The 72,089-nt window shown below is 41.0% G+C and overlaps 1 protein-coding gene across 1 annotated transcript; it reads right to left on the bottom strand.

Moving 5' to 3' along the window:
* Positions 1-12,587: 12,587 nt before the first annotated feature.
* Positions 12,588-58,990, bottom strand: lix1 (limb and CNS expressed 1). Its single transcript, XM_060841411.1, has 6 exons — positions 58,909-58,990; positions 48,624-48,787; positions 26,600-26,740; positions 25,556-25,651; positions 17,083-17,160; positions 12,588-12,839 (listed from the first exon to the last, which is right to left on the bottom strand). Exons 1-6 carry the CDS (start codon positions 58,988-58,990, stop codon positions 12,588-12,590), a joined length of 813 nt encoding a protein of 270 aa, XP_060697394.1.
* Between the last annotated feature and the right edge of the window lie 13,099 nt (positions 58,991-72,089).

Below are 72,089 nucleotides of genomic sequence, written 5' to 3' on the forward strand. Positions count from 1 at the left end.
GAAAGGAAACTTGGAATATTTTGGAACTTACTATGCAAGATTGAGAGCACAAGCCATTACCAAAGACATTCCAGGTCTGTTTCGGAACACATAGGAGTAGAACAAGTTGAGGACAACTCCTTCTCCTCTAGATCGAAGTAAACTGTACATCAGAAAGTCTGAAGTAGAATGGAGTTGGCAGCAGTGCTGTACTTTGTGGAGAGGATTAAGAAAATAGAATGGGAAAAGATGTTGCCAGTAGCTTTGTTTGAAGCTGCCTTTGAATGTATTGCTAGTTACAAGATGTTTCTCTGGATTATATTCCTGTAATCAATCTGAATTTCATATTAATGATCATAAAGTACTGATGTAGTTTTTGACCATACAGTGAAGACTTTCTCAACCTGACATTGATTCAGTAATGGCTACTTTACCAATATAATCTTTTATAGATTCCGAAGGCTTCCTTCTTCCTATACCATGGAACTTATCACCATCCATGTCTGGCAGCTGGCAGGAAAGCCCATATTTTTCAGTTTTATCCAGGGCCTCAGAGCAGTGCTGAAGTTCCTGGTAAATTGCACAGATATTTTCATCATCTGGTATGATCACTATGATAAAAACTTCCATATTGTGAAGAAAGCACTTCAGAAACAAAGCAGGTAAATAAGTAGGAATATGTTAATAAAATCAAAGTATGAATTACACTGGTCTGAATTTAGACTCTTGTTTTATAGTTCTGCTATCTTTTTGCAAAGACTGGATAGCAAATCTATCCACAAGGCCGTAAAGCTGTAAACATTGCTTGATATGACACTGGGCCACCAAGACCAGAAATAATGTGGGGAAATATGAGGTTGTGCATTTTGGCCGGAAGATTAGAATGACCTGCATATTATTTAAAAGGAGAAAGACTGCAGAAAGCTATAAAGTTAGGTGTTCTTGTCCATGAATCACAAGTTCAGAATCCAGGTCCAGCAGGTAACAGGGAAGACAAACAAAATGTTGGCCTTTATTCAAACATAACTGAATAAAAGAAGGACGTTTTGCTAAAATTATGCAAGGCACTAGCCAGACCACAGCTGGAATACTGCAAATGGTTTTGGGCTCCTTAACTGAGGAAATATATATTGACATTGGAGGCAGTCCAAAGAAGGTTCACCAGGCTGATACTGGGTATAGAGAGACTTTCATATGAGGAGAGATTGAGAAAATGGAGCTTGTACTCATCAGGATATAGAAAAATGGGATCTGACCTTGTTGAAACATTTAAAGGGACTTGAAAGAATTGATACAGAAAGGTTGTTTCTTCTTGTGAGAGAGTCTAGGATCAGAGGGTATAATCTCTGAATAAGACATTTAAGACAGAGGTGAGGAAAACTTACTTCTCTCAAAAATTTATGCAAATTCTTCACCACAGAAGGCTATTGATATTGAGTCATTGTATAGATTCAAGGCTGAGATAAATAGATTGTTAATCAGTAAGGGAATCAAATGTTTTAGGGAAAAGGCAGGAAGTGGCCTTGAGGATTATCAGATAATTGAATGGCAGACTAGATGGGCTGAGTGGCTTACTTCTGCTCCTGAAATTTAGAATAGCAAGGGGTAACTTAAATGATGTTCATAAGATTCTTAATGGCCTTGACTATGTAGAGGTTTTCTGTTATGGGAGAATCTAGAACACAGGGACACTGTTTTAAAATGATGAGGAGAATGTTTTTTCTTTCAGAGGGTTGTGCAAATTTAGAACACTCTGCCTTGGAAAGCAGTAGATGCAGGCTCATTTAATACTTTTAAGACAGAGGTGGATAGATTCTTGTTAGGCAGGGAATCGGGGTCATCAAGGGTGTAAGAGAAAATAAACTATCAGCCTTTGTGATCTTATTGAACATTACAGCAAGTTCAAGAGGCTGAATGGTGAACTCTGCTCCTAATTTTTTTGTTTGACCTATTTTTCAAATCAAGATCTTATTACAGTTCAGAGATCTTATTACACACCACTAGAGCAAGTGGGGCCTGAACCTCGGCTTCCTGGTCCAGGGCTAGGGACACTAACATGCCACAAAATAGCCATTTCAACTTTGCTTCTAATTTGTATGTTTGTAATACAGTAATGGTGCTTTGCTTCAAGCTACATATTAACAGTGTAAGTGTGATGAGCAACAACATTGTGGAGGATGAATTCTCACAATATGGAGAAGTTAGTTTGTTGAGGAACGAACTTGGGAGTAGGCTACTTTAAATCTAGTTTTATGCAAGGAGAAAGGGCTCATCACTCTTGTATTTCTTCAATACCTTTTTGGGAATAGTGACCATAATATGGTAGAATTTTGCATTGGATGTTGTTTGAAAAGGATGTAGCTAAATCTGAAACTCAGGGCTTGAAACTAAACAAAGGAAACTGTGAAGGTTGGAAAGACAAGTTGGCTGTGGTGGATTGGGAAAATATAAGGTAAAATGGAGAACTCCAGATCTGTTGGCTTGACATCAGTAGTAGAGAAAACATTAGAATTTATTATATAGTATGTAGTAATTGGGCACTTATAAAGTAATAACCTAATTGGGCAACATCAACATTGATTCATGAAAGGACGTCTTTATTGATAAATATGCAATTTTTAAATATTTTACTAATGATGTGGAATAAGAGCAACCTGTACATATGGCGCATTTCGATTTTCAGAAAGTTTTCAATAAGGTCCAACACAGTAAATTAGTAAGAAAAATTAGAGTGCATGGAATCAGATTAGATTACTTACAGATTAGATTACTTACAGTGTGGAAACAGGCCCTTCGGCCCAACAAGTCCACACCGACCCGCCGAAGCGCAAGCCACCCATACCCCTACATTTACCCCTTGCCTAACACTATGGGCAATTTAGCATGGCCAATTCACCTGACCCGCACATCTTTGGACTGTGGGAGGAAACCGGAGCACCCGGAGGAAACCCACGCAGACACGGGGAGAACGTGCAAACTCCACACAGTCAGTCGCCTGAGGCAGGAATTGAACCCAGGTCCCTGGCGCTGTGAGGCAGCAGTGCTAACCACTGTGCCACCGTGCCGGAATAGGGGGTAATTTGCTGTAAAGGATTGAGAGTTGGTTCAGAATGAAACAGGGAGCAAGAATAAATAGAGTCATACAGATGTACAGCATGGAAACAGATCCTTTGGCCCAACTCGTCCTTGTCGACCAGATTAATGGGACTAAATTAATCTAGTCCCATTTGCCAGCACATGACTCATATCACTCTAAACCCTTCCTATTCATGTACCCATCCAGATGTCTCTTAACTGTTGTAATTGTACCAACCTCCACTACCCCCTCTGGTAGTTCATTCCATACACGGACCACCGTTTGCAAGAAAAGGTTGCCCCAATGGTCCCTTTTATATCTTTCTCCTCTCCCCCTAAACCTATGCCGTCTACTTCTGGCCTCCCCCAACCCTGGGAAAAGACCTCGTCTATATATCATATCCATGTTGCTCATGATTTTATAAACCTCTATAAGGTCACCCCTCAGCCTCCGATGCTCCAGGGAAAACAGCCCCAGCCTATTCAGCCTCTCCCTATAGCTCAAACTCTCCAACCCAGGCAACATCACTGAATATTTTCTGAAACCTTTCAAGTTTCACAACATCCTTCCTCTAGAGGTTATCTTCAAGTTAGCTGGCTGCAACTAACACTTCTAACCCAGACATTCATTATTTACAACAATAATCTGGATGCAACTACCAAATGTAATATTTCCAAATTGTGCACAACACCAAAGTAGATGAGCAATTCTGTTGTGAAGATCATACAAAGATGCATCGTGCAGGTTTGTATAGACTGAGTGAGTAGCCAAGAACATGGGAGATGGAATATATGTGGATAAGTTTGAAATTTGATAGGAGGAACAGAGGTACAAGAGTATATCTTAATTAGTGAGAAAGTAGTGAATGTTGATGCCTAACGGGCGTGAGTGTCGTTGTTCATAAGCCACTGAAAGCCACACACAGGTGCAGCAAGCAATTAAGAAGGCATATGGTATGTTGACCTTTATCTTAAGAAGACTTGACTAATGGAGTAAAGATGCCATGCTTCAATTGTATAGAACCTTGGCCCCTGGAGTATATTGTGTTTTTTTAATCCCCTTACCTAAGGAAGCTATCTGTTCTAAAGAGGGAGTACAGCAGACGTTCACCAGACTAATTACTGGAATTGTCTGACTTTCCTAACAGGAGAGGTAAGACCTGTCTCATTGAAGTTTACAGTTTTTAAAGGGAGGGATAATGTCAATGTGAAAAGGTACTTCCCCTAGTTGTGCATCGCAAATCAGGGGACACACTCTCAGGCTAAAGTACAAGCTATTTAGAACTGAGATAAGGAGGAAGTTTTTTTCACTCAGAAGTCATAGGTGCCAAGTTTGCTACACTAAGGATTTTAGAGCCTGTAATTTGAAATTATTAAATGAATGTCAATGGTATAAGTGTTTGTTTTGAATTCCAGACCTTTTGTTTTGGATCCAGCAAACCCCACTTTTAATGTCTGTGAAAATAGCAATGCTTGGGATGAAGTGACTCATGTGGCCCGTCAAAGTCTTCTGAAGCCACTTCTCCGTGGTACACAAGCAAAGGTTCCATGGCTCTTCACCAATAACTGGTGATACTTGTTTCTTTTCAGCACAGCAATCAGAGTACTCTCTAGGTAACACCAAAACATGTAACAAAGAATATTTATGCAAAATTACATGTAAACTGAAATAATGAATTGTTTAACTTTCCGGTCATGTTTGTGTACAAGTAAGTTAAAAGGGACCTTAGCTCCTGCCTTATAAAATAAGATTGCATTTTGGCTGCAGCTATTTTAATTTAGTAAATCATCTGACAAATTATGTCAAAAAAAGACAGGAACCAGAAAATGTCCCTGACTTCAAATCTGTGATGTTTGCAAATAAATAATGTAATGGGATGTGTACCTTATGCTGCAGAAATTCATAGCATTCTTTTATTTTCATTGAGATAAAGCATGAGTAAATGGACTTTTACTTCAAAAGTTGAAGATGCAAATTTTCTGTCCTGCTAATTATTGAGTGTCTGTATTAAAAATGAAGCATTCTGGTGAAACGTACAAACTTTTGGATTAAGAAAAGGAGTAGATTTTGCAGCCCCTCAAATTTGCTGTGCATTTGTTAAGATCATGACTCCACTGTCCCCACACACTTTGTCTCCCTTGTCAATCAAGAATCTATCCAACGCAACCTTAAAAATATTCAATAACCTGATCTCCATATTCTCTGGGGAGCATTTAAAGTCTTTGACAGATTTTAATATAAAAATAAATAAGAATGTTATTTGTATTTTCAATGGACCTGATTGATCATTGCTTGCCAAAAGTAATAATTCTCAATCTAGAATTGTGAAAAAGTGAATCGGATGTTTTGCTAAATACATTTGTATAGGACTTTGATGTGATCATATCTGGAATACTGTTTTGGTCTCCATATGTAAGGAAGGTTGGACTCGGATTTGAGGCACCACAGGACAGGTTCAGCAGATTGGTTCCTGGCATGGGAGAGCTGCCAATGATGAAAGGCTTAGCAATTGGGCCCATGTTTCCTAGAATTTAGAAGAATAAATGTGTAAAATCCAAATGTGTATAAGATTCAAAAGAAGCTTGACACAAAGAGGTTGTTTCCGTAGTTGAGGAATCTAGAACAAAGGGCAGAATCTCAGAATAAGTCACCAGTCATTAAGGACAAAGATGAGGAGCTTCACTCAGAGTTATGAATCTTTACAATTCTAAGCAAAAAGCCCTGTTCTATGGATTATGCCCCAGATTGTGGACATTTATGTGTTTTTCCCTTTCAAGAATACACAAGAACAGCTGTTTAAAGTCTGGTCTGTGTGTGCTAGTGGGTAAAGGTGTATACTATGGGGATCCTAGTTATCTTTATGCAGCAAGTAAAAAGAATGGAATTCTCCTCTCTTTCTTTGTTCAAGTCAGAAAGCAATTGAAAGGACACATAACAAGAGCTTTTCAGCTGATCTAGAAAGGCAAGTTTCCCAAAATCAACTGTTCTCTTACAAACCTGTACTGCTGGTATCACCCAACATAACAGCCACAACATTCAACTGTTTACTCTACACTGTTTACTGTTTACAATCCTGGGACAAGATATCCAACCTAATCTAATCTCATTTGCCAGCACTTGGCCCATATCCCACTAAACCCTTCCCATCCATATACCCATCCAGAAGCCTTTTAAATGTAGTAATTATACCAGCCTCCACCACTTCCTTTGGCAGCTCATTCTATACACACACCATCCTCTGCGTGAAACGTTTGCCCCTTAGGTCCCTTTTATATCTTTCCCCTCTCACCTAAATCTATGCCCTCTAGTTCTGGACTCCCCCACCCCAGGGAAAAGGCCAACTCTATTTACCTTATCCACACCCCTCATTATTTTATAAACCTTTAGAAAGTTACCCCTCAGCCTCCAAAGCTCCAGGGAAAACAGCCCCAGCCTATTCAACCTCTCCCTAGTACTCAAATCTTCCATCCCTAGCAACATCCTTGTCAATCTTTTCTGAACCCTTTCAAGTTTCACAACAACCTTCCAAAAAGAAGGCAACCAGAATTGCAAACAATATTCCAAAAGTGGCCTATACAATGTCCTGTACAGCCGCAACATGGCCTCCCAACTCCTTTATTCAATGTTCTGACCAATAAAGGAAAGCATGCCAAACACCTTCTTCACTATCCTATCTTCCTGAGACTCCACTTTCAAGGAACTATGAACCTGCACTTCAAGATCTCTTTGTTCAGCAACATTCCCCAGGACCTTACCATTAAGTGTATAAGTCCTGCTCTGATTTGCTTTTCCAAAATGCACCACCTCAATCTCATGAAATAGCGGGAGAACTGACCATTTGGACACAGAGCTGACTTGAAGGTAGAAGACAGAGGGTGGTGGTGGAGGCTTGTTTTTCAGACTGGAGGCCAGTGACCAGTGGAGTGCCACAAGGATTCGTGCTGGGTCCACTACTTTTCGTCATTTATATAAATGATTTGGTTGATTTAACTTTTATATGTAATTTGAATCTGCCTCTCATTTATAATTTATGTATGTCTTCCATTTAGTATTAAACGTATTCTTTCATTTAATAAAGAAAGCCTGTTTAAATTGGCTCCTTTTAAATCATGGCTTAAAAAAATAATTTTGTATTTTGTATCAATGTTCTGAGGAAGGGTCACTCAACCCAAAATGTTATCTCTGATATCATTCCACAGATGTTGTCAAACCTGCTGAGCTATTTGAGCAACATCTGCTTTTGTTAAAAAAGTAATTTGATCTTAGAGAAAAGCATTGACAAGAAATTGATCATTTTAAAATTAAACTTGCGCCAAAGCGAGGTGGTGGTTGAAGAAAGAAGGGAATCCCATTTATCTCACTTCTCCCAGGAGGGTGACAATTTGCTGTATCCTGTCTGAAACCATAATACCCTGGGGAAATATGCCCAGGGAACTCCATATAAAGAAACTGCCCCCATTGACGTGATGTAGGAAATGTGGCAGACAATTTGGCAACAATCCACTCTCACATTTAGCAATGTGATAGTGATCAGATTATTAGCTCTTTATTGATGTTGCTTGAGAAATAAACATAGAGTCATAGAGATGTACAGCATGGAAACAGACCCTTCAGTCCAACCTGTCCATACCGACCAGATATCCCAACCCAATCCTACCTGCCAGCACCCGGCCCATATCCCTCCAAACCCTTCCTATTCATATACCCATCCAAATGCCTCTTAAATGTTGCAATTGTACCAGCCTCCACCACATCCTCTAGCAGCTCATTCCATACACGTACCACCCTCTGCGTGAAAAAGTTGCCCCTTAGGTCTCTTTTATATCTTTCCCCTCTCACCCTAAAACTATGCCCTCTAGTTCTGGACTCCCCAACCCCAGGGAAAAGACTTTGTCTATTTATCCAATCCATGCCCTTCATAATTTTGTAAACCTCTATAAGGTCACCCCTCATCCTCTGACGCACCAAGAAAAGCAGCCCCAGCCTGTTCAGCCTCTCTCTTGTAACTCAGATTCTCCAACCCTGGCAACATCCTTGTAAATCTTTTCTGAACCCTTTCAAGTTTCACAACATCTTTCCAATAGGAAGGAGACCAGAATTGCACACAATATTCCAACAGTAGCCTAACCAATCTCTTGTACAGCCGCAACATGACCTCCCAACTCCTGTATTCAATACTCTGACCAATAAAGGAAAGCATACCAAACGCCTTCTTCACTATTCTATCTACCTGCACTCCACTTTCAAGGAGCTATGAACCTGCACTCCAAGGTCTCTTTGTTCAGCAACACTCCCGAGGACCTTACCATTAAGTGTATAAGTCCTGCTAAGATTTGCTCTCCCAAAATGCAGTACCTCGCATTTATCTGAATTAAACTCCAAGTGCCACTTCTCAGTCTATTGGTCCATCTGGTCCAGATCCAGTTCTGTATCCAAAAGGCTAGTTCTCCCTGTATTCCATGAGATCTAACCTTGCTAATCAGTCTCCCATGGGGAACCTTGTCGAACGCCTTACTGAAGTCCATATAGATCACATCTACTGCTCTGCCCTCATCAACTTTCTTTGTTACTTCTTCAAAAAACTCAATCAAGTTTGTGAGACATGATTTCCCACGCACAAAGCCATGTTGACTATCCCAAATCAGTCCTTGCCTTCCCAAATACATGTACATCCTGTCCCTCAGGATTCCCTCCAACAACTTGCCCACCACCAAGGTCAGGCTCACCGGTCTATAGTTCCCTGGGTTTTCTTTACCACCCTTCTTAAACAGTGGCACCACGTTTGCCAACCTCCAGTCTTCCGGCACCTCGCCTGTGACTATCGATGATGCAAATATCTCAGCAAGAGGCCCAGCAATCACTTCTCTAGCTTCCCACAGAGTTCTCGGGTACACCTGGTCAGGTCCTAGGGATTAATCCACCTTTAACCATTTCAAGACATCCAGCACTTCCTCCTCTGTAATCTGGACATTTTGCAAGATGTCACTATCTATTTCCCTACAGTCTATATCTTCCATGTCCTTTTCCACAGTAAATACTGATGCAAAATATTCATTTAGTATCTCCCCCATTTTTTGTGGCTCCACACAAAGGCTGCCTTGCTGATCTTTGAGGGGCCCTATTCTCTCCATAGTTACCTTTTTGTCCTTAATAAAATTGTAAAAACCCTTTGGATTATCCTTAATTCTATTTGCCAAAGCTATCTCATGTCCCCGTTTTGCCCTCCTAATTTCCCCCTTAAGTATACTCCAACTTTCTTTATACTCTTCTAAGGATTCACCTGATCTATCCTGTCTATACCTGACATCTGCTTCCTTCTTTTTCTTAACCAAATCCTCAATTTCTTCAGTCATCCAGCCTTCCCTTTCACCCTGACAGGAATATACTTACTCTGTTGGCTGGGATTTTGGGAAAACTCCCCTATACTACTTTAAAGTAGTACCATTGAATTTTTTTACTCCTAACCAAGAGGTATAATATCCCATTCAAAAGACATTATCACCAACAGTGAAGCATCTTTTCAGTCCTGTAGTGGAGTGTAGGCAAAGACGTTTAATTTTAATTGAAATATAGCAAATTGAAGACAGAGAGTGCCACAAACTGAATCACAGAACCCTGATAACTTTTTCAGGCTCATAATGGGGAGTTGAAGTGTTCGATAATGTGTACAGAGATCAGCTTTTCTGGTACATTTAGTGTTACTGTGAATAGAACAGTTCTTACAACATCTGAGGATCCATAGATTGTTCTTTTCATTCCTATCATTAAGTAATGTTCTTGTATGAAGAGTTAAATATGTTCCCAAACTGTGGTGGATGCAGATCCCTATTCAGCCATCTAACATTGCAGATTGAGGATGACATTCTCCTTCTCTCTGTGTTTTTGTAGCAGCAACATGAAGCTGTCTATCTAAAACAGCTTTGCTATGAAATGTAAGGCTGCCCTCACTTGATATTACAGTCATTCAGTTCTTACTTCTGTAGTCAGGAGTATGTTTGTACCAATTATTACTGATGTAATTAATCCTTTTTCGAATCCTACTCAGACCCCTTCCCACAACTCGTTCTCCAGTACATCGATTACATTGTCTGTGTGACATCTGTTCTGATGATGCTACCTTCCACAGGGGATGCTTCAAAAATGCCCGCCTCATCCGAGGATTTCCCATTACAGTGATCAGCGGGACCCTTAGCTGTGTTTGACTGATCTCCCATACTTCTATTCCCACCCCTTCCCAAAAATGATAAGGTCCCCTGGTTCTCATTCACCACTTCATGAGCCCCTGCATGCGAAGGATTGTAAGCTGCCATTTCTGCCATCTCTAATGGCATTCCATGATCCAGTCAGATATTCTCTTTTCCTCCCTTGTCAGCATTCTGCAGGGACCGCTCTCTTCGGGACACTCTAGTCCACTCCTCCTCCATTTCCAACATCTCCTAAACCCCCATGACATCTTCCCCTGCAATTGATGAAGGTGTAACACCTGCCCATTTCCCTCCTCACTATCCAAGGTCCCAGTCACACCTTCCAGGAGAAGCAGCGATTCACTCAATCTAGTCTAGTCAGTGCATATTCTCTGCTCACAATGTGGTCGTCTCTACATTGGGGAAACAAACCATCAACTGTGTGACTGTCTTGCAGAATACCAACGTTCATTCCACAAAAATGATCCTGAGCATGTAGTTGTCTGCCACTTCAACACACCACTGTGATCCATATCAACGTTTTTGTCTTGGACCCATTGCAGTGAAGCTCAGTGCAAGCTTGAAGAACAACATCTCATCTTCTGCTTGGAGACCCTGCAGCCTCAGGACTCAACATTGAGATCCTGATTCCATCCTTCTCTGTTCTTTTTTCACACACTGCGCATTTGGTCCTGTTATGATGTTGGGTTTGTTCCACAATCCCCTATTCTCATCTACCCCTAGGCCTATTATCACATTATGTGCACTGCTTTCAGTACAGCTCCCTTACTCTTAGTTCTTCTCACTTTTTCAGCTTTCCTTCTGTCCTGACATGTTATCCATAATCTCCTTGTTTACCTATCTTCTTTAATTCTCTCTCTCTTTCTGTGCTCCATTTCTACCTATCTGCTCACCTCTCCCCTCCACCATCCCTCCCCCAATTTCATCTTCTGATGAAGAATCATTAAAGTTGAAACATTGATTCTGCTTTCTTCCCACAGATACCACCAAACCTGCTGTGTTTTACCAGCAATTTCTGGTTTTGTTTCAGATATTGATGTGACATGTGTTTTTTCCTTGTAGGCTGCCTTTGATGTCTTTGCTGAGTGTATTTTTTTCATTTTCATGCTGCAAGTAAAAATAGGATTGAAATTCAAACCTTTTCTCACAAGTAATTGAAACCAAACCTTTAAGGTTTCCAGTATTCAACTTCAACTTCACTGAGCGCACATGATGTACTACACTTAAAGTCTGGCCTTTATTCAACTGAAAGTTATCGAACCCAATATAATTCCAAAACGAGAGCTTGAACTGGAACTTCACATAAAGTTGATGTTGTTTGAAATTGCTGCCTTGAAATCTGTTTTACTGACACTATTTATATGCCACCAGCTTGACCACCCAGGCATTTAACAGGTTGGCTGCTTTGTTAAAATTCCAAGTCCTATTTTTCATTCCTCCAAATCAAATGTCTGCCAAAAACCTGCCATTTCGGGAAGATTACTTTGAAAATGTTATGATGATTTAAAATGTGGGCGGCTAGAAAATTGAAGTTACAAGCCTGTGCCACTGCTGAAATCAGCATTTTGAAAGATGCTGTTGGGAATCATTGGAGTCATAGTCTGTGAGCTGTGACCTTGCAGACTGGTTATAAATAATCTTGCTAGTGTTTGCTGATCTTTGTTGAGTGACAAAATGCACCTGTAAAGAGTATATTTGTGCATAGTTCTGCCAAATTAGTCATGTTAGGTGAATTCAAATTATGTGAGCAGCAATGTTTTCATCCTGTATCAATCTGTCAATTCAACTACACTCGAGATGCAAAATCACATGAGAAGATCACGGTCCTGTCTTCATGCTACCTGCTACACACATAATGTCTCTCCACGGCTACCCAACCATTCATGGACAGTAGTTTTACAATGAGAGTCATACAGAATCTTAGTTTAGCTCACAAAATTGCTACGAGTACAATAAGGACAACAGAATTAGGTTTGTGCATGAAACAGTCATACCATCAGTAACATGTTATAATTAGAATAATGGTAATGCAAACATTATGACATAAGCAAATAGCGTAATTTGAATTCTGTGTTTTGGATACTAGGGCCTTGGAGATTTTTTGTTTGTGCAGATTATTCCTGGATTCAATTGACACTGTCATTTTCCAGTTTCTGCCACTCACACGTCATCGTGGCATTTGCAAAGCTTGCCAAGAATAATGATCACCATGACCAGTTCTGTTGTAGGTTGCTGATCTTTGTGCTATCAGAAGAAATATTTATATAGCTAAAGGATGTTTCCTTGTTCAAAGCAATATTTCTACTCCTGAATTAATTTCACTAGTTCTATTCACACATTTGAATACAGCCACATTCTGATCTAACTTGACTGAGAGCGAGTGTCAGAATTTCTTTCTTTTCTTTGTAGAACCGCAATTCACAACCGGTTTCCCTGGCTTTCTCCAGGTCCTTAAGGGATGATTGAAGCTCCTGGGTTATAATTCCTGATATCCTTTTCTCCTTCAAAATCCAGTCTAATGCCATCTGACTTCTCAAACAATCATCCAACGATTGTTTGGAATAATAGGAAATTACATCCTGTGGAAATGAAAACAGAAAGAAACAAATAGTGCAATTATTATACACTGGGCATCATCACATTGGTATAAAAATCAGTTAGGAATAGTTTGATATTCGGTGGCTTATACTAACAGATTCTGATATGAAATAAGATGATAAAATGTTTCACAAAAAGTAGCATTTATTGTTCTAATGCTTTTCAGTTTTTGCAATTCTCAGTGTCATCTATCGGGTGTATTTTTGATAAATCAATATATCATACTTTGCTAGTAACCGTGATATGTTAAAATACATTCCGTACTTCAGGGTGCTGGACCACACTGTGGGCTATGTTAGGTTTGCAGAGATATGACAACATACTTGCAAACTTTCCTGAATGTGACATCAAGATTAAAAAATATGCATTTTTAATGGGGCGTGGGTAATGCTGGCTGGGCTATCATTTATTACCCATTCCTAATTTCCCTCAAGTAGTGATGGTCAGCTGCCTTCTTGAACCTCTGTAGTCTATATGCTATAGATATATCTACAGAGTTGTTGGGAATTGAGTTCCAGAATTTTGACAAATAACAGTTCCATTTTAGGATGGTGTGTGGCATGGAGGGGAACTTACAGATGGTGTTTTTTGTATATATCTGCTGTATTTGCCCTGATAGGTGATAGAAGATGAGAGTTTGGAAGGTATTGCAAAGTAAGTTTGTAAAAAATGATTTACGGGAGCAGGGCGTCACTGGCTAGACCAGCATTTATTGCCCATCCTGAATTGCCCAGATGGCAGTTTTAAGAGTCAACCACATTTCTGTGGGTCAGGAGTCACATGTAAACCAGACCAGGTAAGGAGGGTAGTTTCATTCCTAAAAGGACATTTGTAAACCAGATGTGGTTTTCCAACAGATGATAATGGTTTCATGGTCATTGTTAGACTCTTAATTCCAGATTTTATTTTTACTGAATTCAAATTCCACCATCTGCCATGCTGGGATTCAAACACAGGTCCCCCGGAAATTACCTGGGTCTTTGGATTAATAGCCCCGCAATAATACCAGTAGGCTATCGCCTCCCCTAATAGTGTGTTAACGGAAGGCTCCAAGAATCACAAATATCTTCCTTCGAGTTTTGTTATCTTTAACCGGTGGAATCCCATTCTAAGTTTGGTTTTGATAGGGCATCACATAATCTTTATGGAGAAGAAATCCCACTATTATCTGTTGTCAGTATTAGGACCTTTGGTTTTCCCTATATATGTTAATGACCTGGATCTTGGTATGCAAGGAACAATTTCAAAATTTGCAAATCCCATGAAATTTGGATGAAGTACTATGAGGAGGACATTGTGAGACTCCAAAAAGTCATCGTCAAGTTGATGAAGTAGGCAGATAGATGGCAGGTAACATTCTTTCTGAGCTGCGCATATAGCCACTCCAAGGATCTGTGCATTGCAATCGATTTTCACATCCCAGTTGCAACATTGACTTCCAGTTCCAGAGGTTGCTGCAATGCAAAGCCTTGGATGCCTGTGCAATCAAAAGGGAACACTGTGGCAGATGACTTTTAATACAGGGAAGTGTGAAGTGATGCACTTTGGTCAGAAGAATATTGAAAGACAATACAAAATAAGTGGTATAATTCTAAAAGGGATGCTGGAGCTGACGTGGTCTATGTGCACAGATCATTGAAGATGGCAGGCAGGTGAAGAGAGCAGTTAATAAATATACAGTATGCTTGTCTTTATTAATAGGTGTAAAGAGTACAAGAGCAGGTAGGTCACATTGAACTTGTATAAGCTACATGTTAGACCTAAGCTAATGTATAGTGTACAGTTCTGGATGCCATTGGAGAGAGTGCCAAATTTATTTACAAGATTGGATCTAGGAATGAGAAACTTCATTATGAAAATACGTTGAAATAGTTGGAACTCTTCTCCTTGGAATGAAGAAGGCTGGGAGATTTGATAAAGGCTTTCAGAATCACGGGTGGACTGAACAGAGTAGATAGGATGAAGTTGTTCTTGCTTGTAAAACTGCATTGCAGGAGAGATGCAGCTGGTCAAATCACTTGGTTTTAAACAAGACCAAATTTATTTACAAGATTACCGAATGAAACAAAAACAAAAGAGAATAGAATACCAAACAACTTAACCTACCCTGAAAACCCAACAGATTCTCCCAATTTAATGATGCTGTTCCAAATATTTGCAACAATCCTCATAAACACCCCTTGGTATAAAAGGTAAAATCAAACACAGGGTGTAACAGGAGAGCGAGAAAGAGAGAGAGAGAGAGAGATGGCAGCATGGAACACCCTCTTCCATGTAGCTGTTTCTTGGGCCAGTAGCCTCAAACTGAATGGACTGCTTTCAGTGAATAGCCAGACTGCTAAAACCAAACCATACCAGACAAAAGCTAAGCTGAGAGAACTGGCCCTCCTCTTTCATTTAACAAGTGTTTCTTTTAAAAACTTGAAAGCCTTTTTCCTGAGGCAGTGTCTGTTAGCTATAATCTAATTGGCTCTAAAACCCATCCAAGCCAGACATTTCAGAATTGCTACTTTTACAATCTCCCTGAAAAAAAAAAGCCAAGGACAGCATAACCTTGTTAAAGGAGCAGCATCGTCACAATAGTTCTTTCAAAATGCAGGTAGATAGGATAGTGAAGAAGGCATTTGGTATGCTTGCCTTTATTAGTCAGTGCATTGAGTATAGAAGTTGAGAGGTCATGTTGAGGCTGTACAGAACATTGGTTAGGCCACTTTGGATGACTGCAGTCAATTCTGGTCTCCCTGATGTAGGAAGGATGTTGTGAAACTTGAAAGGGTTCAGAAGAGATTTACAAGGAGGTTGCCATGTTGAAGGGTTTGAGCCATAGGAAGAGGCTGAATAGGCTGGGGCTGTTTTCCCTGGAGTGTTGGAGACTGAGGGGTGACCTTATAGAGATTTATAAAATCATGTGGGGCATAGATAGGGTAAATAGACACAATGTTGTGGTTCTGTTCGCCAAGCTGGGAATTTGTGTTGCAGACGTTTCGTCCCCTGTCTAAGTGACATCCTCAGTGCTTGGGAGCCTCCTGTGAAACACTTCTGTGATGTTTCCTCCGGCATTTATAGTGATTCATAAATGCTGGAGGAAACATCACAGAAGTGCTTCACAGGAGGCTCCCAAGCACTGAGGATGTCACTTAGACAGGGGACGAAACGTCTGCAACATAAATTCCCAGCTTGGCGAACAGAACCACAACAATGAGCACCCGAGCTACAAATCTTCTCTCAAACTTTAAATAGACACAATCTTTTCCCTGGGATGGGGGAGTCCAGAACTAAAGGGCCTAGGTTTAGGGTGAGAGGGGAAAGATTTATAAGGGACCTAAGGGGCAACTTTTTCACACAGAGGGTGGGGCATATATGGAATAAGCTGCCAGAGGAAGTGGTGGAGACTGGTACAATAACAACATTTATAAGGCATCTAGATGGGTATATGAATAGGAAGGGTTTAGAGAGATAGGGGCCAAATGCTGGCAAATGGGACAAGATTAATTTAGGAAAACTGGTTGACATGGACAAGATGGATGGAAGGGTCTGTTTTCATGCTGTACATCTCTATGACTCTAAAAGAAGCAAGAATGAAAAGGCATAGATTTAAAGTGTTATGCAAAAGAAAAATCTTTTTCAGAAAGTGTCTGGAATGTATTGCCTGGAAATGTGGTGGAGGCAGGTTTAATTGAAGCATTCAAGAGGGTATTGGAGGATAATTTGGATAGACGTTATGGACAAGGGTATGAAGAAAAACAGGGCATTGGCTGCAAGTAACGGCACTCATTTGAAAAGTCATCCTCGGTTTGTTCCTGCAGCCCACGTGGATGCCAGATGCCAGTCAGTTTGATTCCCTCCACATGATAACAAGAAATGGCTGAAGACGCAAGATTATTCGTTATTTTGTGCTTTTCAGCAGCTCAAGTTTAACAATAGGAACCAGGGAAAAGATGCAAATAGATTGTTAAAGACTGAGTCAGATATCAAGGAAATGGAAGAGACTTTAGCAAAGCATAAATCAGAGCAGCAGACTAGTGTGGAAAGTCAATTAAAAGTGAAGCAATAATGATTTACAATTAATGACAATTGAGCAAACCAGTTATTTACAGGATGGATATTGGGCTTACAATATCTTAAGAAGTGGTATAGTATTAAGTTCCAATTTGTTTGGTTTGTTGGTGTAAGCATCAGCTGCTAATTATTTCTTTATGTTTGGTCAAGTAGCTGAAAGATTACCTGACGGGAACACTTCCTTTCTCGCAGACTTTTCAAGTTTCCATTCCAGTGTAATAGTTGAAAGACTGTCATCAGTTCCTGCAAAAAGAGGAAGACAATAAGTCTTGTTCAGAAAAAAAGGTCCCGGTAGGAAGAGTTGGATTCAGCCATTTGGCAGTCTCAGCCTGCTCCAACATTCGACAAGATTTACAGGGATCTTGCCAGGGTTGGAGAGTTTGAGCTGTAGGCAGAAGCTAAATAGATTGGGGCTGTTTTCCCTGGAGCGACAGAGGCTGAGGGGTGACCTTACAGAGGTTTATAAAATCATGAGGGGCATGGATAGGATAAATAGACAAAGTCTTTTCCCTGGGATGGAGGAGTCCAGAACTAGAGGAAACATTTAAAAGGGACCCAAGGGGCAATTTTTTCACACAGACAGCAGTATGTGTATGGAATGAGCTGCCAGAGGATGTGGTGGAGGCTAGTACAATTACAGCATTTAAAAGGCATCTGGATGGGTATATGAATAGGGAGAGTTGAGAGGAATATGGGCCAAGCCCTGGCAAATGGGACCAGATTAGTTTAGGATATCCAGTCGGCAGGGACCCTTTGGTCCAAAGGGTCTGTTTCCGTGCTGTACATTTCTATGACTCCATGACTCTATGTCTGACTTTTTATTGATACCACCCTGCACAATCCCCAGCCCCTCAATTCAGTCACTACCCTTATCGCTTTACATCTTGAAAATACTCAGCGAATGAACATTCACAATGCTCGGTGATACAGAACTCCAAAGCTTCATAAATCCTTGAGTGAGGACAATTGTCCACAATACAGTCTTAAGTCGCCAACATGTATTCTGAGACTGACACTGTGTTCTAGATTTCTCAGCCAGAAGAAACATTTCCTTAGCATCTACCCTTATTATGTTGTATGTTTCTAACAGGTCAGCCATCTCTCATTCTCTGAAAATCCATGGAATAAAGGTCTATTGAACCTATTGGGACTTTATCCTGCACTGCTGAATGATGCTCCTTTAACCCATTGTCTCCACTCTTAGTGTGTTGTATTCAGTATTACTGGGACCCATTGTTGCCTGATTCTTAAGAGTTTCAACAAACTCTTTTGTTTGCATGCTATTGTACATAATATTGATCTCTAAACCACCTCTCTCTATCCAGCTTTTATCATCTTTCTTTCAGAATCTCGTCAGCATATCACTTTTGATGTCAGTGTTATGTTATCTTAAACATCATCATATCATTTTCATATGCTTCCCTGTTGTGCTACAGTTCCCATATCTCTCATAATAGATCAGTTTTCCTACTACTACTGAAACTGCATTAACTGGCCTGTGGTCTCATGTTTTCTCTTTTCTACCTTTCTCAAGTAGTGGATTATGTTTATTTTCTTCCAATCCATGGGAAATGATCTAAGGAATTCTGGAACTTCAGAATAAATGTATTCATCATCTTTGCAGCTATGTCATTCAAAACGCAAGGGTGCAAGTCACAACTTTGGTCACAACTTTATCCCGTTAATTTTCTAGGACTTTCTTAATTTTTACAAGTGACATGGTTCACTTTTTTGGATTTTTCTTGTCTCTTCTATGATGAAACATGATACAAAGGGCAGAACATGCAGGTTCCTAACTTACCAAATGCACCAAACAAGCTCAACATCAAGATGTTGAACTTTGTATACCTCAATCAGATCCTCACTCAGCCATCCCTGCTAGAACAACCTCTGCAACTACCCCAAATGATCTAGTGTCTCTTCATAACTGAATCGCTCCAGCCCAGGCAACATTCTGGTGAATGTCCTCTGCACCCAGTCCAATACAATCACATCCTTTCAACAGTGTGGTGACCAGAACAGCACATTATACTCCAGCTATTGCTTACCTAACATTACATACAGTTCCATCCTAACCTCCTTGTTCTTGTATTCAATGCCTTCGCGAAAAGGGCAAGAATCCCATATGCATTCATAACCATCTTATCTACCTGTCCGGTTGCTTTCAAGGATCTATGTCTCTTGTATTCTGTACTTTCACAGGTCCTACCATTCAATCGGTACTCCCTCACCTTGTTAGTCCTCCCTAAATGCACCACCTCACACATTTTAGGATTGAGTTCCATTTGTCACTGTTCAACCCATCTGACCAGTCCATCTCTATCATCCTGTAGTCTAAGGCCTTTCTCCTTGCTACTTACCACACCACCAATTTTTGTGCCATCGGGGAATTTACTATTCATACCTTCATTCATGTTTGTAATTTAGCATAATTCCCATAGAGTTTGATCATTTTAAACAAGAAAATTGAATTCCCAGTAACAATCAATTTGCAATATTTAAATAAAAACGAAACTCCGGCTGCTGGAAATCTGAAACAAAAAATAAACTAATGGAAAAACTCAGCAGGTCTGGCAGCATCAGTGGAGAGAAAACAGAGTTAACATTTCAAGTTAATTGACCCTTCAGAACAAATGCAGCTAGGAAAAGGTGGTATTTATGCTGAAGACAATGAGTAGGGTGGGAAAAGGAGTTAGCAGATAGGCAGAGATGGTAACTAGACAGGAAGAGAGAGAGTGAATCAAAGGGATGGATAACAGTATGCTCTAGAGAAATAAATGCTGATAGTGGTTCCATAAGTAGCTGGAAGTAAATTAGCTGTAATGAAAGCAGCCCTTACCATTGACAGGATCTGGAGTATGGGGATGGGGATAGGACATGGGAGAGTTTCTAAAGTTATTATACTTGATATTGAGCTCAAATGGAAAATGAGATGTTGTTCATCTTGTTTGTACTCAGCCTCACTGGAGCACTGCAGCAGACCTGAGACAGAGATGTTGACAAGAGAACGTGGTTGTGTGTTGATAAGACAGGCAACTGGAAGCTCAGGGTCACTTTAGCGGACAAAACTTAGGTGTTCTGCAGCATGGTCTCCCAGTCCGTATTCATCTTCTCAATTTAGCAGAGTGAATACAGCCGACTGTATTGAGTGAAGTCAGGTAAATTGCTGCTTCACCTGAAAGGTGCTTTTGGGGTCTTGGATAATGAGGAAAGAGTAAGTATACAGGCAGGTGTTGAACCTGCAATTGTAGGGAAAATGCAGTGGGGTGGGGACTGGTGTTGGGAATAGAAGAGGAATGGACCAGGGTAGCCTGGAGGGAATGATCCCTGTGAAATGCTGATAGAGGAGGGGAAAATGTGCACTTTTACAGGAAGACTGGAGGAGCTGAATATTATTTAAAAGAAGAAAGACTAAGGAAAGTGAGATAGTGTCATAGAAATGTACAGCATGGAAACAGACCCTTTGGCCCAACTTGTCCATGCCGACCAGATATCCTAACCTAATCTAGTCCCACCAGCCAGCACTTGGCCCACATTCCTCTTATTCATATACCCATCTAGATGCCTTTTAAATGCTGCAATTGTACCAGCCTCAGCCACTTCCTCTGGAAGCCCATTCCATACACCTATTACCCTCTGCATGAAAACGTTGCTTCTTAAGTCTCTTTATATCTTTCCCCTCTCACCCTAAACTTTTGCTTTCTAGTTTGGGACTCCCCCAACACAGGGAAAGGACCATGCCCCACATGACTTTATAAACCTCTATAAGGTCACCTCTCAGTCTTTGATGTTCCAGGGAAAACAGCTCCAGCTGATTCAGCTTCTCTCATAGCTCAAACCTGTCAACCCTGGAAACATCCTTGTCAATATTTTCTGAACGCTTTCAAGTTTTGCAACATCCTTCCTATAGCAGGGAGACCAGAATTGCACACAATAGTGGCCTAACCAACATCCTGTGCAGCTGCAACATGACCTCCCAACACCTATACACAATACTCTGACCAATAAAGGAAAGCATACCATATGCCTCTTTCACTATCTTATCTACCTGCGACTCTACTTTCAAGACTCTATGAAACTGCACTCCAAGGTCTCTTTGTTCAGCAACACTCCCTAGGACCTTACCATTAAGTGTATAAGTCCTGCTCAGATTTGCTTTTCCAAAGTGCAGCACCGTATATTTATCTAAATTAAACTCCATCTGCCACTCCTCAGAAATTGGCCCATCTGATCAAGATCCCGTTGTAATCTGAGGTAACCTTTTTCACTGTCTGCTACACCTCCAATTCTGCTGTCATCTGCAAACTTACTAACTGTACCTCTTATGCTCACATCCAAATCATTTATATAAATGATGAAAAGTAGTGGACCCAGCACTGATCCTTGTTGCACTCCACTGGTCACAGGCCTCCAGTCTGAAAAGCAAGCCACCAGCACTATCCTCTGTCTTCTACCTTCGAGCCAGTTCTGTATCCAAATGACTAGTTTCTCCTCTATTCCATGAGATCTAATCTTACTCACCAGTCTCCCATGGGGAACCTTGTCGAATGCCTTACTAAAGTCCATATAGATCACGTCCACTGCTTTGCCCTCATCAATCCCCTTTGTTACTCAATCAAGTTTGTGAGACATGATTTCTCTCACACAAAGCCATGCTGACTATCCCTAATCAGTCCTTACCTTTCCAAATGTAAATCCTGTCCCTCAGGATTCTCTCCAACAACTTGCCCATCACCGACGTAAGACTCACTGGTCTATAGTTCCCTGGCTTGTCCTTACTACCTTTCTTAAACAGTGGTATCACATTAGCCAACCTCCAGTCTTCTGGCACCTCAACTGTGACTGTTGATGATAAAAATATCTCAGCAAGGGGCCCAGCAATCACTTCCCTAGCTTCCCACAGAGTTCTTAGATACACCTGATCAGGTCCTGGGGATTTAACCACTTTATTGCATGTCAAGACATCCAGCATCTCCTCCTCTGTAATATGGACATTTTTCAAGATGTTACCATCTATTTCCCTCCATTCTATATCTTCCAGGTCCTTCTCCACAGTAAAGACTGATGCAAAATACTCATTTAGTATCTCCCCCATCTCCTGTGACTCCACACCTTGCTGATCTTTGAGGGGCCCTATTCTCTCCCTAGTTACCCTTTTGACCTTAAATGTATTTATAAAAATCCTTTGGATTATCCTTAACCCTATTTGCCAAGGCTGTCTGATTTCTCTCTTAAGTATACTCCCACTGCCTTTATACTCTTCTAAGGATTCACGTGATCTGTCCTGTGTATTCCAGACATATGCTTCCCTCTTTTTCTTAAATAAAACCTCAATTTCTCTAGTCATCCAGCATTCTCTATACCTACCAGTCTTTTTTTTTAATCCCTAACAGGAATATACTGTCTCTGGATTCTTGTTATCTCATTTCTGAAGGCTTCCCATTTTCCAGCTGTCCCTTTACCTGCAAACATCTGCCCCCTAACAGCTTTTGAAAGTTCTTGCCTAATACCATCAAAATGAGCCTTCCTCCAATTTAGAACTTCAACTTTTAGATCTGGTCTATCCTATTCCATCACTATTTTAAAGCTAATAGAATTGTGGTTGCTGGACCCCAAAGTGCTCCCCCACTGACACCTCAGTCACCTGCCCTGCCTTATTTCCCAAGAGTAGGTCAAGTTTTGCCCCTTGTCTGGTAGGTAGATCCACATACTGAATCAGAACATTTTCTTGTACACACTTAACAGATTCCTCTCTATCTAAACCCTTAACACTATGGCTATCCCAGTCTATGTTTAGAAAATTAAAATTCTCTACTATAACCACTGTATTATTCTTACAGATAACTGAAATCTCCTTACAAATTTGTTTCTCACTTTCCCACTTACTATTAGGGGGTGTACAATAGAATCCCAATAAGGTGATCATCTCTTTCTTATTTCTTAGTTCCGCCCAAATAACTTTCCTGGAAGTATTTCTGGGAATATTCTCCCTAAGTACAGCTGTAATGCTATCCCTTATCAAAAATGCCATTCTCCGCCCCGTCTTGCCTCCCTTTCTATCCTTCCTATAGCATTTGTGTCCTGGAACATTAAGCTTCCAGTCCTGTCCATCCCTGAGCCATGTTTCTGCAATTGCTATGATATCCCAGTCCCATGTTTCTAACCATGCCCTGAATTCATCTGCCTTCCCTGTTCGGCCTTTTGCATTGAAGTAAATGTAGTTTAATTTATCAGTCCTAACTTGTTCTCTGCTTTGTCCCTGCCTGCCCTGACTGTTAGACTCGCTCCCTTTCCCAACTGTCCAAGTCTCAGATTGATCTCCTTCCTCACTATCTCTCTGGGTACCCCCACCCCAACTTTCCAAGTTTAAATCCTTCCCAGCAAATCTAGCAAATTTCCATGCCAGTACATTAGTCCAGTTCCAATTCAGATGCAATCAATCCTTCTTGAACAGGTCACTTCTACCCCAGAAGTGATTCCAATGATCTAAGAATGTGAACCCTTTTCCCATGCACCAGCTCCTCAACCACATATTCATCTGCTCTATCCTTCCGTTCCTACCCTCACTAGCTTGTAACACTGGGAGTTATCCAGATATTACTACCCTCAAAGATTTCCTTTTTAAATTCCTGCTTAGCTTTCTATATTCTCTCTTCAGAATCTCATCCTTTTCCCTTCCTATGTCATTGGTTCAAATATGTACAATGACTTCCTGCTGGTCCCTCTCCCCTTTAAGAACATTCTGTATCTTCTCTGAGATATCCTTGATCCTGGCACCAGGGAGGCTACACACCATTCTGCTTTTTCACTAATGGCAGCACAAATGTCTATCTGTGCCTCTGACTAGGGAGGTTCCTATCTCAATTGTTCCCTTGGAACCCGATGTACCCGTCATAACATTAGAGCCAGTTTTGATACCAGAAACTTGGTTGTTCTTCCAAAATTCCCTGAGAAACCATCAACCCCTACATTTTCCAAAACAGCATACTTGGTTGAAATGGGGATAGCCACAGAAGACTCCTAAACTACCTGCCTACCTCTCTTACTTTCCTGGAGCTAACCCATCTATGTGACTGTATCTGTGACTTTTCTCCCTTCCTATAACTGCCATCCATCTCACCCCCTTGCTCTTGTAAATTCCTAATTGCCTCTAACTGTCTCTCCAAATGATCCATTTGGCCTGACAGGATTCGCAACCACAGACACTTCCTGCAGACATAATCCTCAGTAACTTGTAAACTCTGTAAACTCCCACATCTGTCAAGATGAGCATATCACTCTACAAAAGGCCATCTTTGCTCCTTCACAATCTACAGACCCAGAAAATAGCACCACCTTATTGCTCTAAACAAAACACACTGCTTCAGGCTAACTTAATACTTACGGCTTATATTTTAAAACTTTTATCAAGTGACAGATCTCATTAAAACAAATAATCAAGAAAGAAGCCACTCTACTCACTATTGTAGAGTTACAGTAAGGCTACACTTAAAAACTATTCATTTATCTGTTCCTGTTCTGTGAGCTCTCCCATAGAGGTCCCTCCAAGATCAGTTGTGAATTTCACTATTTGTTAAGCTTTCCTAGTCACACTCTGATGTCCAGAGATACATGAATTCAAACAGCAAGGCAGTAACTGCGCAGATTCACTACTGTGTCAGTTAGCAGTATGTTTTTTCTCTCTCTCTCTCTCTCTCCACCCCCCCACCCCCAACCCACTTCACCATGTGCTTCCTTTGTCTGTCCTTCTCGCTTTTAAAAGTGCTGTTGTTTTGACTTTTTTCTCCGAAGTTCCAAAATAATATAACAGCATATAAAACAGTAATTGCTGCTCCTGAATTTCAAGGAAATCACCTCCAGCACCTAAACTGCCTCAAAAAAGGAGCAGCTCTCACAGCCAGAACTTTTTCCCATCCTCCATCTTGGACTACCCAAAATCCTCAGATTTGTGAGCCCTCAGTGATAGATCACAAAAAAACTAGCATACAAATTCAGGAGGCAATAGGGATGACAAATGGAATATTAGTGTTTATTTCGAAGGGATTGGCATATAAAATAGGGCTGTTTTGCTAAAACTATACAAGGAACCAATCAGACCACAGCTGGAATACTGTGAACTGTTTTGAACTCCTTAACGAAGGAAAAATAAACTGGTATTGGAAAGGTTCAGTGGTTGATCCCAGATATGGAGGAACTGTCTTATGTGGAGAAGTTGTGTAGGTTGGTACCTGCACAAAGTGGAGTTTAGAAGAATGAGAGATAATCTTAGGGGATCTAGGGACTTGATAGGCTAAATGTAAAAAGGTTGTATCCTTTTGTGGGAGGGTTTAGGACCAGTACATGACCTCAGAATAAGGGATGATCTATTTAATTCAGAGACGAGGAGGAATTTTTTTCCCTCACAGGATGGTGAATCTGTGGAATTCTTTACTACAAAGGCCTGTTGAGGGCTAAATATAATCAAGGCCAAGATCAGTAAGGGAATCAAAGGAATCAAATCTAGTGTGATGGACCTTTGTCCCAATTTCCTCATCTTTATGCTCAGGAAAAGGTTTTGTGGCCTTGGCAAATGCCAAGAGTATCAGCTATAATGAGCTTAAAAAGACAAGAGGCAAAGAAAAGATAGGAACCAAATTACCTGAAATTCCAACATTGTTTTGCCTTTGTTTGCCTCCAGCATATAGTGATAAGCCCCAATGCTTGTTGTAGGATCCTTTGCGTCATGTATGCTACCCTAATGTAAATGCAAGAAAAGAAACTAACAAAATGAAATGTTTTTGGTACCTACAAATATCTTAACAATGACCATATCCAACAAGCCTGAGTTACCTAGCAGTAAAGGATACTTTCACCAAGGTGGGATGTAGTCACAGCAGAGACTGCCATTCTAGGTGGCATTGCTGGGGGTAAAATGCATGTGACCAGTAAGATGGCCAGCAGCACTCCAAGGAGGAATTTATTCCCTAAGTGGGGTTGCAATGTCCACCTCCAGGCAAGAAACAGTCCACACTGATTCAAATGGCTGCAGAACAGCTGTCTGGAGCATTTTGTGCTGCCCCAAACTTTTCAGTGGTGTGATGGGAAATCCCAACATCCAAAAAATCACATTTCTTGAGTTAAGAAAGATACTGGAGTAAACGTTAATTGGATGTAGTGGACATGATGCACATTAAAGGTGGTTTCTGAAGAAGAAATGCATTTGTAGAAAATCAACAGAGAAGTTTCAAAATAACAATTGTTGAGTTGGTTAGCTAGAGACATGAGCACAACAGAAGTCATGAGTTTTTTGCACCTTTAAAAAGGAAGATTGAGATTAATTCAGAGAAAAATAATTGTGAAATATTGTTACTTTTTATTTTCAACTCAACTGCTTGTAATTTGTTATCTTCCCTTGTGAAAAATCACATATGCCTTGTTTTAACATGCCAAAGATCTTGGTTAGGAAATTCATTACCACTTTGGTACAATGACTTCATCAGATATGGGTTAGAAGCATCATTTCTGTCACACATTCTCTTAAAGTCATGACAACAGAACGGGAGAGACCCCAATGGAATTCATTTTCTGATTATATTACTGCAGTTTGAACAGTCAGTTCTACATGTCAGCATGGACTGCAATATTTGATTGCAAAATGACAACTGCGGACTAGGGAGAAATCAAACAAATGTAGTTTACTTACACCGACTGATGCAACTGCTTCTTCTATGCTGCTTCTGATAAATTCCATTGTGATTAAACGAGATGGCTGTTCATTGAAGACAGAGTTTACTAAGGCTACTCTTGCTGCATCTCGCCTGGCTTCTGCCTTGGTCAAACAGTACTATATACAGAAATGGTAATACCAGTCAATAGAATTTGTAAAAAGATATAAATTCTAGATGGCAGAGGTTAGCACATAACACCACTACACCCTTCCTCTATCAGTATACTGAAGGGATCATTCCTTTTCAACACCTTGGTTCATTCCTCAGTCAACCTTTCCCCAGTACCATTCTATACCAGCAGGAGAAATGTCATGTCTGTAGTTTTACCTTCTACTTTGTCATCATTGCTGGCGCTAAAAGCAATTTTAGTCAATTGACCTAATATCCTGCTTGGAATCATTTTATTTTAAAATGTACCAGTGAAACATCTTAACATATTGTTGCTCCATAAATATTAGTTGTTGTTGTTCTCACGTACTAGCTGAACGAGATGGTTTTATGGCATATGGTAGCGTCTCTTTCTCTGAGTCAGAAGCTTCATGTTCAAACCCCACTTCAGGATTTGATAGCCAAGAATAATGTGCTTGTATTGTTGCTGATAGATGTAAGTTATTAATCTGCAAATCCTTGCAACAGATGTCAGGTGATAGAATGCAATGAATTTCCTACCCAGTCAGTGAAAGGAAAGTTAGAGCTCCTACCATTATTAGTCGTACCCCCACTTTATAACATTCACGTCAAAGTGCATGTTACCATGGTATGTCAGACACTCTGAGTGATGTATGACTCACCAGCAGTTATAGTGTGAGGTAAAATAGTATCTTATTTAGTCAGTTACAAATGTTTATAAAGAGCTTCCCTCGGAATCCTAGTAGCACACAAACCCACCAACACTCTGAAACAAAAACTAACAAACTTAAAAGACCCAGTACATCCCATGGACAAAACCAACATCATCTACAAAATTCCATGCAAGGACTGCCACAAACACTACATAGGACAAACAGGAAGAAAGTTAGCCACCAGGATACACGAACACCATCCAGCCACAAAAAGACATGACCCTCTCTCCCTCGTAGCCCTACACACGGATGAAAAAAGCCACCATTTCGACTGAGACAACACATTTATCCTGGGACAGGCTAAGGAAAGGCATGCCAGAGAATTCCTAGAGGCCTGGCACTCCAACCACAACGCCATAAACAAACACATAGATCTAGATGCCATCTATCAACCCCTCAGAAAACAAACAGGAAATGACATCACCACAAACCCCAGCAAACCCCATCCAGGAGAAAGATATAAATAGAAAGCAGGAGACAACAGCTTTGCTTCACTTGGAGGTCGCCACTGATGATGTTACCTAGCCAGGTAATGAAATGTCTGGGTATCAAACCTACAGCTCAGCAAGCAAACCTACACCCTAGAGCTTCCCTTTCAGCCACTTTAAATAGGAGGTAACAACATTGTGACTGCACTATCAGAGTCGAAGAGTGTGGTGCTTGAAAAGCACAGCCAGTCAGGCTGGATCCAAGGATCGGGAGAATTAATGTTTTGAGCATAACCTCTCCATCAGGAAGAGCCAAGTATAATGATAAATGTTTTCCCTTTGCATAAAATGTATGTGTGATATGACAGCAAATCTCTCACTACTAAAGCCTTTGGGAAGATGTAAATTATTGGAGGAAGGTAAAGAGTCAAAACTTTTTTATTTCCCAATGTGACCACATTTAATGTGTTAAATGCAATTAAAACAATACTAAATTAATCTTTCACAATTTATAATCAATTCTTTTTCTTCAAAGTGGAAAGCATTTGGTGAATTCTGTTTTTGTATGATTGAAGGATTATCTTTACTGGGGATTCAGTTTCAGATCTCAAAATCATTTCAAGGGTAGGTGTAAATATCTACTTTACACATCTATACTACCATGGACAGTTTATCTACAGTTTCCAGATTTACATTCATGACAGTTGAGTTGATTGTTGAAGAGTTAGAAATATGCTGGACCAAAACATTAGTACATTTAGAACAACAGAGGCCTGGAAATAGGTTATTTAAATCTGCCCTGTTCGATAAGAAACAATATTTATAATGAAGTAGCCTACAACAATGTAAAATAATTGGCAAAATGGGAAATGAAACAAAAAAAAATGGACACTCATCAAAGTTTTTACTAGAGTCTCAACAATAGATTAATAATGCATTGTGGCATTTAAGCATGACCACATGTCCATGCCACATATCCAACCCTGATCAAGGTAGTGAACTCCTTGGAAATTTTAAGCACCCCCTTAAAAAAAATTCTCATTTTTGCAGGAACTAGAATGCCATGGTTCATGTTTCACTTTGCTCAGTTTACAAAGACAGAATAATCAGCTGCCTCCACCCATGCATGTGTCTGAAGTGCCTGAAATCTGAAGTGTGCAAGTTAGAGCAGATAAGAGGATAGTGTGAATCCAAAACTTGTGAATTTGTTTTGATAGCCTGGAGAGGTGTCCATTTGGATCTGTACCCAGGAGACTTTAGCAGACGAGGCAGTGTTGGAGGGTAAGCTGTCCTTTGCAGGAGATAAGGCATCATTTGAGAAAGTTAAGATACCATTTACAGGAGGTTAAGTGCCCTTTCAGATTGTTATAAGTAAACATGCTTTAACATTAAAAGTGCATAAACCTATTGCGACTGTCAAAGCTGTCAAAGAAATTTTAAGCCATCATAGAGACTTGTCAAGATAGTTAAGGTATTTAAAACTCCAGACATTTCAATGTTAACACGAATAAAAACATTTTTAAAAATTGCTTCCTCGTTCAGTCTGTCACCATTGCTGGATGAGTGAAGTATGACTAACTTCATGAGTTTCCATTATCGCAGTGGGATATCTTCCACTTCAGAGTTTGATTGTCTGCTACAAACAGTTTTCATTGATGTGAAACTATGAATTGCAGTGTTTTCTGCACTTGAATGAGATGTTTGACTTGATAAGGATTTCTTGAGATGAAGGAAGTTAAATATAATTGATGTGTTTGGTATGTTTTTTTATTAATAAAGTCAGCAATATAATTAGTTTATTTAACAAAAGTGCATGTTTTTCCCATCTGAGCATGGATAATGCATTCGTAATGTAGTCTATAAATGTAAATTGTTAATGAGTTTTGAGAAGATTTGAAGTTCAGGTTATGGTTCTGTATATAGGTTTGCTTGCTCAGCTGGAAGGTTCCTTTACAGATGTTTCATCACCATACTAGGTAACATCTTCAGTGAGCCTCTGGATGAAGCACTGGTGGTGTAGCCCGCTTTCTTTTTATATGTTTGGGTTTCCTTGGGCTGGTGATGTCATTTCCTGTGGTGACATTATTTCCTATGGTGATACCATTTCCTGTTCTTTTTCTCAGAGGGTGGTAAATGAGATTCTGGATTAGAGTGGTGCTGGAAAAGCACAGCAGTTCAGATGTTCAGCATTCCTGATGAAGGGCGTTTGCCCGAAACATCGATTTTCCTGCTCCTTGGATGCACCACTCTAATCCGGAATCTGGTTTCCAGCATCTGCAGTCATTGTTTTTACCAAGGAGGTAAATAGGATCCAAGTCAATGTGTTTATTGATAGAGTTCTGGTTGGAATGCCATGCTTCTAGGAATGCCCGTGTGTGACTCTGGTTTGTATTGTCCCAGTCGAAGTAGTGTCCTTCTTCATCCATTTGTAAGGCCCCTTAGATCCCTTGTAAGTCTTTCCCCTCTCTCCTTAAACTTATGCCCTCTAGTTCTGGACCATCTATACCATCATCCTTCAGCTTCCAACGCTGAAAAACAGCCCCAGCCTATTCAGCCTCTCCCTATAGGTCAAACCCTCCAAGCCTGGCAACATCCTTGTAAATATTTCCTAAACCCTTTCAAGTTTCACAATATCCTTCTTATAGTAGGGAGCCCAGAACTGCACACAATATTCCAAAAGTGGCCTAACCAATATCCTGTACAGTTGCAACATGACCTCCCAACTCCTTTACTCAATGCTCTGGTCAATAAAGGAAAGCATATTAAAATGCCTTTTTCACTATCCTATCCACCTGAGACTTCACTTTTAAGAAACTATGAACCTGCAAACAAGGTCTTTTTGTTCAGTAACACTCCCCAGGACCTTACCATTAAGTGTATCAGTCCTGCCCTGATTTGCCTTTCCAAAATGTAGCACCTCACATTTATTTAAATTAAACTCCATCTGCCACTTGGCCTATTGGCCCATTGGTCTATCTGATCAAGATCCTGTTATACTCAGAGGTAACCTTCTTTGCTGTGCATTACACCCCCAATTTTGATGTGATCTGCAAGTGTATTAACTATATTTCCTATGTTCACATCCACATTATTTACACAAATGACGAAATGTGTCATATCGAGGAAAGAAATTTAGCGCTCCTACCATCATTAGTCATAGCTCCACTTTACAATATACATGTCAAAATGCATGTTACTCAGCACCTCAGACACCCTGAGTGATATGTGATACACCGGCAGTTTTACTGTGAGATAAAGTAGCATTTTACTTAGCAAGTTACATCTGTTTACAAGGACCTTTCCTTTCAGCTGTTTTAGATGTGATGTATAAAACATTGTGAATCCACTATCAGAACCAAATATCGTGATACACATTTGACCTTTGTTTAGAATGTAAGAAGCGGAAAGAGGCCATTTGATCCTCTGAAGGGTGATCTCTGTTGGGATGCATGCATTTATCAGACCAAAACCAATCCAGGCTTGCCTGGTAGCTTTGGTGACTCGAGATAACCTCGGGCAGGTTGCAAGACCTTGTGACAGTGACGACTCATTCAAATGTCTCAATTAATGAGCCGTTCACAGTTTCACTGAACCGGCTATATGTACTTATACATGCATGGTTTAATGTTTGAGACGAGCATAAGGTACTGGTAGGATCAACCCGGTAGCCAAATCAATCCGTTGCCGGCAAACTCATGCTTAAGCCTCCCCGCAGAGGTCATTCTGGCTCTGGCTTCAATTCTTTCGTAGGTATCCCACCAAGATCCAGACCCCACCTTATCCTTGTAACCTCACATTTCCCATGGCTAAGCCACCTAGCCTGCACATCCCTGGACACAATGGACAATTTAGCATGGCCAATCCACCTAAAGTGCATACTTTGGACTGGGGAGAAAACTGGAGCCCCGGACAGACACCCATGTAGACTCAGGGGGAATGTGCAAACTCCACACAGACAGTCAACCAAGGCTGGAATCGAGTCTAAGTCCCTGGTGCTGTGAGGCAGTAGTGCTAACCACTGTGCCACCAAGCTGAATAGTGGTAACATTTTCTGATGTTACATAACTATTGCTTGTGGGTGCAATGTTTACAGAGATTGAACATTACCAGAAATTGCTTCCCAATTTATCCCACAATAAAAGAGGGTGTTGTTAGTCTCACTGCTCTATATACTGCAAAATCTGGCCTATTCATTATTATGCTCTTTCCTAATGTTACCTCCCTCAGTCACATCATATCAAAGTGAAGGAGCTTCAAATTCTCTACTCTTTTCCTATGTTTGCCCTCAGACCCAAGCTGTCCGCTGGCCCTATCATAATTAACAAAGTCAACTTTTATTTTGCATATGAACAAGCTGTAATGTTAATGGGAATGATGTATTGCCAGGAGATGTGGAAGGGGAATAAACCTTGCAAAAAGGGGAATAAAGCTCAGGTGCAGTTTTGAAAAAGTGGAACACTTCAATGTTTGAGTATTACGTTTGGGGTAAAAATAGATCAATATTAAATGGGTGGACTTTTGCTTGAGCTTCTTTTTGGTAAAACTTCAACATACTAATTGTTGTTTTTCTGGAATGTAATTGTTGTTTTTCTGGGACTTACTTTCTTTTTGTCAAAGTCACATTAGACAAACTAAAGAATTCCTGCTGAAGTTAATTTCTTATCGCTTTAGGTTGGTCTTGGATTTACAACAGGCAAGCATGGCTGCTTTATTTACCATATTCTCATTAAACCTGGTGGACACAGGTATTGCTATGCATTAAGACGGGTGTCAATTGTGTAGTTTGATTACAAATCTACCAACATCTCTGATAATAAAGTGCAGCTTAAAAAGTAAAAAGTGACTTATTTTTAAAGGTACAGGGAGCTCGTATTTCCACTTCTACCCTGACATCCTAAAACTATCATCTGTTTAAAGTTAATGATAGTTTCCAGGCTCTGGCAAATACCTTTCAGAGTTCATTCTTTAACTAAAATCCACCTAAATTATCCATGTAAACTCCATCATCACATCTGAGTTATAATATCACTTTCCATTTATCAAAGGTACTAATCAAAACAAAGTTACTGAGATCCTGTTTTACTGTTAACCATTCAGTTATGTGTATGAAATCCACAGTTGCTATATCAGTATTTATTTTGGCTAAAACAAAACTGAATAGTCAAGCAGCTATTGTAACTGGAAGAGAAGGGATTAAATTCTGCCTGGAGTTCATTATTTCTGTGAAAGTTGTAGACACGTGTAATTATGATTACTTTTTTGAAAATTGTAGTCATCGTCTCAAGACTTTCTGGGTAGCCCTAACTTCTGAAAAAGTGTTCCAACTTAAAGATGAATTTCCATAGCAACAGTTTTAGAGAAGATAGTGCAAGTTCACACAATTGTAAATGCAGGACATATTCCAGCATTTTTCTTGTCAGGATTAATTCATTTGTTTGGAGACATATCTTTAATGTGTTAAAATTTCTGCCTGGAGAATTGATGACTTCATAACAAGCATGTTAATAATCAGATGGGAAGTCCTGTCTTAGAATTTATTGATTACCTCCAGAAACCAGCAGGAACAGTTTGCTGCCAAAATGGGTATTTCACACTTTCCCAGATTGTACCCATTTGTCAGATCTTTGCCTACTCACTTAGCCAATTGATATCTCTGTAGACTCCTTATCTCTTCTTCACGAATCAATTTTATGCCTAATTTTTCCCTCAGCAAACTTAGCAACTATACCTTTGATTACTTCAGCCAAATCATTTAGATATATTATAAAGAGTTGAGACCCCAGCATTAACTCCTGTGGCACACTACTTATGACATCCTGCCAGCTTGAAGAAGACCCATTTTTTCCTACTATCTGCTTGTTAGTCAGCCAATCTTCTATCTGTGCCAGCATGTTGCCCATAAAAACTATGAGCTTCTTGTCCAGCGGCTTACAGCTGCTGTCTCAGCTTGTCAGTGAGTCCTCAAACATCCAAATCCACTTTCTGATTGGCCTTTCCATAAATCCTACAGGTTTCCCATGTCCTGCAGTCTCTACCAAACTTGTCTACATGAGTCTGCACTGACCTGCATTTCCAACATAGCCCCCGGCATATGATGTGGTGATGCCATGATGCTAAGGTTGGTGTTACAAGCATTCCCCCCTCCCACTTTGAAGTCAGGGCATTCCTAACCATAGATGAACCATGAATCCCACATTAACCTATTCACAGCCATGTTTCATCATATACCCCCCCTTGTAGACACTGCTGCCCTCCTTCACAATTGTCATCCCCCCTCCCCATACCCTATACCCCAGCCTGCAGTCCTGAAGAATAACCTACCAAATTTCTTTCCATGACAGCAGCTGCCTACAACCCATCATTTTCCCACAGTTTCTGTTAATAGGACCAACGAACTGACTGTGGCCCACCCCTGAGTGATCTACCCAGGCAGCCCCAGATGAGAAGTGCCCAGACTCTTGACCAATCATTGTATATTTGCTTACTCTGTTAGCCCTACACTTGCATGTGTGAGATTGACACAGCATACTGCTTTACAGCAAAATGGCTTTCAACTTGACTGAGGATTGCTCGTTGTGTAACTGTGCCAAATGGCACACAAGGCAAAACATGGATGTTGTGAGCATGGAGGTAGGCATTGCGTGAGTGCGTGCTAAGAGAGCAAGCGAGCAGCCTTGCGTTGCAACCCGATCCAATCCTTCAGCTGTGTGCTGGTCTTTGTAGGGAAAGTTCAATGCACGTCCAGAGCATGATGCCAGTGTATCAAGAATTGCCATAGTCGTTGTGATAAGTTATTAGCTGTTGGATCCCAACATTCATGCAGAGGGATATGCATGTGGCTGTTACTCATGGATCGCACTGTAAGATGCTGTTTAGTAATGTGCAACATGTAGGTCCTTCAGAGCAAGTGGCAGATATGGTCTATCAGGCACCTACTCTGGTTTCCATGCCAAGTTTTCTTGAAATCTGATTGTTTGGCAGATTTAAATGGTGGGTTGTGGTTTTTATAAGGCATTTAATAAGCAATTATTCCCCTTAGTTTGCAACTCACTGCTATCTAGCAAGAAACTCACCCCGCTGCTCATAAAACATGTTAAGGATGGAGAGAGATGCCTCAGTAAATGTCTTGACTGGTTCTGCCCACACGTTATTGTTTATGACCTGTGGGTTGCCGCTCTATTTGGCATCATCGTAAGGTTACTCCAGGGTGCTAAAGATGTGACACAACAGTCATGGTACGAGGATAAGGGAACAGTGTCCTCAAAAACACTTTGCAGTTCAGCTGTACCTCAGATCACTGCTCAAAAACCTTTGTGTACACTTCCAGGATGTGAAAGGAATTAATTCCGTATGTTTAATGGTTACTTCATTCTCCAGTTTCTTACAGTTGCTATTTACTTGCCCTTGGCGTCATAACTGCTGCTGTTGATCTCCAATTCAAAGGAATTTAAGGAAGCCTTAAATGAACAAAAGAAGCAGTTAATTAGTTCTAAGTTACTAATTGTCCCACAACGAGCCAAATATTGAAGGATTTAGACTTATACATTCCATATTATGATTGTTAGTGTCAGCAAATTTAATTCTAAACTTTGAGGCAGATCTTCAGTAGTGAAGTAAGACTGCATGGCACTGACCCCAGTTTAAAATTGGCCCCACATTTTCACTTAAGACCTTCCTGTTCTAATTCAAGCTTGGAACCAGCAAAATGCATTCTGGGGAGACCAGATGGTGAAGCTTCATCCCAGCAATGTTACCTTCCTCTTGTCTGTCCTTATCAGTGTTCACAGAATTGCATCTACCGTTGCTCACCATCAGCCTCCACTCCCAGAGCACCATGGAAACTCTTCGTTCTGACAAAGGCCAATATTGTCACAGTCCTGTCACAGCCCACACTCTCCCACCACCCCTCACCCTCAGCCGCTGCTCACCCTTGACACAGCTCCCAATCGTCTTCCACTCACACACTTCAGACACAGCCCACAAGAACCCTCAAACAATTCAGACACAGTTCACAATAACCCCCGACATACGCCTAATACAGCTCACAATCTTCTCCCATGAACACACCCGAGCCACAACTCATAATTACTCCCCATTCACACACCCCGACACAGTTCAGAATCATTTCCCATTCACATACCCAACACAGCTCACAATCACAATCACACCCGACACAGCTCACAATCACAGTCACACCGACACAGCTCACAGTCACAATCATATCCGACACAGCTCACAATCACAGCCCCCGTTCACACACCCGACACAGCTCACAATCACACCCCCATTCACACACCTGATACAGCACACAATCACACCCCCATTCACACACCTGATACAGCACACAATCACACCCCCATTCACACGCCCGACAAAGCTCACGATTACAGCCCCCATTCACATGCCCGACACAGCTCACAATCACGGCCTCCATTCGCACACTCGACACAGCTCACAATCACAACCCTTGTTCACACCCGACACAGCTCACAATCACACCCAACATTCACACACCTGATAGAGCTCATGACCACAGCCCCCATTCACACACGACACAGCTCACAATCACACACCCCTGTTCACACACCCGACACAGCTCACAATCACAGTCCCCAATCACACACCCGACACAGCTCACAATCACAGTCCCCAATCACACATCCGACACAGCTCACAATCACACTCCCCCATTCACACACCCGACACAGCACACAATCACAACACCCATTCACACACCCGACACTGCTCACAATCACGCCTTCCAATCACACACCCAACACAGCTCACAATCACGCCCCCCATTCACAAACCTGACACAGCTCACAGTCACACCCTCATTCACACACCCGACACAGATCACAATCACACACGCCCATTCACACCCCCGTCACAGCTCACAATCACAGCCCCCATTCACACAACCGACACAGCTCACAATCACAGCCCCCATTCACACACCCGACACAGCTCACAATCACACCCAACATTCACACACCTGATAGAGCTCATGACTACAGCCCCCATTCACACACGACACAGCTCACAATCACACACCCCTGTTCACACACCTGACACAGCTCACAATCACACACCCCTGTTCACACACCCGACACAGCTCACAATCACAGTCCCCAATCACACACCCGACACAGCTCACAATCACAGCCCCAATCAAACACCCGACACTGCTCACAATCACACCTTCCAATCACACACCCGACACAGCTCACAATCACGCCCCCCATTCACAAACCTGACACAGCTCACAGTCACACCCTCATTCACACACCCGACACAGATCACAATCACACACGCCCATTCACACCCCCGTCACAGCTCACAATCACAGCCCCCATTCACACAACCGACACAGCTCACAATCACAGCCCCCATTCACACACCCGACATAGCGGCACAACAACACTTCCCCTTCACACACCTGACACAGCTCACAATCACACACCCCATTCACACACCCGACACAGCTCACAATCACACACCCCATTCACACATCCGACACACCTCACAATCACACCTCCAATTCACACACCCCTGACTCAGCTCACTATCACACTCCCCCATTCACACACCTGACACAGCTCACAATCACACCCCCATTCACACACGCAACACTGCTCACACTCACAACTCCCATTCACACACCCGACACAACTCACAATCAGACCCCCATTCACACACCCGACAGTTCACAATTACACCCTTCATTCACATACCCAACACAGCTCACAATCACAGCCCCCATTCACACAAATGATACAGCTCACAATCACACTCTCCCATTCACACACCCGACACAGCTCACAATCACAATCACACGCGACACTGCTCACAATCACACACCCGACACAGCTCACAATCTCACCCAGCATTCACACACCTGACACAGCTCACAATCACAACACCCATTCACACACCCAACACAGCTTACAATCACTCCTCCCATGCACGCACCTGACACAGCTCACAATCACACCCCCATTCACACACCTGATACAGCTCACAATCACACTCCCCCAAACACACACCCGTTGGGTGCTACGGTGACACAGTGGTTAGCACTGCTGCCTCACAATGCCAGAGACCCGGGTTCAATTCTCGCCTCATGCGACAGACTGTGTGCACTTTGCACATTCTCCCCGTGTCTGCGTGGGTTTCCTCCGAGTGCTCCGGTTTCCTACCACAGTCCACCAATGTGCAGATTAGGTGAGTTGGCCACGCTAAATTGCCCGTAGTGTTAGGTGAAGGGGTAAATGTAGGAGAATGGGTTGTGCTTTGGAGGGTCGGTGTGGACTTGTTGGGCCGATGGGCCTGTTTCCAAACTGTAAGAAATCAAATCTAATCTAAAAAAAAGCTCACAATCACACCTCCATTCACACACTTGACACAGCTAACAATCACACCGCCCATTCACACCCCCGACACAGTTCACAATCACACCGCCCATTCACACCCCCGACACAGCTCACAATCACACGCGCCATTCACACACCCAACTCTGCTCACAATCACACACCCCATTCACACACTCGACACAGCACACAATCACACACCCCATTCACAAACTCGACACAGCACACAATCACACTCCCCATTCACACACCCGACACAGCTCACAATCACACACCCCATTCACACACGACACAGCACACAATCACACTCCCCATTCACACACGACACAGCACACAATCACACTCCCCATTCACACACCCGACACAGCTCACAATCACACACCCCATTCACACACCTAACACTGCTCACAATCACACCCCATTCACACACCTAACACAGCTCACAATCACACACCCCATTCACACACCTGACACTGCTCACAATCACAGCCCACATTCACACACCTAACACAGCTCACAATCACACATCCCATTCACACATCCAACACAGCTCACAATCACACGTCCCATTCACACACCCGACACTGCTCACAATCACACTCCCCATTCACACATCCCACACAGCTCACAATCACAGTCCCCATTCACACACCCGACGCTGCTCACAATCACACTCCCCATTCACACACCTCCACACTGCTCACAATCACATACCCCATTCACACACCTGACACAGCTCACAATCACACACCCCATTCACACACCCCACACTGCACACAATCACAGACCCCATTCACACACCTTACTCAACTTCGGCGGGTAGGTGTGGACTTGTTGGGCCGATGGGCCTCTTTCCAAACTGTAAGAAATCCAATCTAATCTAAAAAAACAGCTCACAATCACACCTCCATTCACACACACGACACAGCTCACAATCACAACCCCATTCACACACTCGACACAGCTCACAATCACACGCCCCATTCAAACACCCGACACTGCTCACGATCACACGCCCCATTCACACACCCGACACTGCTCACGATCACACGCCCCATTCACACACCCGACACAGCTCACAATCACACGCCCCATTCACACACCTGACACTGCTCACAATCACACGCCCCATTCACACACCTGACACAGCTCACAATCACAGCCCACATTCACACACCTAACACAGCTCACAATCACATGTCCCATTCACACACCCGACACTGCTCACAATCACACTCCCCATTCACACATCCCACACAGATCACAATCACACTCCCCATTCACACACCCGACACAGCTCACAATCACACGCCCCATTCACACACCTGACACTGCTCACAATCACATGCCCCATTCACACACCTGACACTGCTCACAATCACAGCCCACATTCACACACTCGACACAGCTCACAATCACACGTCCCATTCACACACCCGACACTGCTCACAATCACACTCCCCATTCACACATCCCACATAGCTCACAATCACAGTCCCCATTCACACACCCGACACAGATCACAATCACACACCCCATTCACACACCTGACAGTGCCACCGTGCCGCCTGACTTTCAGTGCTTATGTCTTATGGTGTTAGGGTCCAAGGCCTGGGACACTCAAGCACCTGAGTGCACCAGCATACTCTCTTCCATTAACACACTCAGAAGGGTTCGACTGGCTATTAATCCTGGCTCTTGTGTATTCTTGAATGGGGAAGACACAAAACATATCCCTTGCCCAGGGTGTAACCTTTTCTCCCAACATGTTTATAGTCTGAGTCACCTCACAGGAAGTTACAGTTTAATGTGCAGTGCATTTCCCCCTTATAAGTCCATTCTTTGGAAGCTCCTTGATACCTCTTAGATGAGGCATTTCAGGATCTTTTGCTTTAAATATCCATTTAAATATCATTCATTTTGCTGCAGCTTTCCTCTTTCAAAAAACGCATGTTGGCATTAAAATTTTGATATTTCTATAAGTGACCAGGGGTTATGATCCATGGTCATGAACAAAGGAGCCATACGGGAAAGTTAAAGTGAAACACTGATTAGGTAATAATTTGTTTTGTTAGGTAAAAACAAGGGCTGCAGATGCTGGAAACCAGAGTCTAGATTAGAGTGGTGCTGGAAAAGCACAGCAGGTCAGGCAGCATCCGAGGAGCAGGAAAATCAACGTTTCGGGCAAAAGCCCTTCATCAGGAATGGAGGCAGGGTGCCTGCAGAGTGGACAGATAAATGAGAGGGGAGTGGGGGTGGGGAGAAAGTAGCATAGAGTACAATAGGTGAATGGGGGTGGGGATGGAGGTGATAGGTCAGAGAGGAGGGTGGAGCGGATAGGTGGAAAGGAAGATAAACAGGTAGGACAGGTCATGAGGGCAGTGCTGAGCTGAAAGGTTGGAGTTGGGGTGGGGTGGGGGAAGAGGAAATGAGAAAACTGTTGAAGCCCACATTGATGCCCTGGGGTTGAAGTGTTCCGAGACGAAAGATGAGGCGTTCTTCCTCCAGGTGTCTGGTGGTGAGGGAGCAGCGGTGAAGGAAGCCCAGGACCTCCATGTCCTCAGCAGAGTGGGAGGGGGAGTTGAAATGTTGGGCCACAGGCCGGTGGGGTTGATTGGTGCGGATGTCCCAGAGATGTTCCCTAAAGCGCTCTGCTAGGAGGCATCCAGTCTCCCCAATATAGAGGAGACTGCATCGGGAGCAACGGATACAATAAATTATATTGGTGGATGTGCAGATAAAACTTTGTTAGATGTGGAAGGCTCCTTTGGGGCCTTGGATGGAGGTGAAAGAGGAGGTGTGGGTGCAGGTTTTGCAATTCCTGTGGTGACAGGGGAGGGAGGGTGGTTTGTTGGGGGGCGTGGACCTGACCAGGTAGTTATAGAAGGAACGGTCTTTGCGGAAGGCAGAAAGGGGTGGGGAGGGAAATATATTCCTGTGGGGTCCGTTTGGAATGGTGGAAATGTTGTCGGATGATGTGGTTTATGCGAAGGTTGGTGGGGTGGAAAGTGAGGACCGGGGGGTTCTGTCCTTGTTACAGTTGGAGGAGTGGGGTTTGAAGGCGGAGGGGCGGGATGTGGACGAGTTGCGTTGGAGGGCATCTTTAACCACGTGGGAAGCGAAATTGTGGTCTCTAAAGATTAAGGAGGCCTCCTAGTGTGTTCTGTGGTGGAACTGTCCTCCTGGGAGCAGATACAGCAGAGGCAGAGGAATTGGGAATACGGGGATGGCATTTTGCAGGAGGTAGGATGGGAGGAGGTGTAATCCAGGTACTCCATCTCCATTAATGACGACCAACTTGACACTGATACTTTTGTACAAACCCACCGATTCCCACAGCTACCTGGATTACACCTCTTCTCACCCTACCTTCTGCACAAATGCCATCCCGTATTCCCAATTCCTCTGTCTCCACCATATCTGCTCCCAGGAGGACAGTTCCACCACAGAACACACCAGATGGCCTCCTTCTTTAGAGACCGCAATTTCCCTTTCCACATGGTTAAAGATGCCCTCCAACACATCTCGTCCACTTCCCGCATCTCTGCCCTCAAACCCCACCCCTCCAACTGTAACAAGGACAGAAGCCCCCGGTGCTCACCTTCCACTCTACCAACATTTGCATAAACCAAATCATCCGCCGACATTTCCGCCACCTCCAAACAGACCCCACCACCGGGGATATATTTCCGTCCCCACCCCTTTCCGCATTCTGCAAAAACAGTTCCCTCCGTGACTACCTGGTCAGGTCCACGCCCCCCTACAACCCACCCTCCCATCCTGGCACTTTCACCTGCCACCGCAGGAACTGTAAAACCTGTGCCCATACCTCCTCTCTCACCTCTATCCAAGGCCCTAAAGGAGCCTTCGACATCCATCAAAGTTTTACCTGCACATCCACCAATATCATTTATTGTATCTGCTGCTCCCGATGCAGTCTCCTCTACATTGGGGAGACTTGATGCCTCCTAGCAGAGTGCTTTAGGGAACATCTCTGGGATATCTGCACCAATCAACCTCACCGGCCTGTGGCCCAATATTTCAACTCCCCCTCCCACTCTGCCGAGGACATGTAGGTCCTGGGCCTCCTCCACTGCCACTCCCTCACCAGCAGACGCCTGGAGGTGGCAGAACGCCTGATCTTCCACCTCGCAACACTTTAACCCATGGCATCAATGTGGACTTCACCAGTTTCCTCATTTCCCCTTCCCCCACCTCACCCCAGCTCCAACCTTCCAGCTCAGCACTGCCCTCATGACCTGTCCTACCTGCCTATCTTCCTTTCCACCTATCCGCTCCACCCTCCTCCCTGACCTATCACCTTCATCTCCACCCCCATTCACCTATTGTACTCTTTGCTACTTTCTCCCCATCCCCAGCCTCCTCTCATTTATCTCTCCACTCTGCAGGCACTCCGCCTCTATTCCTGATGAAGGACTTTTGCCCGAAATGTCGATTTTTCTGCTCCTCAGATGCTACTTGACCTGCTGTGCTTTTCCAGCACCACTCTAATCTAGACAATAATTTGTTTTGTGTCCAATGGCACAAAGAAAGGAGTCTCTGTCGAGGTGGGTGTTGTATAGTTTAAATGACCAATTATTACAGCAAAGATCACGAAGGAAGTTGATTTTGACATGACATAAATTGTGACTACAGAGAATAATCACTGACAGTCTACAAAGTAAGAATTTTTAAATTATAAGTCAACTGAAGAAATATTTTGTTAAGGTGATGAGTGAGGTATCAACGGATGTATGGAAGACAACACAACTCTGTGGAGTAATGGTTCCCTACATATGGGAATTCCTGTCAGAAAATAAATACAGCAGTGGTCCACAACAGAGGTGACAGCTGAAGGCTATATCCTAGTAACAATAAAATAACAGTCTGTACTCAATGTTCAATGTATCTGACACTGAAAGCACAACTCAGAAGTTGGGAAAATGTGTATGATATTCAAGAGGTGAAATATTTAAATACTTTAAATTAAATAAAATTCAAAGTAATCTAAATAGGAGTTACTTACATCCTCTCCAAAGCTAACCCAGTAGCAAGTTTAAACATTTCAATACATGCATCACATTAGGCAAGGGACATTTGAGCATTAACCAGCTTACAGTGACCAGAACTAAGACCTATATTTTCACCTCAATGGCAACTGTCTCTTTTTCAGAGAAAATGCTGGAAAAACTTGTAATCCCCCAAGTCCCAACTCCCAGCCCAGCATTTCTCATTTTCGTGATCTGGAGGTCATGCCATTTCAATGATAGTTGTCATAGAGTCATAGAGTCTCACAACACAGAAACAGGTCCTTTGGCCCAAACTGGCCCATGCTGACCAAAATGCCTGTCCACTCTAATCCCATTTCCCTGCACTTAGCTCATATCCTTCTAATCCTTTCCTATCCATATATTTGTCCAAATGCCTTTTAAATGTTGTTAATGTAATATTGTTAAATGTTGTTAATCTCCACTGAAAATGGATTTTGGAGTCGCTGGTACCTGGAATCTGGAGTGTGGTGATCCATCAAATTAAGGGCAGTCTGTTCTCAGGACCTTTCTTTTGGATACCCAGTGTACTTATTTGGAGGGCTGCATTATCTCGGTGGATATGGTTCCAGACCATCGAGGTTCCAGTCAACCATGGCTAACAAAGTACATTAAGGACTGAAAAAGTTCAAAAGATACAACCTATGAAGTTGTCAGAAATCAAAGTAACCCTGAGGATTGGGAATATTTTGGAATACAGCAAAGGAGGATCATAAAACCATAAGATGTAGGAGCATAATTAGATCCTTCAGCCCACCATTCGATGAGATCACAATTTGATTACCTTCAATTCCACTTTCAAAACTAGTAAACAAAGGGAGAAGAGAATATGAACGTAAACTAGCAAAATGCAGAAAAATGTCTATTAAAAGCTCCTACAGATGTCTCAAAATGAAGAAGTTGGCTAAGACAAATGTGGTTCCATTACGGTCAGAGTCAGGAGAATTTATAATGTGGAGCAAAGAAACATCAAAGAAGCTAAATCATGTGTCTGTCATCACCGAGGAAGATATAAGACATTTCCTCAAATTAGTAATGCAAGGCACTGGAGAGCATGAGTAATTGACGGAAATTAGGGAAGGTCCTGTTGGAAAACTTAATGAGACTGATGGTTGTTAGTTGCTCAGGCTTTTGGCACACTGGCCTTCCTCAGTCAGGGCATTGAGTATAGAAGTTGGGAAGTTGTGTTGCAATTGTACAGGACGTTGGTGAGGCTGTACTTGGAGTATTGTGTTCAGTTTTGGTCATTTGCTATAGAAATGATGTTATTAAACTGGAAAAAGTGGAGAAAAATATTATAAAGATGTTGCCTGGACTCAATGGTCTGAGTTATAGGGAGAGGTTGGACAAGCTAGGACTTTTTTCTTTAGAGCATTGGAGACTGGGTGGGGCTTAAATAGCTGTATAAGATCATGAGAGGAATGGATAGGGTGAATGAACTCAGGCCTTTTCCCAGGGTTGGGTAATTGATGCCTAGAGGTCATCAGTTTAAGGTGAGAGGGGAAATAATAAAAGGGAACTTGTAAGGCAACATTTTTATACAGAGGACAGTACACATCTGGAATGAGCTGCCAGCAGATGTGGTTGAAACAAGTAATTTAACAACATTTAAAAGGCATTTGGACAAATACATGGATAGGAAAGGTTGAGAAGGGTATGGGCCAACTGCAGGGAAATGGAGTTAGCATGGATGGACATGTTGGTCAGCATGGAGCAGTTTGGGCCAAAGGGCCTGTCTCCGTGCTGTATTACGTAATATTCTATATCTCAGGAAGATTTATATAGGTAGCCGTGGATATAAAAGGTATTGGTGATTATTTTCCAAAATTCTATAGATTCTGCAATGGCTCCTGTAGATTGGAAGGTAGCAAGTGTCACCCCATTATTTAAGAAATGAGGAAGCGAGAAAATGGAGAAGAACAGACCTGTTAGATTTACGACAGAAGCAGGGAAAATGCTGGAACCTATTATAAAGTAAGCAATATCTGTACATTTGAATAACAATTGGCATTGTCAGCATGGATTTGTCCATGGAAATTGTATTTGATTAACCTGTTGGAGGATTTTAGGATGTTACTTATAGAACTGATAAAGAGTAGGATTCTTGGATTCTGTGAAGGCTTTTGCTAAAATCGTCCAAGGGAGATTGCTTACCAAAACACATGGAAAAGGAGATAACATGCCAGCATGGATTAAGGATTGACTAACAGGCAGAAAATGTACAGCAGGTTTAAACAAGTCAGTCTCATGTTGGTGAACTATGTGACTAGTTGAGTAGTACAAGGATCAATACTTGTGTCACAGATTTTTATTAATGATTTAGATGTAGGACCAAATGTAGGAACAAATATTTCCAAGTTTGCAATGACAGAAAGCTTGGTAGGAGGTATGCTTCATGAGAATTTGGACAGACTTAGTGAGTAGACAAGACCATACTGGAAGAACACTACTTTTCATCATTTATATGAATGATTTGGATGTGAGCATAAGAGGTACAGTTAGTGAGTTTGCAGAGGACACTAAAATCGGAGGTGTAGTGGACAGCGAAGAAGGTTACCTCAGATTACAACAGATGGACCAATGGGCTGAGAAGTGGCAGGTGGAGTTTAATTTAGATAAATGCGAGGTGCTGCATTTTGGGAAAGTAAATCTTAGCAGGACTTATACACTTAATGGTAAGGTCCTAGGGAGTGTTGCTGAACAAAGAGACCTTGTAGTGCAGGTTCATAGCTCCTTGAAAGTGGAGTTGCAGGTAGATTGGGTAGCAAAGAAGGCGTTTGGTATGCTTTCTTTTATTGGTCAGAGTATTGAGTACAGGAGTTGGGAGGTCATGTTGCGGCTGTGCAGGACATTGGTTAGGCCACTTTTGGAATATTGCGTGCAATTCAGGTCTCCTTCCTATTGGAAAAATGTTGTGAAACTTGAAAGGGTTGAGAAAAGATTTACAAGGATGTTGCCAGGGTTGGAGGATTTGAGGTATAGGGAGTGGTTGGATCGGCTAGGCCTGTTTTCCCTGAAGTGTCGGAGGCTGAGGGGTAACCTGATTGAGATTTACAAAGCCATGAGAGGCATAGATAGGATAAATAGACAAAGTCCTTTCCCGGGGGATGGGGGAGTCCAGAACTATAGGACATAGGTTTAGTGTGAGAGGGAAAAGATATCAAAGAGACCTAAAGGGCAACTTTTTCACGTAGAGGGTGCTATGTGTATGGAATGAGCTGCCAGAGGAAGTGGTGGAGGCTGGTACAATTGCAACATTCAAAAGGTATCAGGATGATTACATGAATAGGAAGGGTTTGGAGGGATATGGGCCATGTGCTGGCAGGTAGGAAAAGATTGGGTTGGGATATCTGGTTGGCATGGAGGAGTTGGACCAAAGGGCCTGTTTCCATGTTGTACAACTCTATGACTCTATGGCTCTAAGGGCACTAATTTGATAGTTCTTTCAATGAGCCAGCACAGACATGATAGGCTAAGTGGTCTTGTCCTGTACTGTAAATTCCATTGCTTCCAGCTGGCACACAATCTAATCATCCTGATTTCATGCTTGGTGTGAGTAGGTATGAGTTCCACACTGGATATTTCAAAGGTCCCAAAAGAGTTAGAATTTATTATCAGGGAAGGTTAATTATCTTAGAACAGAGATCATTCTTCTGAAAATAACTTTTAAAAATGAAATTCTTATCTCTTCAGCTTATTTAGAATCTGAATTATCCCATCAGAGCAGGAGGGGCCTGCTTCAAAAATCTCCTGACACCTTGTGCAGTACAGCTAACCACAAGCTTGCTCAGATCACCCTGAAGAGAAAAGTGATCTCGTCGTATGAACATTTAGAGTGATGTCATAGTATGAGCAATCATTGGAAAGAGACTTCATCCTTCGCACTTCAGCTATAGCTATTTTATGCCATTTATAGATAAACAAACTTAGCATCCAGGCTACTCATTGTGATATTTATTTTTCACAATTTTGACAAAATATCCTCCGGTTCTTTGTTTCTTTCTGCTATGTATCATACGTGTTAAGGTGTTGCAAATCTTCTAACAACCCTTTGCACCTCTCATTAAATAGTGCATGAAAGAGACTTCCATCACATCACCATTCTATCCCCCAGATGATAAACTGCTTCATATCCACTCAGCAGGCCTGTGTTCCACGTGGGGAAATCAGGATATGAGCTAGCACTTAGTGACATATGCAGGAAAAGAAGCTGTTACATTAGGCATTGGTCTCAATAGATTATTCAATTACTTCTCTTGTGACAATTATTTTGTGACACCATCGTCCCGTGACTGAATTTACATCTCCCGAAAATGCCTAATTTTGTGGGAAAATTAGTTTATAATCAGATTACTTATAGTGTGGAAACAGGCCCTTCAGCCCAACAAGTCCACACCAACCCACCGAAGCACAACCCACCCATACACCCCTTACCTAACACTACAGGCAATTTAGCATGGCCAATTCACCTGATCCACACATCTTTGGACTGTGGGAGGAAACCGGAGCACCCAGAGGAAACCCACGCAGACACAGGGAGAATGTGCAAACTCCACACAGTCAGTCAGTCACCTGAGGTGGGAATTGAACCCAGGTCCCTGGTGCTATGAGGCAGCAGTGCTAACCACTGTGCCACCGTGCCAGTATAGGTGGGAAGATAAGAATACTTGGCAATTGATGTGACAGGGCAAAACTAATTTTAGGTGGTGAATCAGTACATTAAAATTGAACATGCCCTTGTGAAGATTGTTTTAAAATAGAACTCTTGGAGGATTTCTGCTTTAATGTGCACTTTTGTCCCAGTCACAAGGAATTCCACACAGACAGAGTTAGTAATTTAATAAAGGCCATCATCATTTTTCAGTCTTATAGTGACAATGGAAGACTTATCAGGCTATGAGGTTTATGTTTCACTGAATACAAATAGTTTCAGAAAGAGAAACAAATAGATCACATAATTGTCCCAACCCTGACGAACGAAAAGAAAATTGTTCAGTGAAAAGAATTAATTAATTTTGCATCTTCTGACAAATGCCTTGCAATAATTGTAAATTAGAGGTATTCAGCCATCAAATTAAATAGAAAGATGACTATAAAATGTTGAATAGAAAATACATTTCTGGTTTGATGGACTGTTCTGTGGTTGTTCACGTGGTACTACACATGAATCCAATCAACATTTTGGAGATAAGCAAAAATTCAAAGAGAGAGACAAAAGAAGTATTTTATAAAACAGTGCATCGTTGTTACAGTGTAATTTACAAAATAATCGGGTCTGTGTAATGCAACATATAAGGTAAAAGAGCGTCACCTGAAAGTTGCCGAAGCAACTGCCTCCTGGCAGAGTCACATAGCATACATACGGAGCAAAGGGAGATGGCACGGATTCATAAACCACAAGGCTTCCATTCTTAAAGACAGCTCCTTGCTTGTTCTTTGCCTCCCAAAATTCCTGCAATGTTTCTACCACATGCACTGTGTGAGAACAGAAATAGGGCATCTTAAAATGTTTAGGGAAGTTCAGAAAATATGTTTCTTGTTGCCATTTAATGACTTTGGGAAAACAGAAACTAATGTAATTTGTTCTTAAGCATTCAATATGAATTACCTAGACTATAACAGTTTAAGACAAATCAATACACAATGAAACAAATACAAAGAATGCTGGAGAAACTCAGCAAAAACATAACATAAGAAATAGGAACAGAAGTAGGCCATCTGACCCCATGTGCCTTCTCTGACATTCAATAAGCTCATGGTTGATCTTTTGTGTACTCAGCTCCACTTTCCCACCTGCTCACCATAACCCTTAATTCCTTTACTGTTCAAAAATCTATCTTTGCCTTCAAAACATTCAACAAGAACCTCAACTGCTTCATGGAGCAGGGAATTCCCCAGATCTGCAACCCTTTAGGTAAAGAAATTCCTCCTCAGCTCAGTCTGAAATCTGTTCCCTTTACTTTGAGGCTATGCCTCCTAGTTCTAGTTTCACACGCCATTGGAAACAACATCCCAGCTACTATCTTAGCTATTCCTTTCATAATGTTATATGTTTCCATAAGATGCCCCCCCACCCCCCATTCTTCTAAATTCCAATGAGTATGGTCCCAGTCTACTCAATCTCTCTTCATAAGTCAACTCTCTCAACTCGGGAATCAACAAGTGAATCTCTTGTGTACCCGCTCCAGTGCCAGTAAACCCTTTTCAAATGAAGAGACCATACGTTTACACAGTACTTTCGGTGTCACCTCTCCAGCACCATATACAGCTGCAGCATACCCTCACTATTTTTAAAGTCCAGCCTTCTAGCAATAAAGAACAATATTCCATTTGCCGTCTTAATTATCTAATGCACCTCATGACTCATGCATAAGGACATCCAGGTCCCTTTGCACAGCAGCATGCTGCAATTTTTCACTATTTAAGTAATAGTCCATTTTACTGCCATTCCTACTAAAATGGCACATTTTACCAACATTTACCCCACATTTACCAACATTTTACTCTATCTGACAGAACCTTGCCTCCTCACTTAACCTACCTATATCCCTCTGCAGACTTTCAGTGTCCTCTGTACACTTTGCTCTACCACTCACCTTAATGTCATCTGCGAACTTTATCACATTGCACTTGGACCCCAACTCTAAATCATTTATGTAAATTGTATAAAATTATGGTCCCAATACTGACCCTGAGGCACACCACCAGCCATTGATTGCCAACCAGAAAAATACACAGTCACCCCACTCTTTGCTTTCTGTTTATTAACTAATCCTCTATCTATGCTAATATATTGCACATACATGTGCTTTATGCAGTAGCCGTTTTTATAGCACCTTACCAAATGCCTCTGGTTCCAAATACACTACATCCACTAGTTCTCTGTTGTCAACCGTGTCCATAACATTCTCCAAGAATTCCTGTAAATTAGTTAAACATGACCTGACTTTCATTAACTCATGCTTCATCTGCCCAATGGGACAATTTCTATCCAGATGTCTTGTTATTTCTTTCATAAGAACATAAGAACTAAGAGCAGGAGTAAGCCATCTGGCCCTTCGAGTCTGCTCCACCACTCAATAAGATCATGGCTGATCTTCTCATGGCCTCAGCTCCACTTACTCGCCCTCTCACCAAAACCCTTAATTCCTTTACTGTTCAAAAAATTATCTATCTTAGCATTAAAAACATTTACTGAGGAAGCCTCAATTACGTTATTGAGCAGAGAATTCCACAGATTCACAATCCTCTGGGTGAAGAAGTTCCTTCTCAATTCAGTCTTAAATTTGCTCCCTCTAATCTTGAGGCTATGCTCTCTTATTCCAGTTTAACCTGCCAGTGGAAACATCCACTATACTTCGATCTTATCTATTCTCTTCATAATTTTATATGTTACTATAAGATTCCTCCTCATTCCTCTAAATTCCAATGAATATAATCCCAGTCTACTCAGTCTCTCCTCATACGCTAACCCCCTCAACTCCGAAATCAATCTAGTTAATCTCCTCTGCACACCCTCTAGTGCTAGTACATATTTTCTCAAGAGACCAAAAATGCACACAGTACTCCAGGTGTGACCTCACCAGCACCCTATACAGCTGAAACATAACCGCCCTACTTTTAAACTCAATCTCTTTAGCAATGAAGGGCAAAATTAAATTTTCCTTCTTAATTACCTGTTATGCCTGCAAACCAACCTTCTGTGATTCATGCACAATGACACCCAGGTCCCTCTGCACAACAGCATGCTGCAATTTGTTTTACTATTCAAGTAATTGTCCTTTTTGCTGTTATTCCTACCAAAATTGATGACTTTGTATTTATTAACATTGTTTTTCATCTGCCTGACCTTTGCCCACTCAAACTATCTATGTCCTTTTGCAAAGTTTCACAAACTTTGACATACTACACATGGTCCCCAACTCCAAACCATCTTTGTAAATTGTGAATAATTGTGGTCCCTGAGACACACCACTAGTCATGATTGCCAACCAGAAAAAGCATTCATTTATCCCCACTCTTTGCTTCCTGTCAGTTATCCAATTCTCTATCCATGCTAATACATTGCCCGTAACGCTATGCATCTTTATTTTATGCCGCAGCCTTTTGTTGTGGCACCTTGTCGAATGCCTTTTGGAAATCAAGATAAACCACATCTACTGTCTCCCTGTTGCCCACCTGCTCAAAAAGTCTTCATAGAATTCCAATAGATTAGTTAAGCATGACCTGTACTTCATGAACCCATGCTTCATATGCCCAATGGGACAATTTCTATCGAGATGCTTTGCTACTTCTTCCTTGATAATACATTCAAGCATTTTGTTCACTATGGAAGTTAAGCTAACTGGTTTATAATTTTAGATCTTTAGTGATAATGATCATTTCTAGAACCTTATGTACCATAGCCTCCCTTTCATCAATTATTGACATATTATTTGTGAAGACTGATACAAAATACCCATTCAAAATACCTATACACCTCAGTCATGTACTCACTTCCCTTTATTAAATCCCCCTTCTCATCCTGTAAAGGACCAATATTTGCTTTAGCCACTCTTTGTAGTTTTATATATCTGTAGAAACTTTTGCTATTTGTTTTTATATTCTGAGCTACGTTACTCTCATAATCTACCTTGCTTTTCTTTATATGGTTTTCTGGTGACCTTTAAAGATTTCTCAATCCTCTGGTTTCCCACTAATCTTTGCACTTTGTTTGCATTAGCTTTCAATTTGATACCCTCTTAGTTATCTATGGTTGATCCTACAGTCCTTCCTTTTCACTGGTATATAATTTTGCTGAGCACTGTGAAAAATTACTTTGAAAGTTCCTCAATTCTCCCACCATATAGTCTTTGATACCATCTACCTTAACCAACTCCTCCCTCATCCCATTGTAGGCGCAATCTACTGGTATTAGATTTTATCTTCTCACTCTTCATCTGTATTTTAAATTCAACCATACTGTGATCGCTCCTTCTGAGGGGATCCCGAACTTTGAGATCATTAATTATTCCTGCCTCATTACACAGGACCAGATCTAGGATAACATGCTCCCTCACAGGTTCTCTTACATGCAGTTTGAGGTACCTAGCATGGTATGAACTCCTCCTCAAGGCTGCCTTGACTGATTTGGTTTGACAGGTCAATATGTAGATTAAAATCCCATATGATAATTGCAATACTGGTTGTGCATGGATCAGTTATTTCTTTGTTTATTGCCTGCCTCACTGTGATGTTATTAGTTGGTGGCCTACAGACTATGTCTGTCAGTGACATTTTTATCTTACTATTTCTAATTTCCACCTACATCAATTCAATCTTTTTCTCCATAGAACCTAAATCATCTCTCACTATAGCCCTAAAGTCATACTGAAATATCAGAACTATACCATTTATGTTTTCTTTCTCTTGTTATTTCTTATTTCCCCCTCATAAGGCTTTTACATCATCAAGCCAAGATCATTTATTGCTATTATACACATTCTACCTTGCACCAACAAAACAGTTCCCACCACCCTGACCTTCCTGACTATTATTTCAAAAGGTCATATTCCAAGTTCCCAGTTTTAATCTCTTTTCAACTGTACCTCCATAATGGCTGTAATATCATACCCATTTATCTCTATACCAATAACTCATTTTTTTAAGTAAATGCTACATGTATTTAAGTATTTTGTGTTTTTTGTTAATTTTGTGTTTTTACAATTTTGCTCTCCCTTTGACTCTGTTTGCATTTTTAAAAATACTGGCACACTCTATCCCTTCCTTACCCACTCTGAATTTTATTATTAAATTATTTGAATGCCACCATATCATTTTGCTTTGTAAGTGTTTGTATCACCCCTCCCAAAGTCTTCCTCCCTCTTGGAAAAATATCAGTGTCATTGGGTCAAAATCCTGAAATTCTTTTCCTAATAGCATGGTGGGTCCATAACACCAAATGGACAGCAGCAGATTAAGAAGGCAGCTTCTCAAAGGCAATTAGGAAAAGGCAATAAATCCAGTCAATGAAGCTCACATTCTCAGAATGACTTTTTAAAAATGTTGTTCGATCTCCTAGCCCTAGGGACACTCTGACATGAAACATTTTGATCATTTGTCGCAGGTCCCTTCTCATTTTTCATCTATTTGTAATTGAGGGAAATTATCAGAGACAAAAAAACTGCAGATACTGGAATCCAAAGTAGACAAACATGAGGTTGGAAACACACAGTAAGCAGCCAGCATCAGAAGGTGGAAAAGTCAATGTTTCAGGTTATTAATCCCTCTTGGATTCATGCTGTCACCTTATTTCTAGAGTTGTTAGATTAAAAAGTAGTGAAGATGTGCTAAACCTGTATCAGTTGGTTTCACCACATATGCAATATCGCAAGCACTTCTGTTTATTATACAATAACAAGAAACTGAAGAGAATGAAGGAGATTTAAAAGGATGAAAGCAGTAATGTGTAGGTGCACAAATGGAATAGTTAACAGGCTGGCCATGTTTGCTCTTGAAAAAATGTTGTAGTGTGATTTAATACATATAATATAAAATTATGAAATATCTTTCTGGTTGGTGACAAAAAGGATGATTTCTCTCCTGGGGAAGAGTTGATAAAGAGTGGAGCTGGAAAAAGCATAGCAAGTTAAGCAACATCAAAGGAGAAGGGGGATCGACGTTTCAGATCTGAACCTTTCATCAGGATCTGATGACATTTTCTGACCTGAAACATTGACTCCCCTTCTCTACTGATGCTGCTTGACCTGCTGTGCTTTTTCCAGCTCCATTTTTTTACCCACACTTATCCTCTTGCTTCTGCAGTTCCCACTATCTCCAAGCTCCTGAGGAAGAGCCCAACTAGAGGCCATAGAGGCTACCAATATAAAATAGCCACCAAGAAATCCAATGGGTAATTCAGAAGAAATGTTTTCATCCACAGATTGGTGAGAATGTGAATTCAATAGTATAGGGAGTGGCCAGGAGAAATAGTCAAGATCTATTTAAGGGAAAAGTAGACAAGTGTATGAGAGAGAAGGGAATAGATATTTGCAACGGTGGATTTAAATAAAGATGGAATAAGGCACAGAACATTAAGACCATCTTGCAAAAGTGTTCATTCTACTTCTGAAATATTTACATGAAAATAACCATTTCAGAAAATAACATCTCTTTGAGTGTTGGTTGTTTGCAAATTACTTAAGATTTTACTGCAAGATCTCTGCACAAGCTGTCTTTCAAAGTAATTAGCATATTGGCTTCCAATTAATATAATGTTTACATCAGTTCCTTTGCTTTTAGTTTCACGTTTTCTGAGAACAGAAATATACTCAAATATTCAAAACATCTTCTACTCATCAGGCCAATATTCAAGAATGGCAATGTGATGGGAACAGCAAAAAAAAAATCAGCATCCACTTTTCCAACCAATTAGCGGATGTTTCTCATCCAGTATAAAAATGCTGTTCTCGTTTACATTGATATTCTTGAGAGTATTGTTGAGAGTGGGTGGCATGGTGGCACAGTGGTTAGCACTGCTGCCTCACAACGCCAGAGACCTGGGTTCCCGCCTCAGGTGACTGACTGCGTGGAGTTTGCACATTCTCCCTGTGTCTGCGTGGGTTTGCTCCAGTTTCCTCCCACAATCCAAAGATGTGCAGGTTAGGTGAATTGGCCATGCTAAATTGCCCGTAGTGTTAGGTGAAGGGATAAATGTAAGGGAATGGGTGGGTGGCGGGTCGGTGTGGATTTGTTGGGCCGAAGGGCCTGTTTCCACGCTGTAAGTAATCTTAAAAAAAAGTGCAAAATGAAAAGGTTTGATAAAATACAATTCCTCATTGTTCACATTGTTGAGTACATTAAATGTAAACTCAGGCAGATCCAAGGAAGGGCTCCAGCAGCTGAAGAAACAGTATTGTGTATATTGGGCTCTAAGCTTGATATATGGAAAGTTATAAATACATATATACAGCATGTGTTTCCTATTGCTGGTTCTAAATTTTAAATTTTAAATGCTCTGCGATTGAGAAAATTGGTGCCAACTAGTTTATGGATTTTATCATCACTGGATGACAGGAACATGGTTCAAAAAGGATGGTAGTTGCTTTTAAAACCACAAATAGCTTTTGTTTCAGAAATATGGGATTCATTCATACAGACTCCTTTGTTAATCTCTATGTGCCACATTGAGAGTTTTTGGGGAAATCAAATCTAAACAATGTACTGCATTACTTACCTGTATCTTGCCATTCAATCAGTAACCAAATATTATAGATGACAGTAGGATTATAAATCTCAACTAACACAATGCTGGTGCTCAAAGGATTTCGTCTACAATATTAATGCCAGATTTTCAATTAATAGTTGCAAAGGAACCTATATTATGACTACAATGAGTTCTGTCTTCTGATACACCATATGAAACTAATTATAAAGAAAAATTGTTCCTTGATATTCATCAAGGTGAATCTAATGGGTGTAGCTCTGCATAATTCTTATGGTACTAGAACTCAATGCTTAGATTGAGTGGAAAATGAAAAATAGAAACATAGGAAACCAAATAACTTCTTCAATTAAATCCTATTAAAGTTTTCTGCAGTCGGCTAAGTGTTTAACTTCTGCGCTGATTGGAACTGATGTTTGAAGATTACAAAACAGCTTTCCACAGTTTGAAAAACAGCTTTTTGAAATTGCTAAGGTTTATCCTTACACAAAAAGCAGGTCAGTCTAAACCAGCCAATTACCACACAATCAGTCTACTCTTGATCATCAGTAATGTGATGGAAGGGGTCATCAACAATGTTGTCAAGCAGTGCTTAGCAATATCTGCTCACTCACAATCAGTTTGGGTTCTGCCAGGGTCACTGAATTCCTGATCTCATTACTTAGATTAAATGTGGTGAAAAGAACAGGACTCCAGCAATGAGGTGAGAGTGACTGCCTTTGACATCAAAGCCACATTTGACTGAGTGTGGCATCAAGAAGGCTTGGGAAAACTAGAGTCAATGGGAATCAGGGGAGAACTCTCCACTGGTTGGAGTCATGCCTGGTGTAAAAGAAGATGATTGTGGTTGTTCAAAATTGGTCATCTCAGCTGAAAGACATCTCTGCTGAAAAATGTGTTGCTGGAAAAGCGCAGCAGGTCAGGCAGCATCCATGGACCAGGAGAATCGACATTTCAGGCATAAGCCCTTCTTCAGGAACTCTGCCAGAGTTCCTCAGTTAGTGACCTAGGCCCAACTCTCTTCAGTTGATTCATCAATGATCTTCCCTCCATTATAAGATCAGAAGTGGAGATGTTTGCCAAAGATTGCTTAATGTTCAGAAATATTCATGACTCCTCTGTACATGTACAAATACAACAAGACCTGGATGATATTCAGATTTGGGCTGATGAGTGACAACTAATATTTATGCTACACAAGTGCCAGGCAATGATCATCTCCAAGAAAAGAGAATCTGACCATCACTCATTACTGAATCCCTTACTCCTGACATCCTGGGAGTTAGCATTGACCAGAAACTGAACGGAACATGCCACATATATACGGTGGCTACGAGAGCATGTCAGAAGCTAGAAATCTGACAGTGACTAACTCACCTCTTGACTTCCCAGAATCTGTCCACTGAGGCACAAGTCAGGAGTATGATGGTATACTCCCCACTTGCCTTGGATGAGTGCAACTTTAGCAACATTCAAGAAGCTTTACACATTCAAGACAAATCAGCCTGCTTGATTGGCACCAGATTCTAATGCAGTCACTCCCTCCATCACCGACATATATTAAAAACAATATGTACCATCTACAAATTGCCATCCAGAAATTCATCAAGGTTCCTTCGTGTCAACTTGCGAACTTAAGACCACAACCATCTAGACAGACAAGGGAAGCAGATACATGGGAATACCATCTTGCATTATCTGAAAGTCTCTCTCCAAGCAACCACCATCCTGATATGGAACTGTATGGCTGTTACTTCACTATTGTTAGCTCAATGTCTTGGAACTCCCTCCCAAACAGCGTTGTGAATGTAGCTACACCATATGCATTATGGTGGTTCAAAATGTCAGCTCACCACTATCTCCTCCAGGGCAATTAGGAATGGATAATATATGTTGGCCCAGTCAGTTGCCCACCTCCCATGAATGAATTTTAAAAAAACATAACAGGTGTCACAACACCAGCAGTCACAAGGATGAGCTTTTCTGAGATGTAAGTTGTTAACAATTAAATATGGGTAGAGATTTCAAAAGCCAAATGAGATATAATCATAATCAACCTGTATGAGTGAAAGAAATGCAAACATTGTAAATTGAGACAAACACAACATGGTTGAAATGTAGCACCAGCAAATGTATAACTCAGATCTGGATAAACGTTTGAAATTTAAAATGCTTTCTGGCATTTTTCCTTGACAATTATTTATTAGCCTTCTATGTATTTCTAAGTATTTCCTGTTTTTGTTTTCAATTTTGCATTTATGATTTTATTTCCTTTATTTTCCTGTTTAATATATTAGCACTTTTCTTCCAGATTTGTTAACTTCAAAAAAGTTCTGTTCTTTGTGATCTTCATTGGCCTCTTACATCTAACTTACCACTATTGCAAGGCTGTTTGACCTGCATGCTGTTGTTTTCATTTATCAATATTAATGTATTTGCTAGAAATTAGGTCAGAACTGTTAGATTGTAGTTTATCTAACAAATTTACATGCATATTATTATCTCATTAAAATAAATGACAATGTACAGTTTAAAATAATACAGGTCATGTACTGGTCAATTTATTTTTTGCTTTAAAAATTACTGCAGTGTTTGTAAATTAAAAGATACGACTATTAATGAAAATGCAGTATTGGAAAATTCTGTCTGCATTCAGTAAATTGCAAATGCACTACAAGGATTAGTCACAGAAAAATACCATAAACGTAATTTATGGCATACCCCTAAGTGTTAGCCAAGGTGTAGTCCCAAATAATTATATAACAATTATCCCTGTGAGTTTTAGAGAGGTACAATATATTGAGCAGGCAGAAGCTGTCATCATAAAATTAACAACCTTCTGTAGCTTCCTTTTATTTGTGTTAAATGTTTTATATTTCATAGTGTAATTGGTTTAAAATCCATTTCATTGATTTAACACATTCAGTTCAGGCCACAAGCAGAGCTAACTAGACATAAAACAGCATTCAGACTTCTTTGAAATAAAAGCACTTTTAGTTTCAAAACGGCTATTTCTTGCTATCATAGAGCCAGCAAGATCCAGGAGGTAAAACAAAACTGTAAAATGTTATTTTTATTGTGTGCAAAGCTCCAGTTCACAATAATTAACTTAGAAAATAGCGGAAGTAAGAACAAGATGAAACAAGAAATATAATGATATCTGTTTTTATGTAATAATTAAAAATCAGTTGTATTTTTGAGTTATTCATTATTTTAAATATTTAATATTATCGTGGTATAAATAAACATAATTTACAAAGAGACATGCAAACTTACAAAGCATTTCGTGAACCTGTAAACATGCTAAAGTAATTTAAAAATTTGGATTGGTATATGAAAATACAACAATAGATTTATAGAATAATTTTTCAAATCCTTTATAAAGATGACTCACAATCTTTAAAGATAAACGTTGGATTTTTGTCAGGTAGCAATGAACAAATTGTATCTCGCAGAGATTTCATTCCATTATCCATCTTGCGTCTGTCTTCTCCTGGCTACATTCATGCAGTTCCCTGATACGTGAATCACTCCAGCTCTGCACAATGGTGTTGTGGAGGTCTAATAAAGCAGCATGGACCAGTAAGGTTTGTTTTACACATCTGCCAATCAGACACCGAATATTCTGAAAAGTCGACCAGAGGGGACCTTATCCCTGACTTACTTGCCTTTGAAATATAGTGAGCTAAATAGCTATATGATTGCCTGACAACTGCAATTGTTACTGTTTTATCCTACATGATCTATATACTCACTGACAAGCATCTAACCTTGTAAAGAAATGTGTCAGACCCAGTAGTCAAAGATTCTAGTTCTTCCATCATTTGAAGCACAGATATTTGTTTGATTATGGGGAGCTGAACATCTGTCTAATTATGGTTGTCAGGAAAGTTAACAACAAACCTTTGTGTATGCAAGAAAGAAATGGGATGAATTTAACATAAACTAGAAATATAATTGAGTCTCATCTGTAACTTTGAGTCAGAAAATGTGCAGTGTATTTTCAGTTACATCAAGGTCGAAACTAGGCAGGGAATTATTTGCCTTCACCAAAATAAGTCACTTCTGTTTCATTGGCTGCCTTCTTGGTGGAAAAGTTGTTGTTAATCGGGATGAAAGTATAGACAGCATGGATCACCTCCATTTCATTCTGCACTCATCAAACTTCTTGAACTCAATCCAGAATCAATTGTTTTTCAAGTCTTTTCACCCATGTCTCAAAGTATAGCATGACCTCAACTTTAAAACTTCACATCCTGACTGAGGGCTTAGAATTTTCATGATTATCATCCTAAGTCGATTTGACATCAGTGAAAATCATCTTTTTAAACTTTTGAACAGTTGAAATTTTTATTCATGTAACCTCTACATTATTTTTGAGGTTGACTATTAAGACACAAGTTTAGAGAAATAAAAATAAAGCACAATATTTAGTTCAAAGTTTAATATGAATAGGATTAATTTCTGATTTTAGTTCTTTAATTTCCAAGCAAAAATGTTACGGTATTATTCTACATAAACGTCATAAAAGTATTACATTTTATTTTTAGAAGTGCAATGACATTGCTGATGCTGGTAATCAATTATGAAATAATATTGATTTTTTCAGAGATCATCAACCTAAATGTTAACTCTATTCCTCTCTTCACAGATGCTGAAAGGCATAATGTGTGTTTCTGGCATTTCCTATTTTAATTTTCTGTTTAAATTACAAACAGCTGCTCTTAATTTGACTATTAGTTACAACACTGGGCACTACAAGTCAAACCCTCTCAAAATATATTCAGAAGATAATGCAGAGCCTAACATTTTCTTATTTTAAAGATTAGTGGAAGGCATTGAGTTCCAGATGCAATTCAATTAGTCAAACTATTTGTTGTTAAGCAAAATACACTTTATTTTTTACACTGCAGTTAAAATACCGATAAAATAAAAATAAAAGATTTGTCTTAACTGTAACTCTATCAAAATGCGTAACAAAATAATATATATATTTTATTTATATATATATATATATATATATATACACACACACACATATATAAACTACTACTAATTAACTAAAATTAACTAGTTATGGCTCAAATATAGTAACTTCCCATAAACACAGCCTTGGCAAAGACAAATTCAGTAAAATTAAACATCTCACATGCAATTCTAGCAGCAGGAAGAAAACCTCAGCCTTTAGTTGGAACAAGAGAGGAATAAGAACTTTCACATCCAGTTTCAAGACCTTAACAACTGTAGAAAGCTAAAACACTAACTCTGGTTTCTATGGGAGCTTGACCCCACCCATTCAGGCTGCTTCTATTCTTCCAATTTAAAATAAAATTTCCAAGGCCTTACAAGCTGTTTACTCTATTGAGTAGAGTTGAGTTGGCTGCTCGCTCCATCCATCTCAAACTGTCTTCATAAAAGGAACAGGCAAAATTTACCTCTTAATGCCATAGTATCATCATAACAGATATTGCTGTGGGAATGTAATGATTATTCTCAATAGAGAATGCCTTAGCTGTTGCACAACATAACAAGATTATAATCCAGTCTTTCAGACTGCAGAAGTAAGTAAAAAATAAGGTCTAAAATAATGTGTGTTAAAATATGTATGTTGGTTCTATCAATTAGAATTAACCTTTGATTTAAAACTGAACCTCAAGTTTAGGTATTCATAATGTAAAAGACCTTTTCAGTACTGATGTTGCAAGTAGAGTTTAATTGATTACTTACAGTGAGGAAAAGGCCATTTGGCCCAACAAATCCACAGCGACCCACGGAAGAGCCACCTACCCAGACCCATTCCCCAACATTTACCCTATCACCTAACACTACAGGCAATTTAGCATGGCCAATTCTCCCAACCTGCACATCTTTGGACTGTGGGAAGAAACCAGAGCACCCGGAGGAGAATGTGCAAACTCCACACAGACAGTTGCCTGAGGTGGAAAGTCTCTGGAGCTGTGAGGCAGCAGTTCTAACGACTGTGCCATCGTACCACCCTGTGCCTTCCCATTAAAGGGAAGTGCAAGGTACAATGGGATGAGGTCCTTTAAGGATCATTAATAGCATCTTCAGAGCATCAACTGGCAGCCTCACTGGAGATTTGTCCAAGTCCTCCCTTTTATTAATTTCAGGAGGTGGCAAGAAGGTAATGGGTTTCAGGCACATGTGATGAAAATAAATTCCAGCCTCAAAATACTTAAAGACATATTGAACTTTTAACTACAAGTTATTCTATTTTCTAAGAAAAATGGCTGTATGTAGAATCATAGAATCCCTACAGTTGGGAAGCAGGTTATTCAGCCCATTGAGTCCACACTGTCTTTCAGAGATCTCTGAATGTCTCACCTAGAAGTGCACAAAGGAATTTCAGAGAAGCACTTCAAAGGAAAAGATACAAAGCAAAACCCTAAACCACGTCCTATGAATTACATTCCCAGACTATGAACATAATGTGAGGTAAATCAATGCAGTCTGTGTACATCCAGGGAAGTTATTTGGGTGGAACTGAGAAATAAGAAAGGGATGATCACCTTATTGGGATTGTATTATAGATCCCCTAATAGTCAGAGGGAAATTGAGAAACAAACTTGTAAGGAGATCACAGCTATCTGTAAGAATAATAGGGTAGTTATGGGAGGGAATTTTAACTTACCAAACATCGACTGGGACTGCCATAGTGTTAAAGTTTTAGATGGAGAGGAATTTCTTCAGTACGTGCAAGACAATTTTCTGATTCAGTATGTGGATGTACCTACTAGAGAAGGTGCAAAACTTGGCCTACTCTTGGGAAATAAGGCAGGGCAGGTGACTGAGGTGTCAGTGGGAGAGCAGTTTGGGGCCAGCGACTATAATTCTATTCATTTTAAAATCGTGATGGAAAAGGATAGACCAGATCTAAACGTTGATGTCCTAAATTGGAGAAAGGCCAATTTTGACGGTATTAGGCAAGAACTTTCGAAAGCTGACTGGGGGCAGATTTTCGCAGGTAAAGGGACGGCTGGAAAATGGGAAGCCTTCAGAAATGAGATAACAAGAATCCAGAGAAAGTACATTCCTGTCAGGGTGAAAGGGAAGGCTGGTAGGTATAGGGAATGCTGGATGACTAAAGAAATTGAGGGTTTGGTTAAGAAAAAGAAGGAAGCATATGTCAGGTGTAGACAGGATAGATCGAGTGAACCCTTAGAAGAGTAAAAAAGACAGTAGGAGTATACTTAAGAGGGAAATCAGGAGGGCAAAAACAGGACATGAGATAACTTTTGCAAATAGAGTTAAGGAGAATCCAAAGGGTTTTTATAAATATATTAAGGATAAAAGGGTAACTAGGGAGAGAATAGGGCCCCTCAAAGATCAGCAAGGCGGCCTTTGTGTGGAGCCACAAAAAATAGGGGCGATACTAGATGAATATTTTGTGTCATAATTTACTGTGGAAAAGGATATGGAAGATATAGACTGTAGGGAAATAGATGGTGACACCTTGCAAAATGTCCATATTACAGAGGAGGAAGTGCTGGATGTCTTGAAATGGTTAAAGGTGGATTAATCCCCAGTACCTCACCAGGTGTACCCGAGAACTCTGTGGGAAGCTAGAGAAGTGATTGCTGGGTCTCTTGCTGAGATATTTATATCATTGATAGTCACAGATGAGGTGCCGGAAGACTGGAGGTTGGCAAACGTGGTGCCACTGTTTAAGAAGGGCGGTAAAGTCAAGCCAGGGAACTATAGATTGGTGAGCCTGACCTCAGTGGTTGGTAAATTTAGATTAGATTAGATTACTTACAGTGTGGAAACAGGCCCTTTGGCCCAACAAGTCCACAACGACCCGCCGAAGCGCAACCCACCCATACCCCTACATTTGCCCCTTACCTAACACTACGGGCAATTTAGCATGGCCAATTCACCTGACCCGCACATCTTTGGACTATGGGATTAAACCGGAGCACCCAGAGGAAACCCATGCAGACACGGGAAGAACGTGCGAACTCTACACAGTCAGTTGCCTGAAGCAGGAATTGAACCTGGGTCTCTGGCACTGTGAGGCAGCAGTGCTAACCACTGTGCCACCGTGCCGCCCACTACGGTGTTGGAGGGAATCCTGAGGGACAGGATGTACATGTATTTGGAAAGGCAAGGACTGTAGGAATAGTCAACATGATTTTGTGTGTGGGAAATCATGTCTCACAAACTTGATTAGGTTTTTTGAAGAAGTAACAAAGAAAATTGATGAGGTCAGAGCAGTAGATGTGATCTATATGGACTTCAGTAAGATGTTCGACAAGGTTCCTCATGGGAGACTGATTAGCAATGTTAGATCTCACAGAATACAGGGAGAACTAGCCATTTGGATACAAACTGGCTCAAAGGTTGAAGACAGAGGGTTTTTTTCAGACTGGAGGCCTGTGACCAGTGGAGTGCCACAAGGATCGGTGCTGGGTCCTCTACATTTTGTCATTTACATAAATGATTTGGATGCGAGCATAAGAGGTACAGTTAGTAAGTTTGCTGATGACACCAAAATTGTAGGTGTAGTGGACAGCGAAGAGGGTTACCTCAGATTACAACTGGATCTAGACCAGATAGGCCAATGGGCTGAGAAGTGGCAGATGGAGTTTAATTCAGATAAATGCGAGGTGTTGTATTTTGGGAAAGCAAATCTTAGCAGGATGTATACATTTAATGGTAAGGTCCTAGGGAGTGTTGCGGAACAAAGAGACCTTGGAGTGCAGGTTCATAGTTCCTTGAAAGTGGAGTCGTAGGTAGATAGGATAGTGAAGAAGGCGTTTGGTATGCTTTCCTTTATTGGTCAGAGTATTGAGTACAGGGGTTGGGAGATCATGTTGCAGCTGTACAGGACGCTGGTGCCATTGTTGGAATATTGTGTGCAATTCTGGTTTCCTTCCTATCGGAAAGATGTTGTGAAACTTGAAAGGGTTCAGAAAAGATTTACAAGGATGTTGCCAGGGTTGGAGGATCTGAGCTATAGGGAGAGGCTGAACAGGCTGGGGCTATTTTCCCTGGAGCGTCGGAGGCTGAGTGGTGACCTTATAAAGGTTTACAAAATTATGAGGGGCATGGATAGGATAAATAGACAAAGTTTTTTTTCCCTGGGATTGGGTAGTCCAGAACTAGAGGGCATAGGTTTAAGGTGAGAGGGGAAAGATATAAAAGAGACCTAAGAGGCAACTTTTTCACGCAGAGGGTGGTGTGTGTATGGAATGAGCTGCCAGAGGATGTGGTGGAGGCTGGTACAATTGCAACATTTAAGATGCATTTTGGATGGGTATATGAATAGGAAGGGTTTGAAGGGATATGGGCCGGGTGCTGGCAGGTGGGACTAGATTGGGTTGGGATATCTGGTCGGCATGGACAGGTTATTCTGAAGGGTCTGTTTCCATGCTGTACATCTGACTATCTATGACTAACTGCTAGTGTTAACACAGCCAGAATCCCCCAATTTAACAGCTGCAATGTTCCATCAGCTATTTCATACAAACAAACCAAAAACTGATTGGTATGTCTGTTGAACTGTAATCTTTTTGCTTACCTCTCATTTTTAATGTATGTGTAAAACCTGTGCATTTTACTTTTCCTTACATTTTATTAAAAAGCAAACTCATTTTTTTCTTTAATTCACAAAAACCTGGTTAATTTGCTTCCTTTTAAAACATGAATATATTGGAACTGAGAATTCTTTGTTTTAACAGAGATTCTTTGTTTTAAATCAACCTAGCTACAACTAATGGGATAGGGATTTGTGGTTAACCAAAGAAGGGAAGCCAGTTCCACTCTCTTCACATGGGATCGTAACATATTGAGGACCTTCATCCAGGAATTGAACATACACATGTTACCATCTCGCCTCTTCAAATGCCTTACCCATCTTCAAACAGGCAATGAGAGAAGCCATGAAGTTCTCGAGAGAGATACAAATCTTTGAAGGTGTCCTGATAGGTTAACACAAAGCAGTTAATAAAGTATGAAATCTGGGACTCTATTTATAGAGGCTTACAGGCACAATTTGAAGTGAATTGTTCTCACCCAGGAAGTGGGTCAGTCTAAAGGTTAAGAAGTAGCCCCCACATACTGTAGACTTTAACTTCAACAAGTGTCACTGATGTCACTGGATTCTTCCCTGTTCAGACACCAGCTGAGCATTCACTCAGAGGGGAAACCTGTCAATGATGGCCATAGTAGCAATTAGTCTATGCTGTGGACAGAGTGCTGATGGGGTGGCCCAACAAGCATGAGTATTTTGGCTGATTAGTGAAGTGGATGGGGGTCAATGGTATAATGCCTGACAGTGATTGATCTTAAGAAATGACTAGAGAGATAAATGAGCAGAGGTATTGATTGGAGGAGGGGATGGACCTGATCCAGTCCAGGACTGGGATGGTTGATCAGAGTAGGTGAAAGAGGGAGTCTTGGTTGGGTAAACTACTGGTCTCAAATACAGGTTGGAGGCCTCATATTGGGACAACTAGAGGACTTGGGGGCATGTGAAAATTTGGAGACATGAGAAGACATTAGGGTACTTTAGATTGGTGGATGGATTGGAATCTGAGGGCAGACGTCAGGTGTTTCTATGTGTGAGCCTGGTATTAGAAGTCTAGGAATAAAAATTCGAGGCTGGGGAATGTATAACTGGAGATTTTGAGAGATGTAAGGCCGGGTTTAGAGAACAGGTGAGAAGGGGGAGGGTAGAGGTCTCTTGGTAACGATGGGGTTTTAGAGGACTGGGGGATGTGGGATTTTTAAAGTTCTGGCAGAGTTTGGTGTCTTAGAATTGGGGAAATCAAGGGTCTGGTTGGGTGCGTTGAATCAGAAGCCTGGCAATGAAATTCGAAGGTCACTGTGGGATTACTGTGGGTGTGTGTGAGGCTGTACAAGGGGCTGTTAGAGAGAGGTCACTTCACAAAAGCAGCAATCAGGCCCCACGGATCAAGGATCTCCTGATTCCAGCAAATCCCTATCTTGAGGAAGCTGCTGGGATTATCTGACATTCAGGAAACCAGTTGACAGTGTTTAAAGCTTCAAACATGAATTAAAATTGGGACCACAATCTCACAGAGACAAAGTGAGGATGGCAGATGCTGGAGATCAGAGTCCTCTACGGACTCATTCCTGATGAAGGGTTTGTGCCTGAAACGTCGATTCTCCTACTCCTCAGGTGCTGCCTGACCTGCTGTGCTTTTCCAGCACCACACTCTCGACCACAATCTTACAGTTGTACTTAAAGTTCCAAGCTCCCTCTTTAGAAATGCCATCCAGTTAATTTTGACCTCCTGGAATTGGAGTCAGATTTGGTTGGGAGATGGAAATTTGAGGCTATCCTTCTACTCAACTCAAACCCACTCTTTCTTGTTTAACCTGAAAATCAACTCATGGAAGGCAAAAGCCAGGGAGTTATGGCAAACCTACAGTAACAGTGATATGGTGACTCAGTGGTAAGCACTACTGCATCACAGTGGTAGGAAGCCAGGTTTGATTCTAGCCTTGGTTGACTGTCTGGTGGAGCTTACATGTTCTTCCTGTCTCTATGTGGTTTTCCTTCAGGTGCTCTGCAGGTAAGGTGGATAGGCCATGGTAAGTTCTCCTTAATGTGCAGATGGATTAAACTTGGCAAATGCAGGATTATGGGGTTGGGTCGACACTCTATGAAGTGTCACTACACACTTGATGGACCACAATGCTTTTTTTCCACACTGTAGAGATTCTATAACATTACTTTGGCACCAGCTGATGTATTGTGTCCAATTCTAGACAAAACATTTTATAAAAGATGTGCTAGTTTTGGAGAAGGTACACAGGAGATTTACAATTACGATTCTAGGGATGTGGGATTATACTTATGTTGGCAGAGAGAATATTTGATAGAGGTATTTAAAACCATGGGGCATTTAGAGTAAATAAAGTGAAAATTGCTGAAGGGTCCATTCGATGAAAGGTCAGTTATCACAGCACACAGACTATATTGTATAGTAACCATGCCAACTGAAAATTACACCCTATTACTGTAAATTTCATTTTTAGAAAGATATTATCCAGCTCTTTTTAAACTAAAGATCATTAATCTATTACTAATTACCTTTCATAAAAGTCTGTTCCATATATCTACTCCTCCACAAAGAACATTAATTTCTAGAGACTGGAATTTTGCTGGGAGGTTGAAAAGTTGGTACAAATCAATCTCTACATGACTGGCAAACCCTGAACAGATTAGATTAGATTAGATTAGATTAGTTACAGTATGGAAACAGGCCCTTCGGCCCAACAAGTCCACACCGACCCGCCGAAGCGCAATCCACCCATACCCCTACATATACCCCTTACCTAACACTACGGGCAATTTAGCATGGCCAATTCACCTAACCCGCACATCTTTGGAAGGTGGGAGGAAACCGGTGTTCCAGCTGTCAGTCTGTCAATTGTTCAGGTCATGACATCCACTGTCATTTTGGGGGGTAGCTCGACTTCTGAGAGCTGCTGATCAATCAGATGGCTGGCAGCTCTCCAGTCCCTGCAGCACTTTCTGGAGGGGAGGCACCTACAGGCTCTGCAGACAGTCAGCCAGGAGGAATGATCACTGGAGGCTGGATACAGAAGGTAAGTGGAGCAGATCCACCACAGTCAGTTAGATCTTGGTGAGGAGGACAGGGCATGTAGTGGCGTGGCTGGATTACAGAGAATGAGAGGGGAGGCCTACAGTGGGCACACTTCATCTGAATAGGAATCCACTGGTCCCCTGGCCCCTGACCACCCGCTGTGGGCCTGCAGAGAATAACAAGAGCACAGGGAGGAGGCCCTTATGTAGTCAATAACTGGTTACTTAAGAGTCTCCATTGGCCTCTTGATCCTTCTCTTGTTGCTAGTAAACCTCTAGCTGACACAGGTAGATTACAGTCATGGCAACCCTGTCACACCACTCAATTTTATTCCTCCCCCTATCTAGCCCAGTTGCTCAGTGGGGATGGGACTGTATAAAATTTTGGCCATGATTTTTATTGCTACTTGATTACTCCTGTCCTTTGCCATTGCACTCCCTTAAACTGAAACATAGAAATATTGAATATAGGAGCATGTGTAGGCCATTTGGCCCTTCAAGTCTGCTCTGTCATCAATATGATCATGGCAAATCATCTAACTCAGTAATCTGAAGCCACTTTAATTCTAAGAACTATATCAACACCTTTCTTGAAAGTCTGCGATGCTTTGGCCTCAACAGTTTTCTGTGGCAGAGAATTCCACAGGTTCGCCACTCTCTTGGTGTGGAAATTTATCCTATCTCAGTCTTAAAATTCCTACCCCTTATCTTCAGACCATAACCACTGGTTCTGGATCCTCCTCTCCAGTTACTGACTCTATAACACTTTAACATAATCTATCCTTCGGTATCTATCCCTGTCTAATCCTGTCAGGTTTTTTTAGGTTTTTATGAGATTCCCTCCTCATTCTTCTAATCTCCAGCGAATACAGTCCAAATGTCCAGTACACAGACTCTCTCTTTATGTTAGTCCCAGCATACCAGTCTGATAATACCTGTTGCACTCTCACTATAATCCTTGCTCAGATAAGGAGAGTAAAATTGTATGTGATACTCAGATGTGGTCTTACCAATGACGCGTACAACTGCAGCAAGATAACCCTGCTCCTGTACTCAATAATAAAAATGAATAAATATATGTAAACATTGGCCACAATACTTTGCATAAATAGCTTGTGTATATCTATATAATTTACACATTTCAATAGAACCAATTAGCTAACCTGACTGATTACTTCATGGTAGCATGCATTTGACAAGTCCTTGGAAAACTGTATGCGAAAATACTTTTGAAAAGTATGCATTCAAAGTAAGTCTGCAAACTATCTATGGGTAGAACAGCTTAGTGAATAACTTCTATACAAATGGGAACAACTTTAAGTGAGCATTACACTGCAATAAAAAAATTTTGATAATTATTTTAGTAACCAAACTGCAATGTTGGTATATATTTTGTCATCAAATGCTTTTATAATCTAACAGTACATGCAGAAGTAAATTAATTTTTAGCCATCGAATTCTTGCAAAAAAATTCAATACAATTTTGCCAAAAATGTATGCAATTTGATAAATAAATTAACAAAATTTGAAAATAAGTAAGGCATTTTGTTTGGGAATGTTGAGAGCCTTCTTAACATAAACTTTCAAGTAACTGAACGACAGATTCTGTTAAAATGTTATAGAGTCAGAAAGTCAGATGTACGGCATGCAAACAAGCTCTTCGGTCCAACTTGTCCATGCCAACCAGATATCCGAAATTAATCTCATCCCATTTGCCAACATTTGGCCAATCTCCTTCTAAATGTCTCAGTTGGTTCCCTCAACTCAGCACCGCCCTCCTAACCTGCAATCTTCTTCCTGACCTCTCCCCCCCCACCCCACTCCGGCCTATCACCCTCACCTTGACCTCCTTCCACCTATCACATCTCCATCGCCCCTCCCCCAAGTCCCTCCTCCCTACCTTTTATCTTAGCCTGCTTGGCACACTCTCCTCATTCCTGATGAAGGGCTTATGCCCGAAACGTCGAATTTCCTATTCCTTGGATGCTGCCTGACCTGCTGTGCTTTAACCAGCAACACATTTTCAACTGCAATCTCCTTCTATACCCTTCCTATTGTACCATCCAATATTGTACTTGTACCAGCCTCCACCACTTCCTCTGGCAACTTGTTCTATACACACACCACCCTCTGCTTGAAAACATTGCTCCTCAGGTCCATGTTAAATCTTTCCTCTCTCACCTATGCCTTCTAGTTTTGGATTCCCCTACACTGGGGATAAGACCTTGGGTGTACAACCTACCCATGATTTTATAAATTTCTGTAAGGTCACCCCTCAGCCTCTGACGCTCTAAGGAAAATAGCCCCAGCCAAATCAGCCTCTTCCTGTAGCTCAAATCCTCTAATGCTGGCAACATTCTTGTAAATCTTTTCTGAACTCTTCCAAGTTAGATTATTTGAAAGACTACACTTGAAATAGAAGTTTGAAATTGCCAATGTAGTTGTTCCATAAACCCATCAATGACCTCTAGTGACACATGATATTATTAGAATGTTGTTGGTGATGTATTTTGAGAATAAAATGGTCACTGTCATTGCCTGTATTGCAAAAGTTATCGCTTGGAAATAACTGTTTATTGTTGTGCTGAGATATAGAGCTGAAAAAAATGAGCAAAGGTTTACCTTTGAACCACAACATGAGATTTTTTTTCATTTAGACAAACTCTTTCAATCAGCTTTTATTTATTTTATTTTATTTATAATTGTAGTTATACAGAAAGTGTTGCTCATGATTTCGCTGCACTTTGGATGTTGCCTGAACTGCTGTGCTCTTCCAGCACCACTAATCCAGAATCTGGTTTCTAGCATCTGCAATCATTGTTTTTACCACTATGAAGAAAAGACAATTATGAACATTGCATTAAGGTGTACCAATTTTCTGTATATTTGATCTTATTTTGAGGATATAACCAATAAGATTGATGAAGACAGAGCAGTAAACATTGTCTACATGGACTTCAGTAAAGCCTTTGATGAGGTTCCATTTAGTAGACTAATTCATAAGTTCATAAGATATCGGAGCAGAATTAGACCATTCAGCCTATTGAGTCTAATCTGCCATTCAATCATGGCTGATATGCTCCTCACTCCCATTTTCCTGCCATCTTTCCATGTCCCTTCAACCCTTTACCAATTAAAGATCTGTCTAGCTCCTCCTTAAATGTATTCACTGTCCCAGCATCCACCACACTTTGGGGTAGTGAATTCCAGTAAAATTAGATCACATGGGATTCAGGAAGAGCATGCCAACTGGATACAAAAGTGGCTTGATGATAGGAGACTAGAAGACAGACGGAGATGGTGGAGGATTATTTTTCAGACTGGAGCCTGTGACAGTGGTGTTCTGCAGGGATCGGTACTGGGTCCACTTTTGTTTGTAATTTATACAAATGATTTAAATTAGAATTTAACAGGCATGATTAGTAAGTTTGCAGATGACACCAAAATTTGTAGTATAGTTCACAGTGAATAAGATTATCTAAGATTACAAAGGGATCTGATCAATTGGGCCAATGGGCTGAGGCGTGGCAGATGGAGTTTAATATGGATAAATGCGAGTTATTGAAAAGAAAGCACTCTTGGTTACATAGGCCTGGACGTCCAGTTTGGATTAAATACTCCATTTCATGCCTCTTATACAAAATAATGGTCTCATTGTTATATGCAAAAGAATTAACATAAATACTTCATTGGGTAAAATTATTTTATCTTCCTCCAATAAGATTTGCATAGAGTCATAGAGAGGTATGCATTTTGGTAAAACAAATAAAGACAGGATTTATACAATTAATGGTAGAGCCTTGGTGTTGAGGAGAGAGACCTAGAGGTTCAGGTACATAGTTCTTTGAAAGTTGCATCACATGTAGGCAGGATGGTTAAGAAGACTTTTAGCATGTTTGCCTTCGTTGCACAGAGCGTTGAGTACTGGAGTTGGGATGTCATCTTGAGGTGATGTTGGTGAGGCTATTTTTGGAGTT

Source organism: Hemiscyllium ocellatum, chromosome 2 (genome assembly GCF_020745735.1).
Source record: "Hemiscyllium ocellatum isolate sHemOce1 chromosome 2, sHemOce1.pat.X.cur, whole genome shotgun sequence".
Lineage (NCBI taxonomy): Eukaryota > Metazoa > Chordata > Chondrichthyes > Orectolobiformes > Hemiscylliidae > Hemiscyllium > Hemiscyllium ocellatum.

Excerpts from the sequence above, each read along its gene's own strand:
- lix1 (XM_060841411.1), bottom strand. The coding sequence starts at position 58,990 with ATGGATAATGGAATGAAATCTCTGCGAGATACAATTTGTTCATTGCTA. Across the intron at positions 48,788-58,908 it reads AACGTTTATCTTTAAAGATT|TGCATGTGGTAGAAACATTG; the intron begins GTGAGTCATCTT and ends GTTCTCACACAG. Across the intron at positions 12,840-17,082 it reads AAAGGAAGTGTTCCCGTCAG|GATGTAATTTCCTATTATTC; the intron begins GTAATCTTTCAG and ends TCATTTCCACAG.